Genomic DNA, 72,089 nt, shown 5'->3' with positions numbered 1-72,089 from the left:
CTTTTCAGTTCTAAAATTTGGTTTCAACTTTTTTAGTTCGAAAATTGTGATTTGAAAATTTCAAGTTATTAAATTTTTAGTTTGACAGGTTGACTCTTTTAATTAGAAAATTTCAGTTCAATTTTTTTGATTTTAAACTTTTGAGTTCTAGAAATTTTAGTTTTCAAATTTTCACTTGAACTTTTGTAATAAATGGAAATTAGTGGACTCAAAATTTAATCGAATAGTTAAAAACCGTTTATTTGTTAATCGAATAGTTAAAAACCGTTTATTTGTTAATCGAATAGTTAAAAAACCGTTTATTTATTAATCGAATAGTTAAAAACCGGATAAGTTTTGACGGTTAAGCGTGAGACAATTCCTCTTTGCACTCACTGAAAAATTTTGGCTAAAATATTTTGAAATGATGATTTTAACTAAACTGTCAATGTTATTTAAGATATAAATTACACGAACTAACACCAAGACCAAGGAGGTAACCTTAAAGTATCGTGGTTCTCTCTTATCAAAAAGCTTAAAAGGAGTGCATTGAGGTACGCATATCCTCATTATGTATGTAAATAAAGTGACAGTAATCTCTACTACTTTCTAGAGCTCACACAACGCCTGTGTAGAGCATAAATCCAAAACAGCAGTCATATATCAGTCATATAAGCCATCATCGAGAATCAAACTCATGATCTTCGGAAACTAAATCTAGCTTGTGCATGCCTATAACGTAATAAAGAAAATACATGAGGTTAGAAACCTTCCCAAATTATATCTTTAGCAATTTTAGGTGATCAAATACTAAAATTAGTTCTGGAGACCATGACTTTGGTTCTGCCAAATTAACCCACCAATCATGAAATTTAGTGTTCGTTTATGTACCCATGCCCTATAAAAGCCTATACTCATGACGTCATTATTATTTATCCACGAACGGAAACGAAAGGTAGTAACTAGGTTCAGCTCATCACTTCCCTCTTTTACCTTCTCTAGGAATGAATGTATTCTTTCAAAGTAAACCATTACACATATATGTTCTTGTTTTGTCATAAGAAATAACTCCTCAATGTTATCTCGTTACATGAGTATGATTAATCGTTATTACAATGAACCAATCAGTTTTAAACAAAACGTAAATGTGGCGTCACAGACGAAAACAAGAGGTACTAACTAAGTCCAAAATAACCTCATCTCATCCCTTTTCTCCTTCTCAAAGAATGAATATATCTTTTCAAAGTAAATCATTACACACTATTTGACATTTAAATACCGTACTTGTTCAAACAAACAATGCCAACGATACTGTGACAACGAATACGCAAGCATATGTAACACGATATAGTTGACGATTCTTTTTCAACATATGATTATAAGTCAATACACAAAGAAGCTTTTAAAATCTTTACAACACTTTTATTTAATCCACAAACGAATACAATATAAATTATTATTGTTAACCAAGTCCGGGATCGCCCCTCTCCTTCTTTTATGCGTCTCAAATAAATGTATGCTTTCCTGGACACACTTTTTGACAATTGAATATCGTGGTTCGAGTCCCATAAGTCCCGTGAATGAAAACTATATCTTAACCAAAAATCAAGTATTCCTCCCAAAGTTTTCGAGTTGAGTTTAACGTCCCGTTCAGCAGCGAAGATAGAACCTACTAATTAACGTGAAATCCAAACCGCATGAGCTCCTTCCGAGAATCGAACCCTGGTCTCCCACGTTAAAGGCGCATACGCTAACCGGTTAGCCACGGAGGAACTCCAAAGTTTTCGAGTTTAATATTAATAATAATTTATACTATTACTGGGTCTACTAATTCATAGTGTAATAGATCGTCAAGAAAGAGATCAAACCTTGTTTTAGTAATTTTATACCCATAAAACGGAACGAAACAAGCCATCATAACCTCCAAGCTAAAAATCCCAGTTCAGTAACGTCATACAAACACATTAGCTCGAACCAAATACCTCTAATTCATTCGCACCAGTAGAGAACGCGGTGGCTCAGTGGTAGAGTGTTCACATCTGCTGTATGGGGTCCCTGGTTCAAACCCCGCGAAAATAGTTTTGTGGTGGGCAACATTATGCTCGGGATACTCCAATTTTCTCCCACACTTTCATTCATTTCTCATCGTCACCGTCTCCTTTAGCCTAACCCGCATAACCGTGGGACGTAAAACTAAAGATTTCATTTGCACCAGTGTTAGTCCATCTTATCAAAAGGATAACAATCTCCAATTTTTTATGCCATAAAAGGGAGTGAAAAATAAAAAGCATTCGTAAACCTGTACTATTTCACAACGTAATAAATCATCAAGACCATATTTTTAGTAATTTTAAAGAATCATCATAACATCTGATCCAAAACTACCAATTCCATGACGTCATAGCAGGGCCAAGGTACCTCTGACTCATTTGCACCAGCGTGCATGGCCCCTCAATAAGCATAAGCAAAATTTCAATAGGTGACGCAATCTCGGCCAATAGGTGACGCAATCTCGGTGGCCCCAAATTGGATAATCAAAAGTTAGATCAGGTGGGGCCGATACTACTCAGAGACTTGCTTTCAACCTACACAAACTTGCTGCCGACTTGCTGTGCACTTGCAGTGGAAACTTGCAGTAGGCTTGCTCTGCAAGTAAACCCCTTGAAGAAACTTGCTTTGCAAACTTACCATACATTTGCACTGCAGGCGTGCTGCAAGTTCGAAGAGCGTCAACTAGGAAGTTTTCATTAAACTTGAATCCATATCCATTAACAATCGCAAAGCACATTTACGTCTGTTACTTCCGATGGGAGAAATGGGATTTAGGTGCACTATTTCAAATAATGCAAGAACTGTACATTTTCAAGAACTGAAGTCTGCTGACATCAGAGATCATATAAAATGATCGAAAGATCTTCCCTATCTTTCCTTTCCTATCTCAATCTCTGCTAGTGCTACCTACTAATATATAATATAGGGCAAGAGTATAGTACTTACTAAAATACAAACCTTTCTTCAACAGTTGGCAATTTCATGTTTTGCCAAACTCGGTCATAGCGTTAAGAAATACAGGTTTTATTAACTATTTGGTATTCTATCTTAGATGATACATGTTTAATATTTATATAGAATGGGTCCGCGTCATTTATATGTATATTGAGAGATCGGATTTCGTCTGCACGTGCACGGAAATAAAAGCAAATAATTGGGTGAAGTAATTTCTACATTTTGTGACTGAAATTTTGGGAGTTTCTCCGGGGGCAATGAATTTTCTTCGGAGGGATTCCCCCCGGGCTACCCCCTGAATTCATCCCTGACCGTATGTCGAAACCTTCACATGATGAACTCCTGGAGTTAATACGGACAGATATTACAGGGATTGATACAGTGATGAGAACAATTATTACACCAGAAGAGAAGCCAGCTGTAACTTTAAGGTAAGAATAATAATATTAGCTCCATCTCGCGCCGTGTGGACTTTGTGTTGGACAAATACCGTGCTCGTGGGTTTACTCGGGGTTTCCCGTTTCCTCCCACTTTCTTCATTCCACCATTTCATTCATTTCTCATCATCACCGTCTCCTTTAGCCTAACCGGCATAAGCGTGGGACGTAAAACTTAAAGATTTCATTTCGTTTTTCATTTTTATTACTTATTCAACTTCATTTCAACACCTACGCTACTAGGCTACATGGGATGTAGATCTACAAACCACAGTACCTGCCACCGGAAATCGAACCCGACTCCTGCAAGGGAGCAAAGTTCTAAGCATTTAGCCACAAAGAATCCCATCAATACATATTTGGTTTTGTCAACAACAAATTTCCGTCCTTTACTTCTTTCCTTAAAGATTTAATAATAATAATAATAATAATAATAATAATAATAATAATAATAATAATAATAATAATAATAATAATAATAATAATAATACATAATTCTGTAAAGACAATAAAGAGGAGCGCGCCAATATTTTTTTTTCAAATTAGTCTGGAAACCAAAAATGGTACATGTGTACCAGGTTTGGTTTTAGTAAACAGATTAGAGTCGAGATGGAATATTATTCTTGGGATACAATTGATTACAGAAAATCGCTTCTCCCTACCTATTACCGTTTTTACCTTATAGTAATCAACGTTTAAGCCGGAAGTAGTTGATTTATGCCATTTCTGGTTTAAATAGAGGGTTAAGAGGGGAGATAGTACATATATTTGAAATGCTAAATTGATTACAAAAACACTTTTCGCTATCTATTATCGTTTTTATTCTATGGCGATCAACACTGAAAGCGGAAATGGTTGATTTCTGTCACTACCGATTTGAATAAAGTGTTAAAAGAGAAAATGCGAACTATTCCAAGGAAATCGAACTTGCTCCCTTATAGGTTTTCTTTATATAGATTAATAATGAAACCGGAAGTCGTACTGGATTTCTACCACTTCCGGTTTTAATACAGTATTAAGGATGGACATGGAAGATATTCTTGGAACACTTAATCGATCTGAGAAAACCCCTTCTCGCTATCTATTATGGCTTTCGCTCTATAATGGCAACGTTAAAACCGGAAATGGTTGATTTTTACCACGTCCGGTTGATTAATCGTCTCCGAACTCGGACGAGATACCATAATCGCTCCACATATCTATTGCAAAAACAGAATATAACAATTTGGATTTGTCCAAGAGTTATCGTAGGAGTAACGGACGGACGGACTAAGAATACAATATTATAAGTCCCGTTACGTGATAATAATAATAGTTATAAAGTATCCGGAAATGATTCATTTGGCATAAGGGGTAGCTGCTAATCTGGTGATTAATATAAATGACTAATACCCAAAGAACAAAACATAATAGACGACTAGGCAGAGTTGGATTTACCACTAGGCCCTAGGGATGCGCTCGAGTCGAGACATGTCTCGAATCTCGACTCGACTCGACTCGAATTCGAGTCGAGACACACTTTGTAAAATTCGAGACGAGTCGAGACAAAGGCATTTCTCGACTCGAATTTTCGAGTCGAGACTCGAGTCGAGTCGAGACAGCTGGTAAAAATCTCGACTCGACTCGAATGTCTCGAAAATTTTTCTATAATTTTTAATATTATTTTGAAGAAAGTGCTCGATCAGAAACACTCGGCACGAGAATTTCGGAAACTGCAGGACTTGTCAGGTGTTCGAGGAGTGCTATGGTGATTGTCTTCAGCAAGTGGCGAAACCAAGGGAAAAAGACGTCCAAATGTCGAGGGGTTGGGTGCCCCACCTCATTACAGATGTCGAACGTCGTAGGCTGGGCAGACTGGTAAAACAGAACAGGCGGCGAACTGCGTCGGAACTAAGATCAGAGTTTAATGCTGGGCAAAGTACAAATGTGTCTGAACTAGTGTTGTCAAATTTCCGGAAATTTTGAACCTGTTTTTTTTTAATGTTTTTTTCGATTTTCCGGAAAAATTGAAAAAATAAATATGTTTGAATTAGGTTAATTTTACTAGTAATGATATATCTTTTTTTTTCAAACACGCGAAAAATTTAAGTTCAAAAATTTCAATATTGCGAATATTAAAAAATAGCACTCGAAAATAAAACTATTCCAATTATTATCTATATATTAAAATACTAGATTTACGCGTATATGTTTCTCCTCATAGAAAAGTTTACATGTTTGTCTCCAATCCTTTCAACAATGAGATCTTGAACCCAAAAGTGCTAGAAACGTGCCGTTTTCATTTGTCGATTCCAAAGTTTATGTAAATTGTCCAGTTCTAATTGAATATTTTTATATTAAAAAAACATGGCCATTAGTTCTTTATTACATTTATAGGGGTACACAAGAAGTACTGTGGGGGCGCGGTGACTCAGTGGTAGGGCGTTCACTTCCGGTGCATGGGGTCCCTGGTTCGATCGCAGATCGCGCCGTGTGGACTTTGTGGTGGACAAACACCATGCTCGTGGGTTTTCTCGGGGTTCTCCCGTTTCCTTCCACTTTCTTCATTCCACCATTTCATTCATTTCTCATCATCACCGTCTCCTTTAGCCTAACCGCCATAACCGTGGGACGTAAAACTAAAGATTTCATTTCACTAGAAGTACTGAAATTTCTGAAAAAGTAAAGCATCATACCCTACGAGTTATATATTCCAACATCACAGGGGTTGTATATCTGTCAGACGTTTGTTTCATGGCCAAATGATAATGAAAACGAAGGATAACCATTTCTCCAGTCTAAGATTAATCTTCATTGTTTGGAGAGGTTTTTTTTCAATAAACACCGTTTATCACTGACATAATTAATTGTGTGTGTACTTTATTTACTTATTAAATAATGCATGCAAATGCATGCATACACGATATGGGCATTCAGTAAATGGATACTTGAATATTTGAATTCAATTATCTATACAAGCCGGCTACGAGTCTTTTGTCCAAACTACTCTTTGGGATGAGCTTCTTACCAGATGTGTAGTCTACTGAAGGACCACACATATGTTATCGAAACTATTGTGCTATTGTTTTTTTTATGCTTTGGCAGAAAGTTCTGTAGATATCGAAGCCCGCCAGTGAAGCCATATCTAGCATCTTGGTGCTAGATCTAGCATAATTCACTCCCATTTAGCATATAACATCTTGACTTTAGCATCTTGGCAAAATCTCATTCTTTCCTCTGGAGAACAGAAAAAGAACGAAAATTTAGATGGCTCACTGACCGTTGGGAATTATCCCTTAGTTAAAGCGATGGTTGGAGTAATAAAACCAGTTAGTATTTCCGCTGTTGTATTGTTGAATTCACAGAAATGTTCAAAAATAAGCAAAACGTGACTCTGTACAAGATGTTTACTTACCCATAGTTTTATTATTGTCAACTGAACCCTGAGTGTCTGGGATGTTTCACTCCCTTCTCACTTTACAACTTGAGAGGGGAGGGGGTATGACCGCTAAAAGAAATGCTTCAGTGGCATGTTTTGTATATATTTCTTAAAATGCTATCCATTCTTAAAGTATAAATTCCCCCTTCCTCCCCTGATTCTCTTTCCAATACAGAGAATTTACTCTTTAAATGAAGAAAGAATCCTGAACCCTCCCGAAAATGCAAAAATGAATGATGCGTACAAATAACAAATCTGTGGATGAATCAAATAATGCAGATACATGAGAAGATGATGAAGATAACAGTCAGGGGTGTAGCCAAGGGGGGGCATCGGGGCCAGGCCCCCCCAAATGGTTTCCTGTCCCCCCCCAAATGACCAGCTTTTAAAACATCATAGTAAAATTATGTCGCTTCATTCATTTAAAAGTAACAAAATTTATTGACAATTAATAATTTACGGTAAAATAGTATGGAGAAATATTGTTTTTCCATACCAATCGAAAAATAGTATAGTATCTCTTCCTTATACCGATCGAGAAATAGGATACTTTTTTGTGACAGCAGATTACACAATTTACTGCGATTTATATTTGACAGTTTGAAGACAAACGTTTTGACAAGGTACTACAAATACAGCTATAAAACAAAGGTACTAAACTGATTTGTAAGTACAGTATATTTTTATGTTTTAACAAGTGTTTTAAAAGACATAGAGGATGAAAAATTTGTTGAGAAACAATGTTTTTATTCAATTTGGATTTCGTTCGCTCTCTTTTATTTCTACTCAGTGTAACAAATATTTTTTTTTTTAGTCACGAATAATAAATAAATATTTTTGTTAGGAAACCGTAAAGAAATTAAGTGAAATTTCAAAGAAAATCAATCTTGTGTAGATAGGTTCTGTATACAAGGTCTTAAATTTAAATATAAAGGTAACCAAGAAAAGTTTTGTTGCTTTTTCACCCACCACCTTCGAACATCGATATGTCACCTAACCTGGAAGATCAAAAATAATCCCCATCAGCATCGACGACCTTCTGAAAACGTTCTGGAAGGCCATGGAATCCATCGCGGTAGAACTTGGTGGGCCGTGAAACGAAGAAGGTATCAGGTGCATTTTGGACTTTTACTAGGTATTTGAACTGGCGTCCTCTAAGGTGATTGTCCAAAGAATGGAACAGGTGATAATCGGACGGCGCAATACCCGGGGAATATAGTGGTTGCAATATTGTTTCCCGGAAAATGGTGTCCTGAGTCATCCTAGCCACATGGGACTTAGTGTTGTCCTGTAAACGAGGACACATTTGCAATTCAGAAGTGATGGCTCCAGAGTTTTGAGTTTTTGTTGAGCACAGCTCAAATGCTGACACTACACAGTTACATTGATACTCCGACTAGCTGGTAGCAGTTCCCGATGCACGATGTACCAAACACAGAAGGACCTTCTTCTGGTACAGTGCTTGTTTCGGCTGTTTTGAAATCGGTTCATGGGATGCTAACCAATGATGACGGCTCCATGGAGCTTCGTATAGGACCCACTTTTTATCACACGTCAACACCCTGTCCAGAAATGGCTCCGAAACAGTAAATAAACACAGGCGACTGCCGCGTTGCCTTCTGGCCCGGAGTCAAAATATGTGAGACCCATAGACCCAACTTGTAGTGCTTCCCAAGTTGATGGATGTGCTGCCAAATGGTTTCTCCACACACTGAATTGTAGTCCCAGTTCCTCTTTGTACATGTGTTGGTCTTCTGGCACGTGGTGTTTTCGGGTGTTTCGTCATCGTCCTTAAACTTGTTAAACCATCGCTGCACTGTCCGCGTCATCACGACACCCTTACCAAAGGCCTGGCATATCTACTGTCCCGCTACAGCGGCGTTTGACCTCCATTTGAACTCGTTCAGCATACATGCTCTTATGACGCTCTGTGGATGTCCCATATTCCCTCTGTCTTTACGCAAATTCACGGTGTATCTGAACTGCTACAACCAGGTAATATGTTGGATATACCCACACCAACAACTGACGTTCGCCTTATGTCCACTCGCATTCAACTCACGGTGTGAGGTCCAATTGAACACAGACCTCCACGAAAAGGGACAGAACTTTCTTGGTTATCTTTATAGTTATGCACAAAAGTATAGTGTTTGCTCCCGGGCAGTAGTTCTTGATTAAGCATAATAAAAACTATCTTGAATATAATTTATGATTAATAATAATAATAATAATAATAATAATAATAATAATAATAATAATAATAATAATAATAATAATAATAATAATAATAATAATAATAAGCTACAATAGTATTTTTAGTTTTCCAGAAAGAAACCAAAATTTTCCTTTCTTTCAGGCTTCAAAAACACTAGCAGCAACACATTTTTTTTTTGCTTTGTACATTGTAGCTGGCCCCCCCTCAAAAACGACGGGCCCCTCCTCCACTAACCTGCTGGCTACACCCCTGATAACAGTGCTTGATGCAGCGCAGTCCACCACATGTAAATAGATTTGAAGGGTTCATATTTGTGTATGTGTACGTGTGTATGTACTTGTTTCTGAGTATTTATATGGGCGTGTGTCTTGTAATTGTTATATTAGTATCCACTGGATTAAGTGAAAGTATAAAATGAATTTGATGACTGCCAAATTGACGTCACCTTGGTAAGTCATTATTTTTTAATATTTAGTAATATTAAATTAGATTATAGTTTAGCGTCGTTTTCAGGAGCAAAGCTCTACAAGACGTGAACGTACAGTTTAACGTCGGATTTGAAACACATGAGCTCCTACCATGAATCAAACTTCGTTCGAGAAAGGCGCATACGCTAACCACATAGCAACGGGGAGCTCAACATTTAGTGATATGTATATTAAGTTGTAAAATTATATTCGTTTAATTTTCACTAATATAATCTTCACAATGTAAAGCATTCGATAGGCACGTTATCTTGTTTAAAAACAAAAAGCCTATCTCTTATGTTTCCGTCTCGGGGTTGGACTGCGAGATGATAGAAATCCGACAGAGATGTTTTTATTATATTTTGTACAGTAGATCTGCTCCTTTATAATCTCCGTGTTTGATAAGAATGAACCTCCCTGGCTCACGTATACGTAATATAACAAACCATGCACATTAAATGCAAGACTAATATAGCAAACATTGAAGATGCCCCCTAGAAAATTTTCTTCGACCGCCCATATCTGGAGGTACACAATTTCGCAACTCAGTGGATACGATGTGGATGTATTCAAAGTCTACTGATTTACCCATAAAATTTAAATTTTATAACAATATTCTCAGTGAATACTAACCTGAGGAGAACTATTTTTTCAATTCGATCGCTAAAGGAGTTTTTTTTTTCACCAGGTCTCGGTAATCGTCTGGCACGAAAACTGAAGTTTCTCCAAGTGTTTCCCCAGCATTTTTTTTTTCTTTTTGAGAAAGGGGTCCTCCAGGAGCGTTATTTAGGGTGTAATTCCTGCGTTTGTTATATACATATATAGATATATATAAATATAGATATACTGTGTATATTGTAAAGATTTCTCGGGTAGAGCAAATGAAATGTACACGGGATTTGGACTTTCCCTTCACCCTTTTATTACAAAAGTTTTATGTACACAAATAATAAGAAATTCCACTAATATCAGGTAAGATTAGATGGGAGCCCGGTGACCAAGCGTCGTGGGCTTTGAGGTGAGGTACTCTCGGTGACCAAGCGTCGTGAGAGGGGTGTAGATTAGGAATCTCTCTCTCGGTGACCGTGCGTCGTGAGAAAGAGGAAAGGAACCCGGTAACCAAGCGTCGTGGGTATAAGGATAGGTACCTCTCGGTGACCAAGCGTCGTGAGAGGGGTTTTAGGTGTTGTGACCAATCCGTGAAGATTGATGTTGGTCGAGGTGTGCAGGTCCTTTTTATTCTGTCTTGTCGGCTTCCATCGTGGGTACTCGTCCTTCCGACTGATGGCGATGGTGATCGACTCCTCTTCGGGAACGTCGTCTGTTTGTTTGTGTTTATTATCAACACATGTAGTTCACACGTGGTTATTGCCTGGTACGGCAACGTGGGGATCCTTACACCCCCGGGGCGTAGAAAAAAAATAAGCCACTGGATTATTTTTTTTCGTGTTTGTGCCAGCATGTGGAGTCTGCATTGGGCACAGTATACACTGGAAAGCACTATAACACTGAAACACAAAATCAAAGTTAAAAGCACTGGTCACTGATATCACTGTTTGAGATATTATCACATAAGTTTTAAAGTTGAAGTTGAGCACTGACAGTTTGTCGTCTTAATCTAAGCAGGATCCGTATATTACGTCATCTCCCTCAAAGGAGAGGCTGTCGAAGCTCTGGTGATTACAGTTAATAGTTATAACTACGTCACTGATGGTAATGTCCGCAGTATATGTTATGAAGTTCGCACGTCATATGGTGCTATTATATAAAAGGTTTCGAATATTGGTCTAGTTCAGGCTAGTACTAGTTAATAGATGACAGAACATACTTAGAGAATGGCTAAAGTCATTACATTGATAATTGTAGTCACGGCGGAAAAAAGGTTGCCAATCAAAAAGTCCTGATTTTCTGAACGCTCTGTATATGTAGGTTAATGTGTTAGTGACAGTTATATGATACGCAGCAGAGAAGCGAATATAAAAATGTTATAGCTGGCCTTGTGAAGTTCGTTCGCTCGAAGTCGAAAGAAAATGCTGGCTTGCAATTTTGTTCACTGAAGGAAATTGTATGTATGTATGCTTATTTATATGACAGAATGCAGGTTGGTTAGGAATTATAAGAGTGAGAAAAAAAAGAAAAAAAAGACAAAGGATCGCTTGAGATTTGAATACTAAGGTGGGTACTAGATTTGGTCACTTCAAATAGTTAGCTGCATCATATGCTGTATCTTGTTTTCTTCTATTCCATGTTTTATTTCTTGTCTCGCTTTTTTTTTTCTTTGCCGCTAAATCATGAAGAGTGCGTTTCGCATGTCGCTCGTTTATATCTGCTGAGAGGATGATGATCTTGGTTTTCTCTCTTCTTATCTTCTCTTTTCTTCTTCCTAGCTGGTGCGTTCGTCATCATTATCATTATATATGTATTCTTCTGCTGCATGAAATGGCTTAATCCTGTCAATGGAAATATTCTGTTCTCTCTCCCTGAAATTATGGGGCATGCGAACTCGATAGAGATTATTGTTTAGTTTTGTGATTATTGTAGCCGGTCCGCAGTATCTATCAGTCCATTGTGATGACTCTCCAATCCTTCGAAAGGGAAAGTAAATGAGTACTTTATCTCCAGTGTGAAAAGTTTGTTGTTTATGTCTTCTATCAAAGTACTTCTTTTGTTGTTCGTGAGCCTTCAGTAAGTTATGCCGTGTCTTTTCTCGAAGTTTTACGAGTTGGTCCCGTTCAAGCTGTAGCTGAGGGATAATCCTTAGTTTGCAATCGCTGATGGTCCTGGGTTCGTATCCAAACATGAGGAAGAAGCTGGATTTCTTCGTTCCTAATTGAGCGAAACTATTTAAACCAAAAGTAATATGAGGCAATAATTTTGGCCATGTTTCGTGATTTTGTTGGACGAAAAATTTTAAGGAATTCTGCAGTGTTTTGTTCATAACTTCGACTAATCCTATGTCTTGATGGTTGAAAGCAGGGCAAAACTTAAATTCAAAGTTGTATATCTCTGCTAGTTTTTGAAGTTTCTTCGCTCTGTGCACAGGATGTCTGTCTAGATGAAGGAAACGAAAGGCGCCGAATTTCAGAATGATTTCTTCCAATAAGAATTGTTCAATTGAACGAGTGAGTTGAAAAAGGTACACATTCCAGAAAATAGGCAAGCAAAACTGGGATGGTTATATTCATTTTATATGTACTTGCACCACCTTGAGAGGAACAAGGAATGCATTCATTAATTTTAGGTCATCTTTACTGAAGTCTAGGGGAACGTATGTGTGAAAAATCGAAGATATTACTGGAATTTGTTCATGTTTCCACCCAGCGTTTGAAAGTTGAGGTTTTTGGAATATGTTCCTTTTTCAACTCACCCATTCAATTGTATCTGCTGTAATCCCATTAACAGCCTTTGTCACTATATAGCGTGTACTTGTTTCGATGGCGACTAAAACATATTTTGGTTTTCCTTCTTCGTGCGGATAGGGACCTAAGCCGTCAAACATCCATCGTTCTCCTATATGGCCTATCGGGTGATGCAGAAGTTCACCTTGTTGTTTTCTGGGTAGTTTTTTCAGGAGTTGGCACTCTCTACAGTTCTTGATTCTGAATGCCAAGTATGATTTCATGTTTGGCATGTAATATTTGTTAAGGACAGTCTTATATGTCTTAGAAAACCCAAAATGGGGAGCTGACGGGTCTTTATGAATAGACTCGAACCAATGTCCTGCCAAGCTTTTCGGGATGCATAAAAGATGAAGTAGCCCAAGTTCTGGATGTTTTTGTGTTCGATACAATATGTTGTCTTTTAATTGGAAATATTTGGCTGCTCTCGTGGTGGAACTTTTTGCCGGTTCTCCCCCTTCTAAAACTGTTATAATATCAGCATATGCGTCATCCTTACGCTGTTCTTCTCGTAAGTTCTTCAAAGATCCTGAGTATTCTATTTGGAGAATGGGTTCCTCTAATGAATTAGATCTGTATGCATGTAGATCTTCGACTGCCTGATGTGGGTCCATGGGTTCTGAAATATCACTGCTATTCTGCTCTAAGCGGCTGATGATATCAGCGGGATGTTTCTTTCCTTCAATGTGACAGATATCGAAATTATAGTCAGCTAAGAAAAGTCTATAGCGAGTGTATTTCCCTACCCTGTCCGGGTGACTACGTAAAGAGGTTAGACATTTTGCGTCTGTAAACAATTTAAATTTACGATTGAGTAAGAAATATCTAAATTTGCGTAAAGCATATATAATAGCATACAGTTCTTTTTGCCATACTGAGCTCTTGATCTCAGTTTTTGTGAGACGTCTGCTACAATAGGAAACGATTCTTTCTTCGTTAGTTTTGGGATCAAAACAAGCTAATAGCCCTCCAATCTGGTGAGAGGATGCATCCGTGTACAGCCTTATCTCTAGCTTTTCGTCGAAATGATAGAGAGAAGGGGCATTCAAAATGTCTTCTTTCAATTTTTCAAATAATTCGTCATGTTTTTCTGTCCATTTAAATTTGGCATTTTTAGTAAGAAGTTGCTGGAAAGGTTCTACCTTAGTCGTGAAGTCCTTGATATGACTTCGTAAATAAGAGCATAGGCCAATAAAGCTCTTAAGTATGCGTTTGGTCGTTGGCTTTTTAAAATTCTTGATCTTTTTTGCGATTTTTGGTGAGATGCTTATCTTCTCTCCGGATACAAGGAATCCTAGTACTGGGAGTTCTGTATATAACAGGTGCGTCTTCTTGGGGTTGGCTCGGAAGTCGTGTTTCCTTAATTTTTGAAATAAAAGCTCCAAATCTGAAAGTTGTTGTTCCCACGTATAAGAACCGATGACGATGTCATCTGCGAAATTGGTTATGCGTTTAGGTAAGCCGTCTAGTAGCATTTTTATTACTATAGTCAAAGATTGGGAAGAGGAACAATGACCCATTACGCATCTAAGGAATTTATAACTTTTGCGTGTATGATTTACCTCGAAAGTCATATATTTAGTGCTTTTTGGATGCAATTTTATTTGAAAATACGACTGGGAAATGTCCAAACTTGAAATCAGGTTTTTCCCTTTTAAAACCTGTAAAACGTCCTCTGTATTTTGAAATGGTATGCTTAGGTATTTCGTATAAACATTGCATGCCTGGAGGTTCAATACAAGCCTGAAATCTGAACTGTTTGGCTTTTTAATTGCAATTAAAGGTGAGGAGAAATTACTAGTCTGCGTCTCCGTTATGATTTTTGCATCTAACAGCTGTTGTATCTGCTTATCAATTTGATCTCTTATCCCTAATGGAATCGGTGGGGAGCGGTGATGGAATGACGCACTTTTATCTATACGAATTTTGTGTTCATATCCTCTAAAATAGCCTATATCCTCTGGGCTGTATGAAAACACATCCCTGTATTTATACAATAAATTGGTTACAGCTATTCGCTGGTATTCTGGTAAATCTGGATTTATGTCAAAAAGGTTAATGTTAAAAGATTTAGCAGTTTGCCTTAATCTTTCCTTTATCTCTTCTTGAGTACGAAATTGATGCGCTTTCTTTTCGTCTTCTTCTATTGTAAATGAAAATTCTTCCACGCCCTCCTCTGTATACGCCACTGGTGTACCTTTATTTAATGTTATTATTCGTGACGTGGGATTGGAAATGAGTAATGTAAGGTCGTTACTCGGTACTCTCATGGTCATTGCCTGTAAGCCGTATCGGTCTAATAATGATTGCAATGGAGTAATGTAAAATGCAGCGTCATGAATTGTTTCTTTTTGAATCGATACAGGGAAGTAGAAATGTGATTTCGCTGGTATCGTAACTTTACTTGCTGTGATGACGTTTGCATTCCTTTGCAAGTGCAATGAGTGCATAGTGTCTCGTGACATTTCTTCCGATTCTTGCTTTTCCATTGGAAACGTAGGTTTCCTAGGTTTTCTGTATAATGATATAGATTTATTCTCCAAGTCTATTTGAGAAAAAAGCCTTGTGAGAATATCATTTCCAAAAATTGGATTAAAGTCAGCATCTATGATGCGGAAGTAATGTGAAAAAGTGGTGTTGCCAATTTTAAATTCAATTAAAGCTATTTCTTTTAAAGTTAGAACTTTGTTGGCAATGCCCTTGATACGAGTTTGAAATGGTATTAGCGTACATTTTGGGGGTACGTCCCGTCTTGACCATAGACTAAGACTAGAACCAGTGTCTATTATAGCTGGTAGACTGTTTGTATTCACATGAATATTGAGTAACAGTTTATTATTTTCTATTCCCAATCTAACATGTTCACGATGTTCATTATTGGTCGTCTGGGTGAAAAAATTGGCGTCCGTGTCCTTAAGAGTTTCCGCTGTTGCCTGCTCTTCTTGATTGCCATCACACTTAAATTGTGGTGGTATCTGTGTGGCCCGCGCCGACTTTTCGGAAATGGCCCGCGAGGCTTGACTTTGGCCTGCGAGCCCATCTAGGCGTTTCCCTGGTTGGAATTTTTTGGATTATTCCAACACGTGGATGCTCCGTGGTTCTTCTTGTAACAAATTGAGCAGACTGATATTTTGTCGCCCTTTACAAAATTGTTCTTTCTTCTACCACCGTTATTTCCTTTATTGCTATTCTTCGCATCCGCTTTTCGACCGTTGTTACGCCTATAATTAGATTTCATGGCGTTCTGTGCTACGATTAACGATAACTCGGCCATTTGATTTGCTAATTTGGTAAGGTCCGTGTGAGGAGGTTGTGAGGGCGGGTTTTGACTTTGGTGGGGGTGCGGATTCGAAACTTCAGGTGCAGAGGAAGTTGACTGAGGAGGAAAGATATTCTGCGATGGAGGTGCAGAAGGTAACGATTGCGAATAACTAGGAGCAGGTTGGGTGTGATGCACAGTAGAAGTTGGCTGTTGTGCATAGGTTGGCATGTATGAATTAGAATTTGTTTGGCTATAATGGTCGTACAAAGGGAGTGGTGAGGGGCGGTTAGGTTGGCCGATCAAAGAATGAATTGCCTGTGACAATTCTACATAATTCCTCTTTTGCATGAGATCTTGAGCTTTTTCCAGTTCGTGGAGTCGTTCCTGCAGCCGCTGGATTGTTGGAAAGGATTCCAACGCTATCTTTTGCAGCAAATTTCGTTGTAGTCCTAACGAAAGAAAATGAATTTTCTGTTCCTCTGAAGCCTCTGGCATCAGCTGTCTGATAGCCCTCAATTTCCTTAAGAAATATGAATCGACTGATTCATTTTCGTTTTGTTGAATTTGAAAAATTTCTAATTCCGCCTTATACGCTGGTATATTTGGGCGGGACAGAGAAACTAATTTGGTTTTCAGTTGTTCGTAATTTAGTGTGTCGAATTGATTCAGATTTTGCAATTGTAAGACAAAGTCAAGAGCTACGTCCTGTAGATACATAGGAAGAATTTCTTTCTTCTTTTCGGGGGTCCAAGCCTGAAGTAAAGCCAAATGATCAAACAGCATGAAAAATCGATCGGGATCGTCAGTACTGTGACCAGAATATCTAGTTAAGTGAGGAATATTAAGAGGTATGCGGGAGCCTGATTCTGCCATATTGTTATCGCCTTCTTTATATGTATTTTTCCCAGATCTAGTTGTCGGCATAAATACCTGCCAGCCTGTAACAAATCAATCTACCGTTAAGAGTAATGAGAGTATTTATGAGAATAAGGATACTATCTTTTATATGATCCTGCTTTTAGTAACACTTACACTGTATTGTAAAAAAGTTTCTAAGTCCGTGTTTTCGTTAATAAAAAGAGCGCCCCTTAGGAAAGTCCTTTTAGTGTCTGCAAATAGACGCCGACGAATCTACCATGTAAAGATTTCTCGGGTAGAGCAAATGAAATGTACACGGGATTTGGACTTTCCCTTCACCCTTTTATTACAAAAGTTTTATGTACACAAATAATAAGAAATTCCACTAATATCAGGTAAGATTAGATGGGAGCCCGGTGACCAAGCGTCGTGGGCTTTGAGGTGAGGTACTCTCGGTGACCAAGCGTCGTGAGAGGGGTGTAGATTAGGAATCTCTCTCTCGGTGACCATGCGTCGTGAGAAAGAGGAAAGGAACCCGGTGACCAAGCGTCGTGGGTATAAGGATAGGTACCTCTCGGTGACCAAGCGTCGTGAGAGGGGTTTTAGGTGTTGTGACCAATCCGTGAAGATTGATGTTGGTCGAGGTGTGCAGGTCCTTTTTATTCTGTCTTGTCGGCTTCCATCGTGGGTACTCGTCCTTCCGACTGATGGCGATGGTGATCGACTCCTCTTCGGGAACGTCGTCTGTTTGTTTGTGTTTATTATCAACACATGTAGTTCACACGTGGTTATTGCCTGGTACGGCAACGTGGGGATCCTTACAATATATATAAAGATAAGTAGGAGCGGGTCTTTAAAATTAGTTCGGAAAGATAATATGAAAATCTGGCATAATTTGCAAGAATCTATCTAGTCTAATATAAATAAAATAAATAGTTTGTTTGTGTTTGTCTGTCTGTATGCAGCCTGGGAACCAGACGAGTGGACCGAGAGTTACCAAATTTTAGTCAGGGGTACCATGGCCCAGGCCCCAGATCAAGATGAATCTTTTTTTTTTTAATTCAAACCAGGGGGTCTCAGGATGCGCTTACAGGGACATGTAAAAGTGGTAGAAAATGGCCGATATTACTGTCGAATTCAGTTTTCGCGGTCGCTGAAATCAATGGTGAAACTCTGATCACATTAACTTATAAATTCACCCTATTCGGGCCAGTGGTCACCGGAGGGAGGGAGGTCGGATACCGAGACATGTAAAAGTAATCCAAAATGACCGATATTAGTGTCAAATCCATAGTTTTCGCGGTCACTAATATCGATGGTGACACTTCCATTTGCGATGATTTGCAAATTAAGCTATAATTGTATGCGGGCCGGGAAAAAAATCTTTAAGTTTTGCGTTCCACGGTTATGCCGGTTAGGCTAAAGGAGACGGTGATGATGAGAGATGAGTGAAAGGGTGGAATGAAGAAAGTGGGAGGAAACGGGAGAACCCCGAGAAAACCCACGCAGACGGTGTTTGTACACCACAAAGTTCACTTGGCAGGGGCTGGGATCGAACCCGGGACCCCAAGCACCAGAGGTGAACGCTCTACCACTGAGGCACCGCGGCCCTCAATGAGGTTGGAAGCTGGTCAGTCATGGCGGGAGGTGGCATATGCCATAAGAGTGGCACAGAGTGTGATTTCCCGGTTGTGGAATCGATTTCAAACAACTGGAAGTGTTCAAAGAAGACAAGGACAGGGCCGTCCACTAGCAACCAAAGCCATTGACGATCGTTATCTCTTGTTAACAGCCCGTCAAAACCGGCGTCAGAATACAACTCTGCTGCCGCGAGCCTTCCGAACAACAACAGGACGCACAGTATCTACTCAAACGGTCCGCAATCGCCTTCGAGAAGGTGGTCTCTACACACGTAGGCCTATGGTGTGTCCCATTAACTGCACGACACCGTGTTGATCGAAGAGCGTAGGCGGAGGAACATCGTGGGTGGGGACGCAATGAATGGGGCAATGTTTTGTTCTCTGACGACTCTCGATTCAGTGTGGAGCCTGATAATCGACGTGTTCTCATCTGGAGAGAATGTGGAACACGACACAATCCCATGTTTGTGCGAGAAACACCCCAGTATCATGGTGGTGTACTGATTGTGTAGGCAGGAATCAGCATTGGTGGCCGTACTGAGCTCCACATCATCCGAAATGGCTCTTTGACGGCTCTCAGATATAGGGATGAGATCACGAAAACTCTTGTTCTTCCTTATGCTTGTGCCATTGGTGATTCGTTCCTTTTTATGGATGACAATACTCGTCCTCACATAGCTCGGTTAGTGGATGAGATGCTGGATGCTGAGGGTATCGCTCGGATGAAGTGGCCAGCATGCTCTCCGGATCTCGTTCCAATTGAGCATGTCTGGATAATGCTTGGCAGACGAATTGCTGCTAGGCCAGTAAATCCAACAACCATTCCAGAGCTGGAAGTCGCTCTTCTGGATGAGTGGCACAACATCCCCCAAGAACTCATCGATAATCTGATTGAATCCATGCCACGCAGGTGCGAGGCCCTGTTGGCTATTCGAAGTGATCATATGACATATTAAGGAACAATCAGTGTTGTTGCCTTGCCTGTTTGTGAGCAGTTCGAGAGGTGCACACATAACCGTCTTGTGTCATGAGCCATGTGAACAAGGTTTTCCGTGCCCCAACACCAGTATGTGCCCCATTTTTCTAGTGTATCTTAAAGCATTCCTTCTTGTATGATAATATGAGTCAAACACAAGCTTATTCATACACTATCTTAAGGTCTTGTGTGATATTTCAGCTGAACCCCTAATTTTTTTGAGCATTATATACAGTATATATATATATATATATAGTGGCGGATCCAGGATATGATCAAGGGAGGGGCTAGACCATAGTTTGCAGTTTTATCCAGTGTAAAGCAGGATTGAAGCCCATTTTATGCAGTGTATACTTGAGTGTGAAGGGGGAGGCTATAGCCCCTTGGATCCGCCTCTATATATATATATATATATATATATATATATATATATATATATATATATATATATATATATATATATATATATGATCGAAAATGGCCTCGAATCCATACTCGCTGAGATGAACAGAAGATGCCGTTTAAATCCACAAATTCAGTACTCTAAGGAGGATGGTAACATGTAAAGATAATTGAAAATTATCGATATGAATGTCAAATTCATAGTTTTGGGGCTCCACAAGTTCATTGGTGACAGTTTTGGTGCCCTTTGTGTCCAAAAATGAAACGTATTCTCCCCGTGCGAATAACGGATATTTTGCTAGTCTGTAATAACTAACAGAAGTTTCATTTAATATATTTCTCGCTGCTCAAATTTACTCACTTGTGCGGTATATGTGTGTAAAGTAGAATTAAAACCTGTTGCTTTAAGTATTTTTCCGTTAGCGAAATACATTGTATATATACTAAGACGTCGATAATCCTAACGTCAAAAATCCGAACGCGGTCCCTAGAAGCTTTTTACATTTTGTCTTAACGCTAGCGATAAACAAACAATAGCGTGTCCATCGACGTTATGTGTAGTCAGTGTTTTTACAAAAGTTCATTTTTATGTAATTGTTTGTCATGTATTTTTATTTTTATATTTTCTTAGGCCTATAAGTTTTAAGTGTGACTTAGAGTACAAGCTGGTTCTTCAGAAACATTAAATGTAAATAGCCTTACGTACGGTATTGTAATTACTGTATGTACTGAATAACCACTGTATCGATAGAAGAACATACCGTACAGTATATGTAAGCCTAAAAGACATTTTCTTGGTCATTTTCGAAAATCCGAACAATTTGAAAAACCGAATACCTGTGGTCCCAATTAGTTCGGATTTTCCACTTCCCACTGTATATGTTGCAGACATGTTACAGCAAGTAAGATCACTAGCATCAGGCCAACAAATAGTTTTTAAAATACATTTTCCTGTTTTTGCCAATATTTCCGAACAAATGATTTTTTTCTAATGGTTTCAAAATTTCCGGAATTTTACATAGAACAATGAAGATATCTCTATGAAATATATGTTTGATTTAACATATTAACTAAAATGATTCTGTGATTAACAAGAATGATGATTCTGATCATACCCAAATTTTCCGTTTTTTCCCCAGCTCGGGAAAACAGTAAAAAAAACTGTTTTTTACCCAAAATTTCCGTTTTTATCACAGGCCTTCCCAACACTAGTCTGAACACACAGTGCACCGAACACTCCTAACGATGGCGAATGTTAACACCACGACATCGACAACTACAACTGAAATGAACACGTGACCATCGCCACTAGACCTTGGCACAATGTCAGAGCGTTGCATTGTCTGATGAATCCCGATATCTTCTTCATCATGACGATGTGAGGGTGCGAATACGTCGTGTTCAAAGGGAACAGCTCCTTGACATCTGTACTGCGGGACGGAGACAAACTGGCTGCGGCTTAATTATTATCTAGGGAACATTCAGGTGAGCATCCATGTGTCCAGTGGAGCTCGAACAAAGCACCATGACGGCCGAGGTGTCGCACGCTGCTCTCAGACTACGTACACCCCCTTCATGACGGCCATGTTTTCCATCGGTAGTGGAATTTTTCGACAAAATAATGCACCATGTCACAAGGCCAGGAGTGTGATGGAGTGGTTCGAGGAACACAGGAGCGAGTTCCAAGTGATGTGCTGACCCCAAACTCTCCGGATCTGAACCCAATCGATCACATCTGGGATGTGATTGAACGTAACGTGAGGGTGCATCATCCCCTCCCCGGAATTTACGGAAATTAGATTACCTGTGTGTGCATATGTGGTGCCAACTCTCTTCAGCGACCCACCGAGGAACATTGCGACCATGCCAAGACGCGTTGCCGTTGTTATTCGTGCCAAAAGTTGGACATACTAACAATTAGGTAGGTAGTCATAACGGTCTTGCTGATGTGTGTGTATATTTTAACTCGTATATTTTGTCTCGACTCGAATTTCGAGACGTCTCGACTCGAATTCGAGTCGAGTCGAGACAGAGACTGTCGAGTCGAGACACGAGTCGAGACAGGACCATATTTTCGAGTCGAGACACGAGTCGAGACAACATTTTCTCGAGACGAGTCGAGACAGGCTTAAATCTCGACTCGACTCGACTCGAGCGCATCCCTACTAGGCCCGAGTCTAGGGGCGCAACGTTCTGAGGGGAGCACTTTGAAATTTTAATTAGCAAGACGAAGAAAAGTGCAAAAGTATTATATTATTATTAATAATAATAATAATAACAGAAACCAAACAGTCTCCAAATAATAATTGATTTAGCAAGTCTATTGGCGTTAATCATTGGTCGTCGAAGCTAAATAGAATTTTAACGTTCTACTTGCAGTAGACAGTAGCGAAGAGGCGGGTAATTATGGTGTACTGCACTTCCCTCGCAACCCTCTGTGCATGTGCTCCTCAACACCTTGTCACAATATAAATCTGGATAAAGTTCAACAATCCGATTATTTTATTCCCTTTAATGAAATTCTTAGTGTTGGAATATTCAAACTATTACCGGCGAAAATTCAAAACGAATTTATTTCATTATTGCGCCAACGCATATTGTAAAATTCATCATTCTCTGTAACTATTTCAAACAACAAGAAAAGATCGTGAATTTACAGTAATTAAAATCTTTCTTCACATGATATGTAAAATGAAAATTCATTAAAATTTATACTAAAACAAAATAAGATATGCATAAAATAAGTTTTTCATTATTATTTTCTAGTGTTAAAAATTTCCCCCATCGGGGAAGGGTAGTAAACCCGCGACTAGGGCAGGCACGGGAAGATCAAGTGTGCATGTTTCGCCTGATCAGCACCGTTTTTCTTTTTTTTTTTACAACATATACATACATTGGCATCGAGATACACTGGCAACCTTGTGCGGTGACCGCCACTGCAGTGTCCCCGTACGAAGGCTACAATTTAAAGCAATGCTTTTCCTCGAGTGGGAGACACTGAGAGTTGCTCGAGACAGTTGCGCGAGAGCGGTCGGTGGCGGCAACCCTTTTAGTGGAAACAACTGCAGTTACCTCGTACGAACGCAGCGATTTAAAGCAATGCTTCACAAGCAGTTGCGCCACTTCAGTGGCTGAATATGAAGGCTGTGTAAGACAGACGCGCAAGTGTACATATATGGTGATAGTCACGGTCGTGGATTGTCCGAAAAAGTAAATAGTAATTCTAAACACAAGTTGGCAGTGCAAGGAAATATCAAGCCTGGAGCTAAAAGCGTTGATGTGTTGTCTGGTATTAATCCCAACATTGTAAATAAGGAAGGTAATTATGTATAATATTAAGTGGAACAAATGATGTGGCCAAGAATGAAGGTAATGAGGCTGTTAGTAGAATTGCAAAACAACTCTCTATGTTGAATAACTGTAAAACAATTGTGGTAAATGTCCCTTATCGCCATGATCTTACTGAAGACTCGTGTGTTAATAAAGCTGTACAAAGCACTAACTTAAAATTAAAAACAATGTGCAATCACTTTAAGAATGTTGTAATGGTGGATATCAGTAAGTTAGGTAGAGAAATGTACACTCAGCACGGTATGCATCTCAAAAGGGTAAGGATGAATTAAGTACCAAGATCTGAAAAATAGTTGATAAGGATGTAGCCAGTAAATTTGAAAGTAAGAAAGCAATAGCGATGCCATGAGTAGCACAGGAGAAATTAAATCACCCGACTCCAGGAATAAAATTGCATAGGGCCGGGTGAAAACTTCAAGTCTAACGACGTCTCTTCATTTTAGTGATATAAGAGGTATAATGGGGGCAAGAAATAATAATAATAGCCTTTCTAAGAACTATGGTACTAACACAGCTCTGCAAAATGTACTAATACTCCACTTAAATTTACAATCTATAAGAAACAAGTTGACTGAACTTGAAATTTTCTTAGATACATTTCCCTGTGATATCTTATGCATCAATGTGTGACGACATGGATTGTCACAAATATGATGAGAATTTAGGTGATGTATGTATATATATTAAGGTAATTTATAATTATAAATTTATTAGGAAGTAGATGGCGCCATCTTTTATTTTATGGAGACATGCGACCTTATTCTCCCTTTGCCCTTTCCATCCTACTTTCTGGTCTCAAACAGGTGTGCAATGAATTGATAAAGTATATTCGAAGATCTGGTACCAGCTGGTAATGTAAAATGACGAGGCCCTCGTGATCTAAAATCCGGATAATGATTGGTTGGTTTCGAACCCGGAATGGAAGCCATGGATCAACCGACGTCTATCGTCAGTTGGTCACTGTTTAAAGTACGTTGTGTTTGTTCTTTACACTTTGTTAAATTAAACTATTGGTTATTTTGTAAAAAATGGTGGAAAAATTTTGTCAGTGGATTTCTGTGAGTATACTTAATGTATTTGAAAGATGATTATTTAAAGATTGGCATATTTAGACACGAGCAAGTGTATAATTTTGGTAATTGAAAATTTGACTACTTAAAGACGAGAAAATTAGAGGTTGCTGTAGGCCATGTTGGAATGGCTCTTTTTAAGAAAAAAATTATTCTAGGCTGTTTTCCATCAGGAACCGTAGGATTGTTTTTTATAATTATCCAATTGTTACGGTAATATCTTTTCGTGTATTATTAGTTGTTTTGTTGTTGTTTTTCTAATTTTTTTATTTGTAATAAATTGTTTATCCTTGTTAATTGAAATAGTAGGGTTGTCATTGCTAAGTAACTTCCTTAAACAACTGAAATATTTTTTGGCTTATATTAAAAGTGAGAGTTATACATTTACATTATCTGGGTGCGCTACACGGCCTTTTAATACAGTACCGGCGAAAACTCTCCCCACTTTTTTTCAGGATTATTTTTCCGGTGGACAAGTCTGTATTTTGAAAGTTAGATATGCGCTGTTCTCTTATTCTATCAAGTACGGATTTTGGCCCAGGGTGGTCATTCGGAAAGAAAGGGGATTAAGAGTGTTTTCGTTACAAATGAGCACTGGCTTGCAAATGAAGAAATACATTTGTATGTTCCAACAGGATATAGGTTAGCCGCTATATTCTTTAGAGATTCAATACTCCATGATGGTGTAGGCATATATGAAAAATACGATTAATATTGAATACACTGTTTTGAATTTAGAATGTTTTTGTATTGAACAGAGTTTTAAAGTAGTTGGGTTATTACTAAAAAGTATAAAAGTAATAATTGTTTCCATATACCGAGCCTCAAACTCAGATATCAATATTTTCATTGCTAATTGGAAAGAGTTAAATATTTATCCTAATAAATACAAAAATTACAAAGTATTCTTTATTGGTGACGTGAACATTGACGTTCTAACTAATTCACAAGTACGAAGTCTATCTGTGATATCCTCAGATCTCACAACTATTATTACGTTAATGATCAACCAAATAGAAAATCTGCATGCCTAGATAATGTACTTACTAATGAAGATAAGATCAGAATAACGTGTGGTATCATACAGCCTTTGCTATCTGATAATGAAGGTTTGTGGCTTCTGATTCCTGTGACAGTATGCATGGATTCTAACCATGTTACAACTAAAAAGTTTAGAATAATGGGGAAAGCTATCATACAAACATTACGAAGTAATCTAAGGGGAACTAACTGGGAAAACGTAGTTTTAAACGGAAAAAGTATCTCTGAAGTCTTTCATAATTTCATGTGGACTTTGACTAAATATGTAAATGAATGTTGTCCTGTAAAAGAAAGAACTACTTCCTACAAGCGCGTTAACAAATTGACCAGAGAAAATCCCAAATGGTTTACACCTCGCTTACAACTGATCCGCAATTAAGTAATGGCTCTTTATAACATAGCTAATGCGGCAGGGTCAGCCAGTGACAAAGAGAAATATAAAATATCATGAAAATTGTACAGAAAAGAAATTAAGATGGCGAAAATTGCTGTGAATGAGAATTTCATAAATAATTCAAAAAATAAGTGCTCTGCGGCCTGGTCTATTATTAACAGGAAGCTAGGGAAACAGGTTGTTGAAGATTCGATAAAGATATCCCCAAATAAATTCAATGAATATTTTGTGAATAGTGCTAACAAACTAACTGGTAGGTACAAAAATGGCATTAGTTCACAAGTAGATTTCGCTTGCTTATTGACACAGACAAATATTAATCAACCTAGTACTCATTTTCTATGGACCCCTATAAATATTAGAACTGTACTGTCAGTGATCAACAAATTAAAAGGTTCGAATAGGAGGATATATATGGGTTTTCTAACAACATGCTAAAGAATAGACACAAAATTGGAACCTTTGACCTATTTATTTAATTGCGTACTTCTCGAAGGTGAATTTCCGGAGTGCCTTAAATTGACTGTTACAGTTCCGATTTACACGAAAAATGATAAAACGGAGCTTAATAACTATCGCCCAATATCTTTGGTACCAATAATATCTAAGGTTTTTGAGTAATGTATTAAGAATCAATTGTCAAGATTTTTTGAGGAAAATAAATTATTTCATAATATGCAACTTGAATTTAGACCTGGGTGTTCCTTGACTAAACCATGGAAAATATAGTATCAGAAGTGTTACATTATTTGGAGAACAATCTTCATGTTGGGGTTACATTATTAGATTTGAGTAAGGCGTTCAATACCGTGTCTCATAATATATTAATTGCGAAGTTACACTATTATGGTATTACTGGCTTGCAATTATCTTTAATTGCATCGTATCTTAGTAATAGAAAACAAGCTGTTTGCATTAAAAATGAAAAGTTTCATGTGTGTAACAAATGGTGTTCCACAAGGTAGTGTATTGGGCCCCTTTCTTTTTCTTGTATATACAGTACAACCCCTCAAATCCGAACTAATTGGGGCTGAAGCCTGTTCAGATTTCGGGGAGTTCGGATTACCCGGGAAATAATATTACGTATTTATATCGTCACTGAATTGGCGGTAAAACAACGACTGAGGTTAGACAGGATGGCCCAGTGGTCGAAAGGGCAGTGACCTTGACTGGCGGGTGTACACCCATGTCCAAAATGATTGGAACAACACCCGTCAGCCACTCCAAACGACGTGATGTTCATGCGACGCTGGCTTGGAATTGCCTCCGCGGGAAGATTTTCTAATCTTCGACAGTTAAAGATAACTGACTTCAAGTGAAAAATGAGTGTTTGTTTAATCTTATGTTGTTATTTTTCGTGTGAATCGTAATCCAGTTAACCTAAAATGATTTCATTGTTTTGGATTTTTTGAAATACGTAAGTAAATGTAAACTATTTCCTATTTTATCTAAACGTAACTGTATTTTATAAGGTTTTGAATAAGCATTAAGTCTAAATATGTTAAAACCTTTAAAAAACTAAATTTGTGTGATTAAATCTATTTTTTTTTCATTTTCCAGCTGTAGTTTTTTTTTCCCTGAGAACGTGTTCGGATTTGCCGGGTTTTCGGATTTCCGGGGGTTCGGATTTGAAGAGTTGTACTGTATAAATGAATTTTCAAGTTTTTTACCCACTAATTGTGTTTTATATGCTGACGATATTACTGTAGTAAATTCAAACAAAAATATAATTGATATTCAATGTAAGAATAGCGAAATGTTAGAGTTGTCTTCTATATGGTTTAAATGTAACGTACTTACAGTAAATCAGGATAAAACAGAAACTATGTACATTAATCTTAGTAATTCTACGAGTCATTCAGATACACGAAAATATGTAAAACTGTTAGGAATGTACATCGATTCAAAGTTAAATTGGAATGAACATACAGAAAATTTATGTAGAAAGTTATCCAGAGTAATTGTTTTTATTGCGTAAATTACAAACTGTAATTAGTAAGAAATCTCATAACATCGTACAATGCTTTTTTTTATTCACATTTGGAGTATGGAATAATATTCTGGGGTAATTCTTCTGGTGCACAGAATGTCTTCAAATGGCAAAAAAAAGCAGTACGAATAATTAAGGGATTGCCTAAAACAGCACCATGCAAGGAAGTGTTTAAGGAAATTCAAATTATGACAGTGCCTTCTTTATATATTTATCGATGTCCCATGTATATAAAAGAAAATTTAGATAATTTTAATCACCGAAGTGATGTTCATTCCTACAATATTAGGCATAAAGACGACCTTAATATGTCACAAGTTAGGTTAACCACTACTCAAAAGAGTTATAAGTATACAGGTATGAAATTATTTAATTTATTACCACAAAATGTACGCACAATGCATCACGACAACTTCAATAACTTTTGTAAATCCTTCCTTATAAGCAATTCTGTATATAGTATCTCTGAATTTGAAAAAAATCTGTTATCAAAAGTTGAAAGCAAGAACAATGATACAGATAAAACTTACCTGATAGTGTGATAAAACTTGTAAATATATATATACATATATGTTATATTTGACAATGTCTATTGCAACAAATGTTGTTTAATGACATTAAAGCATATCTTAACTTATTATTCTCACTATGCCCTGTTCATACTCTCACAGTACCACTGAACTGTACAGTACAATTCTCAATACAACGGCCGTTTCCTGTTTCTTATTGACATTGAAGAGGTTGCCATCTAACGAAGAAAACTCAAATCACCACACCGCACCGCACCTTATTCCAATTGTAAGATACACTGGGGAATATTTGTTGATTTTCTTGAGACGTGGCCGATATTACTCGTGAATTTAAACAAGTAAACATAGTTCCATAAATTTCCCATCCTTCTTTGATCATTTGCCACAAACCGCATGAAAATCGGACTTTGGTTAGAAATTCTAGACCCAAATAAAATCCGTGACTTTAAAAAATCGCCCTGTGTATATATATATATATATATATATATATATATATATATATATATATATATATATATATATATATATTGACATTGACGTATATGCTATATATATATATATATATATATATATATATATATATATAGCATTCAATTGCTATATCAATGGTAATTCTATTAGTTCCTGCTGAAAAATTTCCTACAACATTGCTATTTGGCGTAGGATCGTGGTTCAAATGTAATTTTCTTCAATATAATGCGCTCTTTCCAAGGGTACCACTCAGATGTCTGTATCATACATCTGAGCTGGGAAATTTGGGAGAAACCGGGAATTTTTCCGAAAAAATCACCCCATTTGAAATATTCGTGCCTCTCGGGCCCGGATTCACTTAGGAATCTAAAAAAATAGAAGTAGCTAGAGGTGTTGTTAATCCATATGTAAAATTTTAATGTAACATCTTGAAAACTAAGGAGTAATTTTAAAAAAAAAATTGCTTTAAGGAAAGATAGTGACGACCCCCGCCCCCACTTGGCGCCGTAAAATTGACCATACGGTTCCAAAACGCATCTAGGGTGTTCTTTGGTCCTTGCCTGACTGGATCAATAACAAACCACGGGTTCAATGCGTCTTATATCAGCTTAATAAGCGTTTACACACAAGTCTACTTCATAGTACAAATTCCTCAAAGGGTTAAACGCGTTCGTGTGAAATTTCACCACAGAGAACAAAAGAATGACTTTTAATACCATTTTATAGAGATATCAAGCGTACTACATATTGCATTTTTATGGGGAAAACCCCATTTAGGGACGACGAATATCAACATTCCCTTCGACTTATGAGTATCAACACTTGTATTGTACAATTTTGTAGAGGTCACACACTAAAAAAAAAAAATAAGCTATGGAGACAAGTTTGCGAACTGTTAAGAGTTTACAGATTACTTATTAATTTACCACATCACCGGCTAAAGTCAACCGCAATCCACAGCGTTAAGAAATTTGACTCTTAGGTGATGCTTAAGTTGACACCGTGTTACAAAGATCTTCTTTGTAAGGAGTTTTAGTGTTCGTTATATTCTACTGTACGGAAAATTTTCAGTACTTTCAGTGTACGGAATAACTCGGAAAGATTCTAGTACATAATTGTCCATAAAATTGAAAATGTATATTTACTGAAATGTATGCGGTGAGAACATTGGATCACCGTTAACTTCCACGACGTTTCAGAACCATCACACTTGTCGCAGATGGTGTAGAGGCAGAATGTTTGTCTGTGACATCTTTCTACGTGAGCTAAACAACTACTCCGAATCATTACGAAATAGAATTCCATTAAATGCACTGCAAACGTATAAGTAAGTATCCAGCAATAGTCAACAAAGGCTATGGACGTCATATTCCACGATATATCGTCCAGAGACGACAGTGGAGATATTTATTCTGTATGAAAAAAGGAGTTCCAATGTTTTCTAATCGAGCATTCTTTTACTATGATGTCATCTTTTGTGAAGTCTCTGAAGCAATACACTTCTCTTCCAGCAACTCAAGTATCTGTTATCAAGGATTAACTTCGCATACATTCTGGAGGTGGAAGTTGCACCCAACGACGTTGGATTACTTAACCTTTCAAGTAATGAGTTATAAAATTTTACTACCTAATTACTCAAACTAAGCTTAGTAAATCATTATACTTTTTAAAGTATAGGTACAAATCTTAAGCAGGGAAATATAAACAAACTTTAAGTTATAATAAACAACAAATCACGTTTTTCTAAATTATTTATTAAGAAATAATAGATTAAAATGAGATCAAAGTATATGCTCTTATTATACCACATCAATTTCCTTTTATCTTCCCTTAAAAGGGTAAACTCGCTTGAGAGGGATACGAAAGGGTACAATTACCGATACAAGAAATATTATACCTATAAAAATAGACCTAATAAAAAACATAAAAAATATCTTAGACACATTGGAATGTAACAAACATTGAACTAACACTTCCTACAAAACTTTTCAAATATGTTCAAGAAACACCATCAATCATTCCTAGAAAATAGTTAACAGTTGAATCACAAACAATCAGAGTTATATATATTTAAAAGACATTAATAGATAATATGTAAGTATTCAGGCACAATCAACTGTATGTAAAAACCTTAATCGGCATTATAAAAATATTAAGTAAATTAAAACATTTTGTAAGTAGCAAATGTTTTAAAAGTTTAAACAGCAAACGAGCGACATTTGTGTTCGCACCTGTTTGCACAATACCTCTATAAAAATGCACATCTAAATATACATGTAATAACTGATACACTATGTATATAATTAAGTGTGTGTACAATATAATTAATTTATATCAGCGAGTATTACGTCAAAATACAAACAAGATAGAAAAACGAAGATAAAACAGCGAAAAAATACTAATAATTTCATTAATATATTATAAAAAAAATACTAAAAGGATGACTACTGAAATGAATAGTCGTCGAGGAAACTAGAAAAGATAGCGCAGTATAAATCACAAAGAACGAAGTCATTGATTTATTCAAAAGTTCCTGTTCAACTCATCGCATATTGGAAGAAAAATGCAGCAGAAATTAAAAAAGAACAAAGATTATCTTTGAGCTGTTTGGCTAACAATTACACAAATAGCTAATGATCAATATTGAGTACAAGTAAACAAACCTAACATATATTTGAATATTGATTGTTTCATAAAGCTTGTCGTTAGATGTTTTAACTAACAAGTTGAGATATCTTATTAAATAAATTTCATATTGTGCAATGGCGTCTGTAACACTGATTTGTTTACAATAAGCATGCAGCAGGAACTAATAGAATTATCATTGATAAAGCGATTCAATGCAAAAAAGACAATATATATATATATATATATATATATATATATATATATATATATATATAAACTACGCATGGAAAAAAAACTTTTAATCCGACTACTCCAAACAGGTTTTGCAACGAGAGATCAAACAATTCTTACATGTATATATGGTTTTCACACTTACATATCAATATAACATTTTCTGCACTTTTAGGAGTGGTTTTAAATTTTACATATGAAAATCTGCTCTTTAATTACTGTTATAATAAAGAAGCTTCTCACCAACTTCATACACATATCGCCTTGTAGCAGGGAAATTGATGTATTTCGAAACTGGTCGCTAGGCTCGTTTTCGTTTGTGGATCAATATACGCATTACATAACACATTGTTTTATTCCATAACACGCTGGGTGATAAATGTACCTAACTGGTACGTGTTGTGTGTGCGCGATTTTTCATTTGAATAAATTACATATAATTTCTGAACGTATCAAATTATTCTTTACCATGTGGTTTGCAGTTTGGTTCTGTTGCAAAAAACTTGAATACTCAAACTTATGCAAATGTGCATCTTACAAATTAAATAACACCTTGGCGTTTGGTGTCACACTCGCAAGGTAAAATGTTCACGAGTAATATATCAGACTCGTTTATAACTAATGAGACGTGAGGTTCATAACGTATATGAGTCAAATTGTCTGCGGATCTTTTATGAAGAACTAAATGTTGTATTAAACTCTTGAAAAAAACGGCTTCTGGAAGATGTATAACGAAAGGGAACTATAGTCTAAATCTCTTTCAATAATGTCAAGATTATACTTGTGTATATTCAACAACAAAAGTTCCTTCACTTTGATGTATTTATTTTTGTAAATAATTATATTGAAAGAACAATATAAGCATAATTTTTAGTAAATGAAAAACACTGTACATTTGTTAACGTCTCGGTTATTGCAGCTATTCTTAAAAATTTTTGTGAAACGGAAATTTGTCGCTCGCTGTACTAACATATGGAGTATTTTACTACAAAAAATTGTCCTACACTAATCACAGGACCCAGTTTTATTTTCTAAAAATGACGGTTGCTACGTTTGAGGATCGACCGAGTCTGTTCCTAATTTATTAGAAGTTTGAGGTTTCTCCCAGATATTCAATATACTTTACAAATCAAATTTTTAGGATATCACTAAACTCCTTAAACAATAATGTTTCTCACATCCATGTGTACGGAAATCTTCTAATTTGAATAGATCCTTTCCACTACCCACTTTCTAACGTGTGTATTACCATGTGCCTAACCAAAGTAAATTTTGCAGTGAATCCTTTCCCACATTCATTACAGGTATAAGGTTTTACTCCTGTATGTCGTAGCATATGTTTAGTCAAGTCTGATCTTTCTCTAAACAATTTCCCACATTCGCAACAACTGTGGACTTTTTTACCAGTATGTATCAACATGTGCCTAGCCAATTTAGATTTCTCTCTAAATCCCTTTCCACACAAATTGCAGGCATGTGGTCTTTCCCCTGTATGACTTAACATATGAGTCACTAAATACTTTTTTCGAGTAAATCCCTTTCCACACTCACCACAGCTGTGAGGTTTCTCACCTGTATGTAATAAAAAGTGTTTAGCTAAACTACATTTTTCCCTAAATCGTTTACCACATTCTTCACATTTGTGAGGCTTCTCACCTGCATGTGTTAACATGTGGTATGTTAAACCAGATTTGTAACTAAATCTCTTCTCACATTCATTACATGCGAAAGACTTATCATTTGAATGTCGAAATATATGTATAGCCAAATTTGATTTCCTTGCAAAGGCCCTTCCACAATTATCACAAGTAAAAGGTTTTTCACCCTTATGTAAGAAAACATGTTTAGCCAAATCACCCTTATCGACAAAGCTCCTTCCACACTCGTTACATGTGTGAGATTTCTCACCTGTATGTCGTTTCATATGTGCAGCTAAACTTGCACTCTGAGTAAATTGTTTCCCACACTCGTCACAGATGTGGCGTCTCACTCCCGTATGTCGTACCATGTGATTAGCCAATGTTGAACTCTGAGTAAATTTTTCGCCACATACGTCGCATGTGTGAGACTTCTCAGCTGTATGTATTTTTATGTGTTTAATCAAATCACTCTTACACCCAAAACCCCTGCTACATTCATTGCAGGTGAGAGGTTTATCACCTTTATGTCGTAACATATGTGTAAGCAAATCTGAATTTCGTTTAAACCCTTTTCCACAATTACCACAAAAATGGACTTTCTCATCTCTATGTGTTAACATGTGGGTGGCCAAAGATGCCTTATACAAAAAGCTCCTTCCACATTCGTTGCAGGTATGAGTTTTTTCACCTATATGTTTCATCATGTGTATATACAAACTTGATTTGTGTAAAAATAATGTTCCACATTCGCCACAAATGTGATATTTCTCTTCTGTATGTCGTAACATATGTCTAATCAAATCCGATTTTCGTTTAAACCCTTTCTCACAACTGTGACAAAAATGAACTTTCTCATCTGTATGTGTTATCATGTGGTTGGCCAATCCATGCTTATACCAAAATCTCCTCCCACATTCGTTACAGGAATGAGGTTTTTCACCTGTATGTTGTATCATATGTGTATACAAACTTGATCTATGTGCAAATAATCCGCCACATTCACCACAAGTGTGATGTTTTCCTTCTGCGCGGCGCAACATATGTATAGCAGGTGATTTTTGTGTAAATTTTTTTCCACAATTGTCTGAACTTTGAAGTTTCTCACCTATGTGTTTCAACATGTGTTTAGCCAAACTAGATATTTTCCTAAATCCTCTTCGGCATTCATTACTGGCACGAAGTTTATCATTTGCATGTTTTAATACTTGTGTTGACAAATGTGATTTTGATCTCAATCCCTTATCACATTTACCAGTAACATAATGTTTCTCACCAGCATGTTCAAACATGTAGGTTGTCAAGTCTGATCTTTGACTGGGCCCCTTCTGACGTTCAACTATTTTAGTTTTGTCAAATGTATGTGTTAAGATGTGGCTTCTCAAATTTGATTCAATTTTAAATCTCCTTTCACAAATCCGGCAAGTATGATATTCGACATTGTTCTGTATAACTATCTTAGTTACGATAGCTGATCTTCCATCTAATGCATTGTCATACGCGTCAGAGGCAAGAAAGTAGTCCAGACGATGAGAATATATTGGCTCTCGTAAAGCAAGGGTATTTGCTTCTACGGAAAAGGTAATATTTTGACTGTAACGAAATTTATAACAAATAAAATGAAAAAAAAAACAGTATTATTCAAGAAAACAATACGAATGTTTCTATGTAATATGTCTACAAGAAAAAACTTTTTAGAAACTATAGTGGTTAACACATCCTTAAAATAACTTATTTATCCTTATTGTATTTTGATATACACTGAAGAGAGGCACTGTGAAATTATTGGACAAAATATTAAGTAATATAATCGTTAATACTGAACTCGTACACTTTTCGTTTTGAATTCGGAGAAAACCAATTCCTGCTGCTAATCTTCAGGTTTTGTTTACATTATAGTAAAATCATATCTGTTTTATAGAGTTCTAAATTTTATATATATATATATAAACGTGAAACTGGCTGAAAACCATCAAGTGTATCTCACAGTTGGATTTTTGCATAGGTTACAATTAAGTTGCTAAGTGAATTCTTGACCCGAATACGGTAGGTCACATACTTTTGGAGCTAAGGACGTTTAAAATTCATCTTTCATGTTCTAGGCAATCTATAACTCCGAAAGTAAGCATTTGTGCACCCTGGTTCGCATACACTTTTCGTCTTATCTTGGCGACAGGAATTACCTCCCGAACGTTGTAGGTGTTGTTCTGAAAAACGCAATATATATATATATATATATATATATATACGAAATAATTGTTTCCTCACATTGTGAATAAAACTTGACAGTAGCATTTTGAACTTGTAGAGTAAAAAGTCCTCAGAATTCTGTTTTCTATCCTCTTACTAGTATACTTACATTAAAGAGTTAAAGGAGAAACATAGGTGAGACAACGAAAATCAAGTCGAAAATCGAATTGCGAAACGCTAAGTAACATGATCAAAGAACCGAATCTAATTTAATTAAATCGCAATAATGAAATATTAGATGTCAAATAATTACTGAAACAAACAAAAAGCCGGAAGAATAAAATTAAAGTTCAAAAAGTGAAACAATTTGAATCAATTATTTGAGATACCAGATTTATACATACAATTCTATTTTTGATACATCGTAAAAAAAATTATTTTCACTGCTTCCTGTAGTTCTCTGCGGTACTGATATTTCAGAACTTCTTGTGGATACTTCCTATAATCCGCAAGAGGTCGATTTCTCTTAACATTACAAGATTTTCTTTCAGGTTCTATTGAAACAAAACAAAAACAAAAAAAATGAAAATGCATTTTTGTGAAAAAATTTGGTTTCTACTAATAAAATTTAATAAATTCGTGGTGTTCATTCTGCTTCATAGGCTGTAACATAATATTGAAATGAAATGAAATTTTTTGAGTTTTACGTCCCACAGTAATGCCGGCTAGGCTAAAGGTGACAGTAGAGATGAGAAATGAATGAAATGGTGGAATGAAGAAAGTGGGAGGAAACCTGAGAACCCCAAGGAAATCAAGCACACGGTCTTTGTCTACCACAAAGTTCACTTGGCGAGAGCTAGGATTGAATCCGAGACCCCAAGCACTAGAGGTGAACAAATGTACCACTGAGCCATCGCGGCCCCACAACGATAACTGTTAAGAGTAATATAGAAGGTGGAAATGTAATTATCTTACTTCAATACTAAAATTGTTTCACGGAGAGTAACACTCAGTTTCTATATGTTCACAAAATGTCTTTTAAGTTGTCTTAACGTGTTCAAAGGTTCGTGAAGGATAACGCGAAATTTCAAAATCTTCCTATTTTTACGGAGCAAATAGTTAATGCGATAGATAGCAATATCTTCAATAGCAGAGTTTAATGGAACTACTATCATTAATGAATAATAACATACAGCACACCATACTGAAACGGAATCATTCGCTGAACATGAACGTTTAACTATGTTAAATTTCTGTAATTATAATAAAGCGTTAGAAGGTGCATGGTCTTCAACCGTGGTACTATTATGAAAAGCATTTGGATTTATGTTCCTCTGAAGATCAACAATCAATACTGGACGGTATAGAGAATTTATTCCTTTGAAAGAAATTTAGGCTGTGCAGTACGAAAAGCGAGAAAGCAATAAAAATAGAAGCGAGACCAGTGGCGTCTCGTGAATACCTCCAACGGGAGGAAACTTCAAAATTTGAAATGGAAAGTGGTATAACTGTTGGAATCGTTCGAATGGACATTAAATGTCATGCAACTTTTAGAGGACAAACTTTGTCATATCCTTTCACATTTAGCCGCAAGAGGGGTTGTTGCAGACTTGTATCTGACTACCCGAAGCAGGCCTTTATCTCAGCTAATAATGCACATAGAGTCGTCAAATAAAAAATTGAACTACCAAATCGTATGTGTAGAATACAATAACAATAGTAGCGACACCAGTGGCTTATCGTGAATATTTTCAACGGGGGTCATCTGCAAAATTTGACATGAAAACAGGAGTTCGTTGTGCCTCCATTGAAACAAGCGCACAATGGGAGAAACGTCGGGAGGAAACACGTTGTCATATTTCTTCCTCGTTGGCAGCAACACGGTTGCATTACTAGGTGAAAGTCAGATGGTGCGAGGGTGTGCCCAGTCACACCAGGCGAATGCCGGGAGGGTGCGTGCAAACCATGCCCTGACAAACAACCGCCGACGCCTTTGCAGGATTAACTTGAGGCCAAAGCCAACGGTAGCCAGGCCCACAATGACGTGGACGCGCGATGTATCTTGTGTGCGTACTTACAATATGAAATATCTCCAAAAATCTGGGAGCATGTGTTGTGAAATTGTTTTTCGTTGCCAGTGTTTGTGTGGTGATACTCTTGTAGATCCAGTAGCTAACACGTACATGACCTTGCTCAAGACATAGTCTATGCGGCTTCGAACAGGCTATTGCTGCTATGTCAGAGGTCAGAAAGAGCGATGTTGTAGCCAAAACAGGTAACACAAGCGTGTAGAGTCCGAGAGTGATTAACCTCTGCAGTGAGTTAGTGGTCCGTGTACTGGACAAGGTGTCTTACATTCAGTTCTACTACGCCTGTGCACTATAAGCTCGTAGCGGGACGACTACGAAACTTCCACAAGCAGTGAAACATCTTTGCTTGTGTTGATGTTTGAGTAATTGTAGTAGGAAGTGTCGGTAGTAAATAACATTCATGCGGTATACTACTTCGGAGGCATTCGAAATGCTCATGATTTTGGGGAGTGCCAGGAAAATTATAGGGCTGCAGCTCGATTATACGCTAAACGCTATCCACAGCGACAAGCTATTTCCCACAATTTGCTGCGGAGATTAGCATCACGATTGCGGCAGACAGACAACATGCGTGGATTTATGAGGTCCGGAGAAGAGTCATACAAAACGAAGACGTTGCCAATGATGTACTTCCGCTATTGCAGTAAATCCTCATGTATCTTCGCGGCAGATCGCACGAGATCGTGGTATCAGTCAAGATAGTGTCCTCCGTATTCTGTAGAAATCACATTTACCTGTACCACCTCTCTCTGCATCAAGAACTAAGTGATGCGGACTGTAATTTACGACTTCTGTTCTGCAACTGGGTGGTCAATCGCGTGAGAACATTCGAATTTCATTCACTTCATTTTATGGACTCGTGAAGCGACATTCTGCAGTGATGGCAACGTGAATCTGCACAATTAACATTTTTGGACAGCGGAGAACCCTGGCTGGATGAGAGAAGTCAATTGGCAACACCGATGGCACATTAATGTGTGGGGTGGGATTGTAGGAACTCAGGTCATTGGGCCATAGTATTTTGCTGGCCATTTAACAGGTGCAATGTTTCGCAATTTCTTGCGACACCATCTGCAGCTGCTTTTGAAAAACGTACCGCTCCATATACGTCAGACGCTGTGATTTCAATTAGATGGTTTTCCAGCCCATAATGCTGCCATATGTAGAAAAGAGCTAAATGTTCTTTTTACGCAACGCTGGATCGGAAGAGATTTCAATCCACAGTTTCCTCCGCGGTCGCCCGAACTTAATTGTATGGACTATTTTTTCTGGGGTCGAATTAAGGATCTTGTGCAACCAACCACAATTCGCAACATGTAAGACCGCATTCCGGACCATCAACGTGGCTGAGTTGGAAGCTGTTGCTTACAATTACGTATAGCGAATAAATCGCTGTATTGCTGCACGGGGACATCACTTTCAACATTTGTGAAAGCCAGGGGGCGTCGAGTACACTTCGCAGAAGGTAAGCTGATTCCTTAACTCTTAACTCATTTTTCTCCAATGGCTTGATTGGAACGCATCAGCTTTCTCTCCCATGTTTTGTTCCATGCTTCGGCAACAGCATATTCGGTTCGTCTTTCTTTGTTGCAACCAATAGTTTCTTCTTCCGTTTCGTTATAGCATTGTACATTGTCCCTTATCATAGTTCACCCCATCCACTGCGCTTCTGCCGCAGCCATACGGAAACCACTCTTCAAATATTACGCATGTCATTGGTTCCCTATTTAGAGCTTCATTCAACACCAGCAAATGTACCCCTGCTTACTGTTACAGTATATACCCTTCCCCCGTCCTGGTCTCTTGCTGACCATTGTTGTCGCCACTTACACGGTGTGATTCCGCGTATGTACAATTGTACGTTCCGTTCGTTTCAGACCAGTATCTACTCTTCCCTTTGATTTCGCATGCAGAAACCCTCGCATCATCTTACTTTGACCTCGTAATGCGATCGTGTTGCTGCCAGAGGAAGAAATATGACGTGTTTCCCCTCAACGTTTCTCCTATTCTGCTTTTGTTTCAATCGAGGCACAACCAACCCGTTTTCATGTCAAACTTTGCAGATGACCCGCATTGGGGATATTTACAATACGCCACTGGTGTCGCAACTATTGTTATTGTATTCTACACATACGATTTGGTAGTTCAATTTTTAATTTGACGGCTCTATGTGCATTATTAGCTGAGATAAAAGCTTGCTACAGGTAGTCAGATACAAGTCTGCAACAACGCCTCTAGCGGCTAAAAGGGAAAGGATATGACAAAGTTTGCCCTCTAAAAGTTGCATGACATTTAATGTCCATTCGCGACGATTCCAACAGTTATACCACTTTCCATTTCAAATTTTGAAGTTTCCTCCCGTTGGAGGTATTCACGAGACGCCACTAGTCTCGCTACCATTTTTATTGCACTCTAAACACACGATTTGGTAATGCACTTTTTTGTTTGAAGGCTCTACGTGCAATTAGCTGCGATATAGGCCTGGTACGTTCTTATTGAATCACCCTATATATATATATATATATATATATATATATATATATATATATATATATATATATATAGTAATTTCAAACGATACGCATTCAGTGCTAAGAAATGCTACGAAGAGAGAGAAACAGAACTTTGATCATATCAAATTAAGAATGCTACTATGGGAAGGATAATGGTAATAAGAAACGCATTATCAAGAAAAATCATTCTTAAATATTATAGCTACTACTACAAAAATTTCTAGAGAACAATAGGTTAAAAACATTTAAAACTACAGGTTCTTCCAAAACCTTTGTATCATGTTATAACGCATAGAGTAAATGTTCGTGAAAATATTTCAAGAACATATTTGGCAATTAGAAATACATTTAAATATATTACCAGCGTGCTTGCATATGTTGCTTTCTTTTACTTTTTAAGTGTGGTTTGTACTCCCTTGGGATTAGTTTCATTATTTTTATAAAACAATTATGATCCTAGACTAATAGAGACGGTGATGATGATAATGAACGAAATGATGGAGTAAAGAAAATGGGAAAACTCCAAGAAACTCATCCATGCAATATTTGTCCAATACAAAGCTCACTTCAGGAGAGCTGGGATCGAACCAGACTTTAGTGCTTTACCACTGAGGCACCATGAACCTGTTGCAAATTCATGTTGTTACACCAAGGAAATAATAGTCGATTAATAAATAGTACTCCGACTATTTTTCTTCCTTTATTATTATTATTATTCACGGTTTTCCATGTCACCCATGAGGTACGGTGATCGAACGCATTTACTACTTCTGCTTATTATTAGTTATTTGCATTTAAGAAAACGTTTTGGGCTTGCTGCAAGATACAGTCCTCGCGTTTGCGAGACGAATCTAAAAAAAAGTCTCATTAGGATGAAATTATATTTAAAAGATAATCTCAATTTAACGAGGGAGATGAAAGGTGGCTGAGAAATTCAGTACTTGGAGGAGAAGCTCAAAAGTAATGTTACCCACAATACAGAAGTTTCTGGGAAACGAGACGAGAAGTGTATGTTCAAATTAGAGACGAGCCTACAAACACAATTCTCGTCTCAACTTCGATATAAGATATTTGGTCAAGTCTCGTGGATAATACTGGTTCACCGGAGTATTAGATCTGTGTTTAGTATTACACGATTCATAGTAAAAATTCGTAAATCATTAAAGTGATTCTACGAGCACAATGAAGAGCATTCATCAACATTTGAAGATATGCAAGTAATTACATAATATACTTCACTAATCATAATGATTTAAATGTTGTTATATTACATTCTTCGTGGATAACAAGAGAAAACCTTCTCAATTTTTGTTGGATTCTCGTCTCGATTTAAGAAGAGCTATTTCTCATCGCGTCTTGATTCTGTAGAAAGGATTTTCTCATCGTGTCTCGTAAAGTAATTTCTGGTCTTGTTACAGAAGAAATAATCTTCAAAGTTTTGTTGCTTGACGATAATTGGTGCGAGGACTTCAAATCAGTTTTAAGATGTGCCATCTGTAATTTGTTATGTAACTGGGAGAGGCACGAAATGAAATCAAACAAAATATAAAATCAAATCAAAGTTTTATCGTACTTTATCAGCACCGACGCTATAAGAGATGCAGACAGTATATCTACAGTTGAAAGTGGAATTCGAATCCGAGACCGCATGCACGAAAGGGTCATGCGATAGTCACTGAACCAACTAGGAAGATAACTGAAATCGCAGAAGTTAATAAAATTACATTGTGTAACGAACACTTAACAATTAGCACGGACAGTGTCAAATCATCCCAATCAAATTGTGTACAGGACTTAAAAAAAAAAACACTTATTCCCATTGGAATTCTTTGACAAAGGTAACATACATGAACATTTGTGATTATTAAATAATGTGGAATTATGTATACAAAGTTGACAGATCATAACTCTAGTTGTTTGACTTTCCACACTGTTTCTGAACGGGGTTTTGGGGCTTAACTCCTCCCGTGAGTAGGATATTAAGGGAAAATAAATATTTACTATATTAGGATATATATAGAAAAATCACACTTGTCATGAAAGAATATGAGATTAAATGTTTGAACCCTTTCCTTCTTGAAATTTTGCGTACGCCACAGACTTCCTATATCACTAGTTCAGCCGTTAATTGGATATGAATTACTGAGAATTGTGTTATTTTATTTACTCCAATAACTTGTTAATGGATGTGGAAATTAAACTAAAAATATTAAGTGGAGGTAAATTTCGTCCGTCCTCTTAGGATTTCGCATTCTGAATTCGTTCTACAAATAAAGTGCCTATCTAAATAATCACATTTCAGCTCACTGACCCTCTTAACCATATAAATTATGGATCTTGTTTCGAGGAAAATACAGGCGGCTTATTCATATTTGATGCTGTTGCTTTTTCTAATTAATGTATGAAAATATTGCTGCTGTGTCAATTGTGAATGCCCAATCATATGTATGAAATGAATTACTATCCTTTTTTAAGACTTTTTTTTTCACAACCGTAGGCACTGTTGATACATGTGAGCACCCTCACACCTGCAGGGTTGGCGTTTTTGCCACTGATGCAATAGACAAATTCGTTAACTAAACTATAAATGCATATGGCATAGAGCCTCTGTGGTGAAACGAAAATATAACAATCTATTTTTAAAAAAGTACTGATTTATAGATCTGGTTCTTAAATATTATAATTATTATGATCATTGAATCTGAGGAATATGTAAATACATCGTACTGTTGCCTACTTCCACAGAAGACTATATGATGTTACTATATATAGGCTAGTTCCTGAATTATTGAATTTGAACCGACAATTTCTTCAAATCCTATCTATCTCAAACATACAAAGAATCTGAAAGTACTGTATTTGTATGTATATACTGCTGCAAAGAAGTAATTCAATATCGTACTTAAAATTAAGTAAATACATATCTTGAAAAAAAAATACAGCGTTACCTTACTGGATTGGGTCACTATGAAGGTTTTTTTCTTTCTTGTACATTTACGGAGCCATTTTTGTCGTATATTGTTTTCAACTGGAAATTTATAGAAACTTTTGGACTGTTTTCGTAATTACATTTACAATTCGGACACAACATATAAAAGGCACTATTGCTTCCGAATTATAAACACTTAAAACACTTAGAATAAACACAAATAAACCCTTAAAATAAGAATTTAAATAAACCCCATCACATACACTTTTAAAAAACGCGCTCACTGTTTAACTACACACAAGCGGGGCTCAGGAAAAAAAATAAATCTTTACGTCCCACGATTATGGCAGTTAGGCTAAAGGAGACGGTGATGATGAGAGATGAGTGAAATGGTGGAATGAAGAAAGTGGGAGGAAACGGGAGAACCTCGAGGAAACCCAGGAGCACGTCTTTGTACCTACTTGTGACGTCATGGTTGAACCTAAATGTAGCTCCATGGCGTTGTGATTGAGAAGACCGTGACTTGGTACCTGGGATCAAACTAAGGACCCAGGCACCAGAGGTGAACCCTCTACCACTGACCTACCGCGGCCCCTCGCCGGAACATCATTTGACGAATAGGTCCTATACAACTTTCTCCAATATTCCACATTATATTCGTTCCTCATATTTAGTTACACGTCCCGAAAAGTTGAAAATTCTCGAGGAGCCCTACCAACGACTCGATAACCCAAAGAAAAACATGTCAAATAAATGTGTCTCATGTCGAACAAATTTTATTTCAACGAGCGACTTCAGACCAGCTGTAACAGTTATTGAGTCTCAAATTTCACGAGAAAAGCTATTATTATTCAAACGTTCGGAGGACATGCAACCATGGAATGGACGCAACGAGGATACACCTCTGTTTTACCTTTAGAATGAAAGTCAAAAAGCTACAAGTCAGTGCAAACCTAAGATATATCTCATATGAATGATGCTGCTTAACTCCTCCAAGACCTCCCTGCACCTACCCACGACAATATGTTGCCAAATCCAGCACAAGCAGATCAGGATGAATCTTTCAGCCCCTAGTCAGACTGTAATTCCCGGTTTAAGATGCTGTTTCAATAGAGGCACTAATTTTCACAGGCCTATGAGGAAATATGAACTCTTTATATAGGCAAAGAACATTATCAAAGTTACAGCCAAAAGATGGTCAAGTCCCTTTCGTTTCGGAAATTTCAATGTCCAGGAAGCTGCTTGCAGTGTGCGTTAATAACGGAAAAAATGCATAATTTTTGGCAAAAGTAAAGCAACAAAGGAATATGAACAACTACAACATCGCCAATGACCTAAAATCTTACCACCAAACAGTGGCAAATGGTTAAAGAATGCTAGAAGCAGAAAGAGGCTGAACCTCTGAATACTAGGTCAGGATCATAAAAATATTTACTGAATCCAGCAAATCTCTACCAAAACGTCACACATCTGAGTCATTACGGAAGCGGTTGATCAGGAGTGAAGAAAGGTGGATAACCTACACCAACAATGTCCAAAAAAGATTGACACTCACATGGACGCTAAACTATGCTTCTATGAATAAGTATAGCAGAGGATGTAACTATTACACAAATGTAGTATGAATCATGGGTAAACTGCTATGAAGTAACAATACAACTGCTTTATTCTTAATATGTCTGTGAAATTATCTCCCCTCCTCATTTCAAAGTTGGATTCACAACCAAAAGCAATTTGGCTTGTTATTAATTGTTTTGAAGAAAATATCATGTGTCCAAACACACACACGCACATTATATACAAGATAAAGTTGTTACAACTTTACACTGCCACCCTACACAACTTTCAAATTTTGAATTGAAACCAAAATAATCGTTTGTTTTTTGTTTATTATTGATTGTTTCAAAGCAAACATAGTTTGTTTCCAAAATTATAAAGAGATATTTAAACCTTCGTGTAAATTATAAAGAGAGATTTCTTTTTTTCTTTCTCTCCTCTTCTATTCAAAAGATTATATTTCTCTCTTCGTGAAAGTGTAAATAACTCTTTGTACTTTTTGGAAAAAAGAACTGGCTTGCATTTTGAATCAAAATTTAAGTTTGAGACACCTGGGTGAAGTTTTCTGCAATCCCAGATTAGTTTGTAAATATCTCTTCCTTGAAAAGCTTTTCGAAATGAAAAAAACGCTTTCTTCAAAACAATCTATAAAAAGCGAAACATGACGACTCATTCCGTTACGTGGAGAATTTTGAAATTGGCGGAGAGGGGTTACTTCACACACTCTTCTTATCATGAAATTGCTTTTATTTATTTATTTATTTTTTATTTTATTTTTATTTTTTTTATTTTATTTTTTTTTATTTTTTTGTATATTTGATATAACTGCACATGAATGTCGGTGTACGCAAAACGAATTGGATCAAGTACTGCTCCTCTGACACGTGTTACACAAACCAGCCGCCAGCTTACATCCGACATATTGGATTCAATTTTCGGATTTTTAAATGGAAATAGGTGCAAGTGATACACCAAATTCATGTACAATGTTCTCGGAAATTCAATGGTGTAGTAGGTTTTACCATATCTTGTACCGTTCGCAAGGTGTTGTGTGTTAAGTGTCAGGCACTTCACGAATATTGAACCAAATAGAAAGTTGTGCAGGAAAGAGCAGAGCAGAAAATTGCGTTCTGCAGTGTAACCTGTGTTTATAATCTTTTAAGTGATTTACCGTTGACGAAATATTTTCTGAACATACATACATACAGACACAACCAATACCGAAATGGTAGGTCTGAACCGAAACCAGTTCTTATTTAGACTTAAGTTAGACATTCATCCAGTGTGCTTACAGGATTTCTTCATGAAGTCTGATAAGCATGTATATTCCTCTGTATGAGTTCCAACAATTGGGAGTAATACACACGGGGCCATGCACAAATTTCTGTTTGGTTCAATATTCGTGAAGTGCGAGACATTTTACATGCAATACCTTGCAAACGGTACAATATACAACTTACTACACCAGTGAATTTTCGAGAAAATTGTACATGAATTTGATGCATTACATGCACCTATTTCCATTTAAAAGGAACGAAAACTGAATCCAATATGACGGATATAACCTGGCGCTCGGGGTGTGTAACACGTGTCAGAGAAGCAGTACTTGAACCAATTCGTTTTACATATACCCACATTCACGTACAGTTATATTAGGTAAACAAGAAACTAAAGCAATTTCATGAGAAATGTTTGCTTCAATTCCGTATATACGAAGGCTCATCTAACGGGTATGGGTGGCTAAAATTAATGCAATACACATTCAGCCGCGGAGAACTTTCCATCTGAATCAATTTTACATGAATCCGAAGGGAACAATTCACGAATGAGACTTGTCAAATAAGAAAAGATTTACTGAAAATCACATCTCAGAGGACTGAAAAGAGAATTAAAACTTGTATTGGCGTAGAATGTTACAATTATCTGAAAACGTTTCCCACATATCCTAAATAAATAGTGCTAAACCTATGTGCGTGGCACATTGTGAATCGCAAGATTTAGCATGTGTACAGAAGATATTTCAGAAAAATATGTTAGTAAAAGTGAAAAATAAATAAAGTTATATAAATTTGGAAAACAAGAAAAAAATACTCCTAACCCAGAAAATGCGAATATTACAAAGGGTGTTCAAAAAAGGTTTGCACAGTGCTCTTAATTTCTTTTATTTGTTGCAGGAGGAGAATCAAATTTTTTGTGAACATACTTGGAACATTTAGCTATGAGTTGGTACATAGAAATATTTTCTTTTATTTACAGCTGACCCATAATGGACCGTGAAGTAGATGTCAGGTTGCGACAACGGTCGGTGATGGAGTTCCTCTTCAAGACCGGCGATGACTCTGCCACATCGATTCACAGGAAGGTGCTCCCTCTTTATGGGGAGGACACATTGCATCGCACCAGTATCCAGCGGTGGTTGCAGCGATTTTAGGAAGGTGATTTCTCTCTCTGGACAATCCACGATGCGGTAGACCATCGACAGTAGTGAGTGATGTGAATACGACCATTAATCAAATCATACAAAATGACAGAGGTGTGACGACACGACAGCTTGCTGAAATGACTGGTTTATCATTGGGTAGTGTGGTATCAGTGGTACAGTCATTAGGTACAGAAAAATCTGTTCACGTTGGGTGCCTAGATTATTGACAAGAGAAATGAAAATGAGAATGTGTGCGAGGGTCTCATTACGACCTTTACTGAAGAGTGGAAAAAGTGTTTTGACGGCGTCATTACCCAGGATGATATATGGTTGTTTTTGTCCGAACCTGAGAGCAAAACACATCTGAAGGCCCACCTGCGCGATAAAACATTTGATAGTGAGAAAGACCTTATTTCCTGTGTCAAGCGATGTTGCAAAAGTCAACCCCCAGAATTTTACCTAGGTACATTTTCATCATAGAAAGAACGTTGGACCAGATGTGTTACAGCTGATGGAGGCTACATTGAGTAGGCTCAGTGTATAGCTAAATGTTTCAAGTATTTAACAAAAAAAAATGATTCTCCTCCTGCAACAAATAAAAAAAATAGAGACCACTGGGCAAAACCTTTTGAACACCGTTCTATATTGAAGTTCATGAACACGTATTAAAAGTTAATAAAAGATTGGACCTTTGTTTCGAACTGTACTGTAGCCTTCTGTGCGTACACTGAGGCAAGGATGCTCAGACATGAGTAAAACCAAGTTGAGAGCCGCTGCTCTAAATTGTAAAACGGAGTTTAAGGATTCTCATTTCGAGGTCTAGGTAAGCGATAAAATGTCTCTCATTAATACTTTTACCAAATGAAACTTAAGCTAACACGTAAGTGCCTATCTACCAATCTGTCAATTAATCTATTTATTTATCTATACAGGGTGTCCCAAAAGTCCACAGACATAGGGTAATTCTGTTCTTGTAAGAGTTACAACAAAATGTAAGAAGAAAATCCGTCTCAAAAGATGACGTTATCAAACTAAAGTGAAAAAATATTTTAAATCGGACGAGCTGTTTGCGCTGTACATTCTTTATGCGCCCAATGTTAAATTGAAATGCGACTTAACTGAATCTACAACATAAACTCAATGGGAGCACGTTCGAAAGGAGACTGGCCATTGACATATTTGCCCAAAAGACAAGAATTTCATTCACTTACGTTGTGGGTCCAAGTAAATGGCAACGTTGCATTTTCATAAAGAGTGTACGTCCCAAACGGTTCGTCCAATTTAAAAAAATCCTTGACTTTAGATTGAAAACATTATATTTAGAGACATTATATAGAGATTGAAAACATTATATTTATTATATTTGTTTCCTCTCTTATATTGTTTTAACTCTTATAATAACAGTCAAAATATGGCAGGGGACTTTTGAGGCAAACTGTATATTTCCCGTACATATATATATATATATATATATATATATAGTATATTTTAGCCATCTATTCGAAATCATTGAAGCATACTTAAATTAAAGCACAATTGATGAGTAAAGTGTAATATTTATTTAAAAGACATCTTTTTCTAAATTAGGGGCCGCGGTGGCTCAGTGGTAGAGCGTTCACCTCTGGTGCTTGGGGTCCCGGGTTCGATCCCAGCCCCCGCCAAGTGAACTTTGTGGTGGACAAACACCGTGTGCGTGGGTTTTCTCGGGGTTCTCCCGTTTCCTCCCACTTTCTTCATTCCACCATTTCATTCATTACTCATCATCACCGTCTCCTTTAGCCTAACCGGCATAACCGTGGGACGTAAAACTCAAAGATTTCATTTCATTTTTTTTTCTAAATTGTTTCGAAGTTTATCACATTACTTGTGGCGGACGACTAGTGGATTGTGATCCAGAGTTTAGCAAGCGCTTGTGTCCCCTTGCTTATTCAACTTTCTTTCTAAGATTAAACCTGCGTAATTAATATAAACTTTACAAACTACAGAATATTAAATTTGGATCATAAGTATATGGATCAGAACTGACGAAATGAACATACGTAGACGTACCTGAGTTCCTCAGGATTGCTGCTTATTTCTTGACAATCCACTTCATGGAAGTTTTCTTTACTTTGATTCTCAATCATACAAGACACAGACTTGTTTGTCTCTTCCGTAGTTCTTGCAAAATTATCAAATTTTCGATTCCAATTACTATAACCATTTACAAGTAAATCAGACATTGATAAACGCTTGATTAAACATATTGGTTTTCCAGCTAGCTTCCAATCTCCTATTGTATCACATTCTTTGTCTCTTGAACTGAATTTAAAATTAGGTTTTAAATTTTCTCGTAGCATGGATAGCTTAACGTTATTTTCTTCTTTTATTGCATTTTCTGCTTCTTGATTACATTCAAAATGTAACAAAGGAGATATTGCAAGAGGATCAGTATGTTCCAATTCATTGGCGTCAACATTATACAGTTTACAATTGCGACCTTCATTGTGCTCGTTTTCCTCCTTCATTTCGTCTCTAACGGCAGCAAGGTTGAAGCGATAAAGAGCTATTTACGTAATTTAAAACTTATCGTTGAAGACTTCAAGCATCTAACACGAAGTGTTTTAGAGAAAAGTACAATTCTGAAAACAAAACAAAACAAAACAAACGAATGTAAATAATTCATTAATATAAAACATTATATTGAACAAAACAAGACATAATAATTTCCCAACAGAACTACAGAGTTCGAAGATACTGATAATTACTTAGAATATTATGATATTGAGTTCGCAGAGCCTAGTTTCTAAAAATCATACTATTAATATAAACATCACAATGTAACATGCTTAAGTTAGCATGACTGAATTTAAACATACTGAATGGGACGAAAACCCCAAAATAATTTTAACATAATAAATTACCTCATTCCAATACCGAAAGACCAAAAAGGCGCGTGTATCAGAGAAACCAGTTTTAAAATGTAGTGATGTACTATTTTGCACTACTAGAAAACACTGTAGGAATATTAACGATATAAATTGGCACCAAATAAGTAAAGTTCTCGTTTTTCCCAGAACACAGAACTTCCATTCTTGCGTATTATTTCACCGCCTGCTCTTATGCATGAAATTAGTGATGGGTAAATTCCCGGGAAGATACTTTTCGGAAATATTCACGGGAAGATTCCCCAAAATGGGAATTTTCCGGGAATTTATGTACAATCACAAAGAAAATTGCATTCTATTACTATATTATGATTTCAAAGTTAAATTCGTTTTTATGTCTCAGTATATTATTACAGTTGTCCTCAGGGGAGTCTTTAGAATGTATATTCTGGACGATGTTATGTTATTTTTAATATTTTATTATATTTAGAGAGTACGCAAAATGGATATTTATTTACAATATGTTCTATGAAAGTAAATATCTTTCAAAAATGGTATAGTAAGTCCACTTTTAAACCGCTAAAAAGTTTAAATTTACATGTTAGAGGATTTTCTAAACTTCTACAACTGATATTATAAACATATTAAATCTTTAAATGTTATAAACAAATTAGGTTGGGTAACTGCCAGAACACACATGTCCCACCATTTTGTCAACATTTGCGCATAAATATGTATGTTCACAATATTTGCAACTTTCTTGTCTTTATAATTTTGCATGTAACATTGCCACACATTACTTTTCTTCCTGCCCATTTCTCGAAATTCTGTGTGTTAATTCACATTTAAAAGAAGTTCGAGTACCTCTTCAGAAATTCGAGTCAGAGAGAGGAGACAGGCTGACGTCTATTACTAACGGTGGTTCAGGATTTATTAATAGTACTTCATTCCTATTTCTACATAATTCTACATTACTTTACAAAATGGTTTCTTTCTATCATTTGTAAATTACTATTTTGCTAATTTTGGCGATTGTTTAGCTTTAGCGGGTCAGATATGCACCTACTCTTTTGTGATATTCTATTCCGATGATGTTGTTTTGTGGTTCCATACGTTAAATTACGTTACCAACATTAAATTTAGACAGCATTGACGAGTGAAAGCGGGTTAGAGCCCCGCAGGGCACTTTGTTTTTTGCCTTCGTTACCAACAATTCACTTTCTTTTCTCACATAAATCACTCGGACTTACCTTTACGGTTTGTACAAATCCCCTAATGCCCCCCCAAAAGAAATGTGTTCGATACTTTCTTGACTAGTTGAACACTACTATCAACTCATTTCTTCCGTAAATCATCCTACCTACCTTTTGCTAGTTTTGACCCCTCAATATTAAACAATTACTCTTTTTAGTGCAAATGGAAATGGAACTTGGCAAGTCTTTACTTTGACTCAAACTGTGACTTTAATCGGTTCTTATAGGTTCAGTCACTTCCTAGAACTGTTTCTGCGTGAGTCACTTGTTGGAACTGTTCGTGCCTTTGGTGTGACGTCTTAGTTCATATTTTTCCCACTAGGTGTCTCTGTACAGTCATATGGTAGTTTGTAAGTGTGACGTCACATGTTCTGTCTGCTTGTATGTGTGTGCTATTGCTGGTGGCATGCGGGAAGCGCGTAATTGAATTTTCGTTTCATGGCGACGATCGAGTTAGCAAATGCAATTGAGAAACCGCTTCATGAATTTAATAGAAAAAATTTGAACTTGTCGTTTTTAAATAAGTTTGTATTAGATTCGGATATTAACTCATATCGCTTTGCGGCACTATGTGCTTTAATTGAGTTAAAGAAAACATGTGATGGTTGTGGTCGAAGGCTGAAGTTACTTCCGAAGTATGGGAGAAGTGGGCGTTTATTGGTTTTCCTTGTTTGTAATAATAGCAAATGTGCTCGGTTTAATAAATCGACGTCTGTGCGGAAAGGAACATTTTTCATTGTCACTTGGAGAGCGATATTTTCAATTTTTACGGCATGCAGGATATGTCTATCATTAGCGGTAAGTGTTTTCATTCTTTTAAATTTATATTATTTTTATTCTTGATTTGTTTTCCGCTTCTAAATTAGGTCTATAGTAGTGGTTTTTATTATTTATTGTTGTTTTTATGGTACTTGAGCGGGGGGTTTGGGGGGCGGTAGCCCCCATTAGGTCTCAAAATTGATAGTCACCGCTTCACCTAAATTGATGTTTAGTAACATTTTGGCCCTTGTACTTATAGTATAATTCTTAACATCGTACATTACTTTCACTCTGTTAGTAACTGTAAGCGATTCATCTGATCCGGTTCCGGGAGCAGTTCAGGAATGATTCCTAAACTGCTCCGGGAACCGGATCAGATGAATCGGTTGAAGTCACTTTTTGAGTCAAAGTAAAAATTTGCCTGGAGCTTTAAAAATCATATTATTAGTTATATAAAGTATTGTCAAAGAATTTTAAATTTTATAACCTGCAAATTCTTTAAAACCTAGAAGTAAATCATAATATATTAAAATAAAGTAAATAGTCATATAATTCTTATAATTTGGAAGATAAAGTAAAGAAATGGAAATAAATTCCTTCCCGGGAATTTATAGGCTAGGGGAAAAAATCCGTAAATATTCCCATTTTTTAAATTCCTTCCCACCGGGAATATTTCCACTGCCCATCACTACATAAGATGAGCTTATGTAGAACTAGTTTCCATAAAACTGGACGATAACTAGATAAAGCACATGATTTTGGAGTGGCGGTTAAGTTGCAAACAATACGTTATATTAGTTACAAGTTAAGTATATCAATCGTATTTAGAGACTTTCTACGTGTAATTAGTACCGCTGTAAGTTTTAGACATAAGCAAGATGCTAACCTTTATCTTTCGTAACATAATGGTGGTATCCATGGTCTGTATCGGAAAACGTGAGCCACACGACTTTTCTGCAGAATTGTCCAAAACAATTACGAGAAATTAAGGTGGAGTGAATAACTACCTCTTACCTCGATTACTCTTAATGTGATTCAAACACCTTGCGCAAAAGTTTTTATATCATGGATAACATCACCATGTTACGAATTACAGAAGTTAGAATCACACGGTGGGCAAACTGGGAACGGTCTAGAACACAGGTCCCGACATATAGGTTAGTAGCTAGGTCGGTTCCTTTCTGTACCAAAGTTTAACATTCAATTCACATGGTATTGCCGAACGAGAGTCAGCGAGTGAAGGCGGGCCTGTGTTCTAGAACCTTGCCGGTGAACTCTTAATACAACATTAAATACACAAGAAAACATCTCTAAGTAAGGCTTAATATTCTTACAAAGCATTTCAATATTCCACTGTATAGTCTTTCATTATAGAGAAAGAAAACTTGGTTTTGTTTCCTTCTGTGGAAATAATATTTCCATTGAAAAATTTCAACTTGCTTTGGACACTCCTACCAAAAAACTTTAGAAGGACTCGTTAGAGGTGAATTGTATTTAACTTCATTAACGAACAACCCTTGCATGGCTACGTTCGAGATAACTTGTAGCATTAATAATTTATTTGCACATGATCACCTCATACTGAATTATTAGTTGAGCACTGGTAACCTTTTAGGCAACTCTTTCCTTTGAGCAAGGCAGTGATATCCTGTCACTCTAAGCGAGTGTTAACGAGTAAAGGCAGGTTAGACCCAGCAGGGCACGCTGTTTTCTGTCTTTCGTTCTTGGGAACTGTAACTGCGGGAACCGGTTCCGATGAATCGGTGGAAAATGTTTACCGGACGGGGTCCAAAAGTACGTAAAAAATGCAAAATTTACGGGACAAATGGAAGAAGCAAGAACTTTAAGCTTAACACTACCTAACCAAATCTAACCTAAAGTAAACTAAACTAACTTAAACTAACCGGCCTATGTTTAGCAGAAGGGGTCCAGGTCTTTTCTCTAAAAAATTGTTACAATTTTGGTAATTTCTGTTCACATTCGGTTAGTTTAGGGTAGGGTTGGTTACTTTAAGTTAGGTTAGGCTAGTTTAGGTTACGTTAGGTTAGTTTAGTTTATGTTATATTAGTGAAGAGTCCCACATAATTTTCTAAAAAATGATAGAATTTCGGTTATTTCTTCTATTATTACGTTAGTTTAAGTTAGTTCAGGTTAGCTTACGTTAGTTTATGTTAGGTTAGGTTAGATTTGGTTACGTTAAGTTACGTCTAAGTACTTGCATCACTCATTTCTCCTGTAAATTTTGTGTTTTTTACGTGCTTGTGGACCCCTTGTACTAAACATACCCCAACTAACCTAGTATTAATAAAAATAAGCGAAATTCCAACTTTTTTTTTTAAAATTATACCTACACTAATATTATCTAACATAAACTAACTTAACCTAACCAAAACTAACCTCACCTGACCTAACATTAACAGAAACTACCGAAACTGTAATGCTTTTTAGAAAAAAAAATAGCTGGACCCTTGTGCTAAACATTGTCTGAATCGATTGTCACTACCTTGCCAAAAGTAAAGACTTGCCACGTTTTATTCTTAATTAAAAATCTTGAAAAATTAAACAAGGTAAATGAGCTTCATTATTAGTGTGTTGAAATACGTGGCACCCCTGAAATAGCTACTTATAATTCTGATTTCTAAAGTGTAGGATTACAACGCTAATTATGCCAAAAATAAACGAGTACAATAAAACAAAAGCAACCTAATGTACTTCACATCATGCAGACGATTTTCTTTCTTTTTTTTTTTTTTTAATTTCTTGTGCACATTTCTAGAAATGTTGTCATAAATTTCTTTTGTAGATAATTACTCTTGTTGACGCAAACCTTTAAAACAAATAGTGCCGAAACAAGCAATTAAGTCAATTTCAATTTCCACTACGTAAATACTATAAGAGCAGAATTGAATTAATCACACTTGAGAAAGAAGATACCATACTTTGCACACAATATGAGAAGAGTTCCACAGTCCTCTGTAGGCAGCGTTGCCAGGTTACACAAACAAATTTATCATCACAATAACTAAAAATTATCGAATATCAGAAGAAATTATCGTATTTTTCGTGCACACACAAAGTATATATATATATATATATATATATATATATATATATATATATATATATATATATATATATATATATATATATATATATATATATATATATATGTGTGTGTGTGTGTGTGTGTGTATGTATGTATGTATGCAGTGGCGTATTTATGATTTTGTTTCGGAGAGGCTTTGCCTGAAAAAGTGAAAATTCTGCAAGATATTTCATATATTTTACTATAGTAAGATTTCGGGGGAGGCTTAAGCCCGGAAGCCCCCCTAAATACACCACTGTATGTATGTATGTATATATTTGTTCCACACATGACTTATAAAGCTGTGTAATGGTAGGGAAAAGTGAAAAAGCAGTTAGGATCATCAATTCCCTTGTTCTCCTTGCCCACCAAAAAGAAAACCGAGTTTCACTGTGATTTTATGGTCATCTAGCTGACCTGAGATTTGTCCGCTGAAACGGTTGGGGATTCAAAAAGGAAAATGTCATTTTGTTTCTCTTTCGTTTTACAGTCGATATTTTTGTTCCTGCCCATCTTCGCGCAAACAGCTGTTCTTCCTTAAGCACAAAGAAAATACCAGTGGAAAATGTTCATTCTATTCAACTCTAAAATTATCGTACGTTCTATAATTATTATTTTCTATCAACCGAAGCTCAAAATTACCGTATGTTTTAATAATTATCGTACAGTCTGGCAACGCTGTCTGTAGGCAAATCCATAAGCAGAAAAGAGGAAGCTTCAGTTGTTTGTTTGTAGAAGCGGCACATAAGTGGCACAAAAGAACGTTGCCACTGTCTTAAAAAAGACTCATCGGCAATTTACAAAGGTAATTAAACGTGTAAAATGTAATGATTTGATTAGTGGAAAAATGATAAAAAGTAATAAGATGAGTACAAAAGTATATGACATGTACAAAGTAAGAAGTAAGATAAAGTAAAAAATACGAGAAAAAAAGTAATGTCACAATCAGGCCACGGGGGCGAGGGGGCCGGGCCCCCCCTAAACTTTGGCTGGCCCCCTAAAAGTTTTACGGTAGACTTGCAAATGGACTATAATATGGTGATTAAGTATAATATGATTGGGTCGGGCCCCCCTAACTTCTACGGCCCCCCCTCCTAAATTTTTGGTCTGGCTACGGGCCTGGTCACAATCGGGAAAAAGTCAATTCAGGAGAGAAATATCACACAATAGGGTAATGGTCAAAATCGGGAGAGAAGTTCGAACAGTTAAAGAGGACTGAAGGCCAAGATGGACAGGGCCAAAGGTAGAGAAAAGTGGAAGTGTAAAATGAATGGAAAAAAGTGTTGGAAAAAGAAGGGAATGTATGAACGTGTAAATGGAAAAAACAGTGTAAGTGTAATGTATATGTATAGAAAGGCCCACTCAACTCTCGTCCTCCACACAAAACACGTTGCACACGCCGTAATGGCCACTGACGAACCCTTGTTCTTGTTCCTCTGACATAATGAGAGGGGGTAAGACAACGAAACCCACAGACAAAGGACAAAGGACAATGAGTCCTTTGTCTGTGACGACGAGACCGATTTCACCTGCTTAAATGAAAGTTTCTTCTTTTCTTGTCTTTTTGCACTAAAATTTAAGATTTTTCACTTCCTTGCGTAGGAATTATAAAAGAACCCTCTTTTATTATTATTATTATTATACTAAGAATTAGAGTGTGTCATAGACTGTATTATTATTATAAACAGACAACCTCTTAGATTTATGATATAACATATACAATCCCTACTTTTTGCTTTTTTTATAGTAGTAAGATTTTGTTATAATTTTAGATTATACTCTTAAGGTAATATATGAGAATCTTATATACTTCTAATTTATTACTTGCTAATATATATCTAATATTGCGAGGCAGGGGCAGATCCAGGACCGACTTCTGGTTGGGGGGTTTCATACTGCTACTTTTAGGGCTCCAAACTTTGGGATGTGAGGACTATAAGGTAAATAAATAGAGAATAGATTGCCCATAGTTTCTCTAAGTTCCATAAAAAGCTTGCATTCAAGAATAATGTGATCAAGTGAACCAGTCTCCAGTAAACATCGACATATTGGAGAATCCCGTTATTTAATCAAAAAAAAGTTTTTCTGGTGTCAAGTCAGTATCTAGTCGAAGTCTTGTTAGTTGTATGATGTCTGCACTATTCCATATTTTATAGTTTTGAGATATATGGCATATCATTAATAGATTTGATGGACCAATAATATTTACCTGGACGTGAACGATATAAGATTTTTCTTCTAAAATACATAAACTCAGCATGATTTTTTTAAAAAATTGAAAAAAATATGATATGGTAATTGAATATTAGTAGATTTTACATTATAACATGAATCCTTTGCAAATTTATCGACTTCATTATGCAAAATAATACCTGTATGACCCATTGTCCAAATAAAAGTTACATAAGATTTGTTTCTATTGATTTTAATAATAGGAGATTTCAATTTTAAAATTATCCAGGAAATTTGTTTGCTCCATTTCGTAGATTCTAGGCTTTTTAATACTGTTAATGAGTCTGGACAGATGCATGCATATTTTAATTTTTCTTTGTATAAAATTAATAATGCCTGACTGATTGCAAAAGCCTCACCTTGAAATATTGATGTATTAGATGGGAGCTTATACTTTTGTGTAATATCTTTCTGAGGTAAATATAAGCAGCGCCTACTGGAAGTGCTTTACTTTTGGAGGCATCAGTGAATATAAATGTTGTAGTTCCTGGTAACTTATGTATATAATTGACCTATATAAGACGGAACGCACTGATTAACGTGGAATCCGAACCCCATGAGCTCCCGCCCGGAATCGAACGCGGGTCTCCTATGCCAAAGGCATGTACGCTAACCGCTTAGTCACGAATGAGCTCTTCCTATTAACGTATTCGTCTCCAAAATACTAGGTTTCTTTATTGCCACGTGTGTATAGTCAAGTGCTCCGATAGCACCCAGAAATGTATATTGTTCTTGCCACTCTGGCTTTGTTGTTTGCATATTACGCACACTTCCGGAAACAATCCATTTTCAGATTTCGCAACAATCGCATCCGTTACACTTGTAGTAGTCACAGACACTGTACTTTGAGCCACACCAGATCCCCTAACATTCCGACCTGGAATCCCGAATCACTCACGTAACAGAAGAAAACCCGTATCTTTTCGTCATTACGTAGTGCACCACCCCGAATTTCGGTTGATTCTCCTAAAAAAAAAATAAAAAAAAAAAATGTTGCGCTAACCACTCTACATTTTCTTTCATAAACCTATAATGCTTTTTGTAATCTCCATTTCCAACATTGCTATGTGGTTTATTAGTTTTTCTACGTAGCAAAACGATCATATACTCTGTCATATTTCGCACGGAGTCACCTATTGAGCTTGCTCCACAAATTTGGAGAAGTTACTTGCATCACAGAGGAGTCTTTGATTTTTATTGATATCAAACGCGGAGTAGTTACTCGGTTCGAGAATAGAGGTATGGTTACTTCAAAAGGGCGGGGCTTCTCCGAGGTCAGCCGAGACGACTAGTGCTCAGTTCTCTTTTTATTGATACCAATGCGAGTAACTACTACAAAATTGGGAATAATGAGTAACTTCTCCGTTTTATTGATATCACCCACTGTCTACCCTTTCAAATTAAAAGAACATAACTTTAGAATTTCCTTACTAATAAGGACTAATATACATTTCATGCTGAAGAAAAATATACAAATACTAGGTCCAGCGATAGCTTGGTTAATAAGAATAGTAGTAGAGTCTTTCTAAATAATTTTACTTTTTAAAACTTGGGGAAAAAGTTCTATCTCCGTCAAACAGGCTGCAGAGAGACAACCAGGAGACAACAAGAAACATGTCTCAACGCGGCTGAAACATACACTTGAGAAAGCGGCGCGTGCATGTGGCTGTAAGCTTCTCACTCGCTGAAACAACCTAGCAAAGAGACATCGGACAAAACGTCTCAGTAGCAGTGATGCCATACTTAGCAAAATGATAGAATTTTAAATCCAGTATACTTTTCATTCTTCCTTTTAGATATTCAATCATATTTCAAGGAAAATTATTAAGAAATAAAAGGAAATAAAAACCTAAATTAATAACAACCGTACCTTAGGAAGGTTTTATTGATACAATAATTCATATAAATACTTCGCGATCTAGGTTCAGCTTCTGTTTAATCGCAATACTAGGGTGTATCAACACTGGGAAAGGCAAAAGCAAGGGCAGGAGGTTTTGTAGTCTGCTATTTTGTTGTTGTTTTTAAAATCGTTAGGTAAATTTATATTTGGGTTTGTTTAAGTTAGTTATTTATTATGTGCAAATCAAATGATTGGAAAGATTTACTGCACCAGTTGTTATTAAATGGCATGTCTAAGCTCTCATATAAAAATTAGTATTAACTTTAAAAATAGCCAATTTATGAGTTTACTTTTTGAATCAGGAATCGTGCAAAAGTAATAGGAAGATTATACATAAAAGTAAATTATTAATTCAATTTAATGTATTTATTGTATATACCGAGATTTGTCAGAATAAATTTATATCGATATACTGGTTTAATTTAATCGCTAAGGAATGTGTTTATCGAAATTAGTTTTCTGTATATTATATATAGTAGTGCAACCTCGCGAAAATAAGTTTCTAACGAAATTTTGTTAGGAGTTTCAAATATGTGTATATGAAACTGTAAAAATTGTTACACCAAAAATGTTCCTTTCGAAAATTATTATTAAAACAGAGTTCCTATAAGTTTACTCATTCAGAGGTTTCCATCAGGAAGTAAAAACCTTAAACTCATAATTTTATTAGGTTCTGGATATCGATGCGATGTTTTGCACCATGTATCTGCTCTTTCTAATAATAGATTAAAAATGAAATGAAATCTTTGAGTTTTACGTCCCACGTTATGTCGGCTGAGCTAAAGTAGGCGGTGATGATGAGAAATGAATGAAATGGTGGAATGAAGAAAGTGGTAGGAAACGGCAGAAACCCAAGAAAACCCCACACAGGGTGTTTGTCCACCACAAAATTCACTTGGCGCGAACTGGGATCGAACCAAAGACCCCATGCACCACTGAGGCACCGCGACCCCAAATAATAGATCATATAATTGATAATTTTCATATATTTGAATATATGTGGAGTATAAACATGTGGATTTCAGGTTACAAGAGACGTCAAACTATCTCAATACTGATATGAGGTTTTAATCTGCAAATAATTTCAAAATAAATAAAGAAAATGGTCGGGTTAAATGCCTAAAAATCTAAAGCTATTGTTATTATGGGATAATGTAAATGGAAACATTTGTAACAAGTATTTAAAGAGAAGCCTCGGTAACTCAGTGGCAGAGCAATCACCTCTGACGCGTAGGGTTGTTACAATCGTGCTTTCCACGAATCGTAACATTTCACTCTAATTGTTATTAAATGTATGTATTATTGTTAATTTTTGCTTGTTTACTTTTAAACATTATTCGTTTAAATACGGAATTTATGTACAAGGATACATATCTACAGTATGTTCGTTTTGTGTAGGTTTATATTGTAATTTCGATTGTGTATAGTAGTGCGTAACAGAGATGGAGTGGGTCAGTGGGTCAAGTGGGTCAAGTTTTCTGAGTGGGTCAGTGGGCCGTGGGTCAACATCATGTGACCCACTGTGACCCACCACCCACCGTGACCCACTGCGACCCACCACCCACCGTGACCCACTGCGACCCACCGACTCAGTATGATCTACCGACCCTCTCTGCTCACTGCATTGTAGACAGTATCTTCTGAAGACTGGTAAATTTGTCTCCGTTTTACTTTCAAGACCTTCATTTCCCTTCCTTTTCCACTTGTTTCTGTCTACTTACCTGAGGTGAGTATATCTAACCAAGTGAAAAAAGAACTTCAAGCACTTTTGGATATTGATATTTTTAATAGTAATAATAGCAATAGGACTTACACTACAACTTGGCTTTCGAGACCTGTGAGTTTTTAGAGCTAACTACTGGAAAAAATACATTTTTGAATCACTGTAACATATAAAAAATTGAATGTAACTACAGTATGTGTGCCTGATCATACGGTCAAATTGCAAAGTCAAATGAAATTACTTTCGGTATATAGTTCGGCCTTAATCCAAATTGGGATGTTATATTGCTTTTATTATAATGCATAATATCCTAAGGAGGTAGTGAGGATCCAAATTTTTGCGGAAAAAAAAATGAGTATCTCGCAAGCCGTTAAACTTACGGAGCTGAAATTCAGTGTATTAACTCTTTATTGAAAATAAACAGAATGTGTCCTAGCATTTTTTAAAATTCTCCTTGATGTGGGGGAGGGGCACTTTCTATATATGGAAAATTGGTAGTGAGTTGGTTTGTAAAAATTAGGGATAGGCACGAGCGAGTTTTCTTTGAAACTTGATTCGACTCGAAACAGACATGTTTGAACTCGACTCTAGAACTCGGCTCGAAAAATTTCCTCTAACTCGACTCGAATTTGGTTCGAGTTTCGAGTCGAGTCTAGCCAAAACGAGCCAAATCGAGCCTAATCGTGTGTGTAGTTCAAGTACTCTCTTCAAGTATCATACATACACAATACAATTATTATCAATGACACATTATTATTATTATTATTATTATTATTATTATTATTATTATTATTATTATTATTATTATAAGGACCGCCGTGGCTCATTGGTAGAGCGTTCACCTCTGGTGCATGGGGTCCCGGGTTCTATCACTACTCCCGCCAAGTGAACCTTGTGTTGGACGAACAACGTGTGCATGGGTTTTCTCGGGGCCCGCCAATTTCCTCCCACTTTCTTCATTCCACCATTTCATTCATTTCTCATCATTCCCATCTCCTTTAGCCTAGCCGACATAAGAGTGGGACGTAAAACTTAAAGATTTATTATTATTATAGCGTTTTTGCTTCGCAATCGGAAGGTCCCATGCTCGAATCCAGAGTTCAGTATCCTGACTGAAGTTTTCCAGTGTTTTCCTCAGTTATACCAGGTCAATGTTGAGATGGTATCTTAAAATACAGACTCTGGTTGCCATTCTTCCACTTCCTTTCCCAATGTTGTTATAACAAAAATTCGAATGCAGAACTTAAAAAATATTCCGCTTCTTTTTTGGGTTTTTTAATTGATAATCATTTGAACTGGGACGACCATATCCTTAAAGTGGAATCTAGAGCTAGTAAAGGGGTTTATCTAATTCGTAAATTAAGACTGTGCGTAAGTTTAAAGGTACTTAAAACTGTTTATTATGCACAAATTCACAGTCATTTAAGTTACGGAACGATACTTTGGGGTCATCAGTCCTCCATTAAAAGCCTATTGAAAATACAAAAGATATGTGTAAGATTAATGCTCGGTCTCCCTAGTCGTGCACATTGTAGGTCAAGCTTCGTTAAATTAGGAATTATGACAGTACCTGCAATTTTCATATACCAATGTTTGCTTTACATCAAGGAAAACAATCATATTTACAATGAGTTAGGGTACTCTCAGACGTATCAAACTAGAAACAGAAACCGTTTAGGATTATTTAGATGTGAATATAGTAAGACGCAGAAGACCTTTTACTACATGTCAGTTAAATTTTATAATTTTCTTCCTATATTTCTAAGAGAACTTCCATTTCTGGCTTTTAAAAAAGAAGTACAGAAATTACTTATTAATAATTGTATATATAGTGTTGAAGAATTTTTTGAACTCAAAATTGATAGTTAAAATATTTGCGTCTGTTATCCAGTAATCTTTGTTTATATTATGGTATATTATGTTATGTTATATATGTAACCCTAAAAATTTCAACTTCTATTTCTGACGATTGTAATACATCTGATGTTCTCAGATGTTTCTGCAATAAAATTTATTATTATTATTATTATTATTATTATTATTATTGGTTTGAGGGCTCTAGTGTAAAATAGCCTCTGAGATTGTATCTGGTAGCTTAGTAATAAATAAATATATATATATCTCGTTCACTTAATTCTGCAAAAGATGGCTGATGGTGGGCATGAAGTCATACGTTTCCAGGTACACCTTGTCTCAAAAAGGTTGAGCGCATTCTTTATTGGTGTTTTGAGGCAAAAATTTTCAAAGTCCAACTTCGGGTATCTTCGGGAAATAGTAAACCAGGTTCGATCCTCCAAGCCAGCCTTTGCAATCGGGAAAAAGTTTGCAGATGTGTTTTTCTTCTTTTAAATATTATAAGACTTGTTACCAAGTGTACAAAAAAGCAACATTGATTGAAATATTTAATGATACAATATTTCGAAACTTTGTATTAATGTCAGCTCATGTTTGTTTGTCATTTAGCTCTCCATACGTGATGGAACATTTAGATACGTAAACGAATCTTTCCATATGTAAAAGAATGCTCAGTTAAGACATAGAATCACCTGAGTACTAAAATAAAAGTCAAAGTAGAACAAAAACAGCGTTTCTAGTGGGTATGAATGTCATAATTTTCTTGAGAACCGTTATACATCGCTAAAAGTAGCTTAGCAGAAGTCCTTGTGTTAGCTCACTGGTAAGCTGTCGGATTTCAAATCATAAGGTTGTGAGTTCGAATCTCATCTGGGTCAATGCTATTTTAAAAATTATATTTTCCGCAATGCATGAAAAATTATATAAAATAATGACATTAAATACATCAGTTGTATATATATATATAACATAATCATTACAGAGTGTAGTAATTATTATGTTTAAAATATAACATCTGAAATAGGTAGGTGTTCACAGTAGGTCTGTATTATATATATGAGAATATTAAATACAAGTTAAGAAACTCGTTCACTAGCAATAAATAAATCATGTAGTGTATTTATTTGCAGCTATTTGTCATACAGATGTAACTTCTCAATATTCTCAATACAGCATATCATTTACATTCGTGAAATACAGTATATTCCTACGGATATAGAAAGTGTGTAAACAGAGTATCCAAAGTCGGATCCTGGTTCAAGAGACATAACTTTTCCCGATCCCCTTAATGTCACGGGAAGAAACACAAATTCTCTTTAGAACCGAATATCGTTACTTAGAGTCTCATTCGAATACGCTTTTGAATATGCTTTTGTATATTCATCTCTCTCTCTCTCTCTCTCTCTCTCTCTCTCTCTCTCTCTCTCTCTCTCTCTCTCTCGCTTTGTTTATGTGTTGCGGAATATCCCAAGTTGAATACATTTACAAAGTATATGACCATCAGTGTCATGGAATACCGGAAATTGAGAGTCTTGTTTCTTCAGGTTGGATTTGCGTGTTCATGTTAGCTCACTGGTAGAGTACGGGCTTGTTAATGAGGTCGTCTTGAGTTCAAAGCCTGCAGAGAATTATCTTTTTTTTTTTTTTTTTTGTTAGTAGAATTGCACAGAAATCGGATTCAAGGAGTGGTTTACTTCTAGAAATATTTTCAGAAGCGTTTAGGTAGCCCTGAAAAGGACTGTTTTTGGGAGTTAAGGCGGGGACATTAATATTGTGTCCAATACCCTTCTGAATTTATTACACGCCCCATTCTTCTGAGCATGGAATCTATTAAATGGGTGACAAATTTATCTCCTTCCCCTACCTCAGCTATGCTTCGGAAACAAGATGCCACAGGTCATCCTGGGTTCTTGGTGGATCTGCCTCAGGCCAAGTATCCCTTAGAGTACGCTTCACTTCTGCCCACATATTTTCCATGAGATTGAGGTCTGCTCCACGAGGCGGCAAGTCAATTAAATCAATCTCAGGCTGCCCTGCGAACCATTCCTGAACCACACGGGAAGTATGTATTGGCGACTGGTCTTGCTGGAACTGAATTACACCATCAGGCGGAAATACTCGTACAGATGGCACCATGATATTACTCATAATATCTAAGTACTGAGCACTGTCCAGGTGTCCTTCAATTTTGTGAAGCTGTTCTGCTCCGGGCCTGAAAATCCAACCCCAACATGAAATAGATACATGGCCACTGCGATTTCAAGCAGCAACACATCCAGGGTCATATCGGATGCCTCTCGGGCGATACACAAAACGGCGTCCCTCATTTGATGTTGCGAATATGGATTCATCTGAGAAAACTACGTTTTCCCGATTGCGACCCACATTCGCCTGTGCAAACGCGAGACGGTAAATTTTGTGGTCGTCTGAGAGTTTTTCCTTCACGGCAGCAACACAGCCACGTAACCCAGCATGACGAAGCCTTCGCAGAGCTGTATGCTTACTACCAGGAAAAAGAGAAGCTTCCCTTAGCTGTCTAGACGTCCTTAGTGGGTCTAACCGGGCTTCGTTTACTAATCTCGCATCTTCGGCTTCGGTTGACACATGCGGACAACCAGAAGATCGTAAATTACCAGTTTGACGTGTAGGACCATATTTCCGAATCCATCGCCTTCCAGAGGCCGAGACACCTACTCGCCTGCTAGCTGCAGTTGCAGAATAGCCTTCCAACTCCCATAAAGTAATTTCTGCTGTACATCTATCCATAGTTACCAATGTTTTGAGCTGTGAGCAGGAAGCAATAGGTAAAAGCTAGTACCTGACGTGTGGTTGGTTACTTGCACGACACGCCTATTGTGGGGAACGACTTGGTCAACGACTCGCGAAAGAAATCTGAAAATGGTGCGCCGTAATAATAATATTAAAAACAGTTTTTATAAAGGAGTATTAATACATACGAAAAGCTGTTTAAAGAATGGATTGTTATACTGACTTTACACGTATAAAAACATACCATATACCAAACAGATTGAGCGATATGATGATAGCTGTATTGAGACGAACACTTTCGAAGTCCAACTTCGGGTATCTTCTGAAAACAGTAAACTAAAGCTGCTGGTTCGAACCTCCAAGCCAACCTTAGCAATCGGGAAAAAATGTACAGATATGTTTTTCCTTCTGTTAAATATAATAAGACATGTTGAAATGGTATTAAATGTAGAAAAAAAGTAAAGTTGATTGAAATAGTTAATGATACAATATTTCGAAACTATATATTCACACTCTCGTTTCGTCATTTTGATTTCCATACGAAAAAAAAAAATAATTTACGTATGAGCTCAGTTATATTTCAGAAGCAGCTTCCGAAAAGCGGTCATGTTAGCTCAGTGGTACACCCCCGAGCGTTTAAATCGTGAGTTCGATACCCGTTCAGGTGAGATTCTTTTATGATATTCTAGTTTCCTCAATGCATGAAAATTATGTAAAATAGTTACATTACAATTCATCAGCTGTATATATCAGTTGAATATATATATTCATATCATTTCACGACATAAGCAATTCTTATCTTTAAAATATAACATTTGAGGTATTGACAGAACGTCGGTATGTTATATGTGAATATTAAATACAAATTAAGAAAATCGTGTAATAGCAATAAATAAGTTATGTAATGTATTTATTTGCAGCTATTTTCATACGCAGGTAACTTCTCAATATTCGCATTACAGCATTTAGGTAGAGCATATCGAAAATCGGATCGTGGTTCAAGACAAAAAACTAGCTAGCCCCAAACTGTCACGTAAGAAATTCACGAATCGCAAAAGTAAAGTGAAGATATTGAGAGCGGTAATACCTTAATCGCTCTCTCTCAACTCTCTCTTATCTGCATTTATACATATAAAAGTGTATGTATGTATGTTCCAACATAACTCATGTATGCCTAGAGTAGGGTTTCTCAACCTGGGAGTCGTGGCCCCTAGGGGGTCGCGAAGATAAGCGGAAGAGATAAATATAGTTAGAATCTAATACCGGAAATTATTTTGAATTTTGTTCTGATAGGCAAACTTTTATTTTTTATACATACTGTAAAGAACAATAAAAAAAATAAGTCTACTGAACATTGTCAAAGGGAGCAGAGTTGTTTAAAAATGAATTTAAATGAAAGACGTATGATATGATACTAATGAGAACTGTATATAGAAATACTAGAAAAATACACATGGAACAAAACCTGCACATTGAAATACAATTAAAATTGAAACCTAATGAGATACCTAAGCATGGTGTACCTAGGTAATTTCACTAGTGCGGCAATGCCCGGTTCAATCTTCGTGACGAACATTATGAAGCCATTTTCAACTGATAAGCGATTTCTTGTCTATGTTTTAATGTTTACCATGAAAAAAAACTTTCGAACAAGTACGATGTAGCAAATGAAATTATTACTTTTAAAGCAGCAGATACCAGACCAGGATATTCTTCTCTCCTCATCAGGCAGAACTTGTCCAAGTCTTCGTTACAGGAAACCAGTTGCAAAGACTTGTAGCATGATCATTCTATTATTTGGTCAAGAAGTTGTGGGCTTAGATCAGATACGTTAATGGCCTCTTCAATGAAGGAGTTTAACATCCATCTTGAACCAGCACCTTCGTCGTTGGGAATATAGATAGTACCGTTACTGTATCCACTGTCAATGCCGGGCGCCAAAAAAAGGGGGCACAAATTTCGGAGGAAATGTGTTACTCATGTTAGGAAAGTAGGGATGCACGCGAGACAAGACGAGACGAGAAATGGAAAAGTTTCGTCTCGTCTCGCAACCTCAAACGTTGGTCTCGTCTCGCGTAAGGTCTCGTCTCGCAAATGTGAAGTCTCGTCTCGCGTCTCGCATAACATTTTGAGTCTCATGTCGTGTCTCGCGCGAGACTTTCTCGCATGGTCTCGCAGTCTCGCATATATTCTAGGTCAAAATTTTGCAATGTGTTATTCTATGGCTGTTAATGAATGATGATGTGATATTCTGTCCGAAGGCAGGTATTTGACCTAAAAGTCCCTTGGCAAGGTGAATGGTGGTTTGCCATTGCTTTCCATGGGATGAATGTTCATAACATCCTAAGGAGACGGAACCTAGAGTTCAACATGGGATTCGAACTTGTGTCCCCTCCGCTCTAAATTAAAAGAAAAGTTGTGCTGGAATTTGATCGCTGGACCATTAATTTTCGTCAAATTAATAGCATAATTTACAGCAAAACCAGCATAAATTGTTGCTGGATCCAACATTGTTTTCCAGCTTAGAGGTGTCCAGCAATATTTGGCTCTTCTAAAATATCGTCGCCACTATCAACATTTACACGTTTTAGTCGTTTCCTTGAAGGGTGATTTTCCAGTATAAAGATGTTTTTATACCACCAAAAGCGCTTGTACACAACAAAAGAACTGCTCACAACACAATACGACCCAATTCTTTTGGTTCGTTCGCGCTTGTAGCAATGTTGGATTATCGCATTTTATCAACTTTCGCTTTCAACTTATACTGCCAGATCTAGAAAATAAAATTACTGACAGATATAGGGCCATTCCTACCATCTCCCACGAAACCTATAGGGACATCCTGCCAAATCAGTATTTGAATTAAACTTCCGAACTAGAGGGGGATGTTTTGACAAATATATAGAAAGAATATACTTATTCCATGTAAAAATATCATGTTATTTCTGCGAGCCGGGCCGGGGATAAACTTTGACGAGAGGGGATTTCCCCGCCATCCCCCAACATTAATCGCTAGTAGTAATGTGAAAAAGACAGAAACAACAGAAATATCATATTTCGCAGCAATAGGGAGTCTTATTCGCTTTTCAGACCAAAAATAGAAGTTCATGTATTCGTGCGCGCCCGCGTGTGTGTGTTTGTGTCGCAAAAAAGTCCTAAATCTATGCTGTAATAAATTTCCCATTTACAAAGCTTTTCTTTTTTAGAAACTAAAGAATGCTTTAATTCTGAAAATCAACCTTGATTAATAATAAATCTCATAAAATGTCTATTGCCCCAAACACTTTTTTGTTCCTGGAGGCAATAACGCTGAACTTAGAAAACTCAATAAATGTAAAATTACTAAATATACAATTAAATGTAATTCATAAATGTTGCGAGACTGCGAGAAGTCTCGCGAGACTTCTCGTGCGAGACTTAACCGAGTCTCGTCTAGCGTGTCGTCTCGCATAACATTTTCACTCTCGTCTCGTGTCTCGTATCGCAAATGCGAGACGAGACGAGACGTCTCGCGTGCATCCCTATAGGAAAGTGCATGTGCACATGTATAAAATAGAAGGAAAAACGTAATAAAATGTGCTCAAAATCAAGGAAAGGCAGGGTTTACTTTTGTAAATTTTATTGAGCTTCGTGCCAACCATGGTGGCGCTTCGCAGCTAGTTTGTCGACCTCACTCATATGTACGGATACATCGTCGTATACTCTCGCCACGAGCGCTGATTTTCCATGCCACGGCACTGTTCACTATAAACAAGAAATGGATTCTACTATTATAGAAATAGGTACCGGTATGTTAAAAATCCCACACAAGCTTATTATAAAACACAAATTATAAAAGGGTCGTTGGCAAGAGGATGTGATAAAAGGGGATCGTGATAGGAATTAGATTGAGAACCACTGGCCTAGAGTAATTTTAACCAAATTTCTTATAGTCTGAAAAAGTGTGTTGTCGGGTTACCTATGGTGAATGGGAGGGGGATACATATAAAAGATTGCTAGAAAATGATCGGTATTAGTGTCGAATTCATAGTTTTCGGGGTCGCTTAGATAAATAGTGTGACTTTCGATTTCGCTTAACTCCGATTAAGCTCTCATTAGTAGGGATGGGCACGAGCGACTTTTCTTTGAAACTCGACTCGACTCGAAACAGACATCTTTGAGGTCTACTCTAGGACTCGGCGCGAAAAGTATCCTCCAACTCTACTCGGATTAGAGTCGAGTCAAACTAAAACGAGCCAAATCCTGTGTGTAGTCCTACTTAGACAATACATAGACAATATAGTTATTCTATTATCAATTATACTACTATTACTACAAATAATAATAATAATAATAATAATAATAATAATAATAATAATAATAATAATAATAATAATTATTATTATTATTATTATTATTATTATTATTATTATTATTATTACAACACCGTGTATAAACATGAACGATAGATGGTTAGTAAAGGAATACTAAAAGCTAGTTGACTGCCGACGTCGGTAGTCATGCCGTCTACAAGGCAAAGACATCGTTCATTACCCTAAGCTGTAAGCGTCGGTGGACTACAGATGGTCAACTATTGACCTCTCGCCAAAAATTGGTGGCCCCGCAGCGACAATCCGCGGTGGCCCCAGTTCCATTTTGAAAACTTTACTACCAGCGGCAGAGACGCGATGAAACGACAACGAACCACAAAATTACTCCCCCAAAATATGTTAAAATGCCTATATGTGTGATTTGTTTATATTTAGGTGAGTCAAAAAAACACAAAACAAATACCTCGGAGTGGACGCGAACCTTCAATATTACGATTACTAGGCACGTGTTCTTCTGATTTCCCCACGGAAACGATCATAAAAAGCTTGCTTGTTGATGGATAAATCATTGACGTCTTAATTTAGCCAATCAGACAAACCCCTACATCTCGAGTTCTAGGAGGTGATACCGTGAACCGTTTCAGATTTATTGCTTTCTAGTGGGGTACTATCTATGTGCAAAATTTGAGCATAATAGCCGACATGCATTTTCGGTGCCTCTTATCTTTAGTACAATTTTAACCAGAGATGGTGTGGGTCAATGAAAATTTGATTCACAACCCACCATGATCCAGTATCACCCACCACCCAAATGACCCATTGGCCCACTCTGACCCATCATCCATCGTGATCCACTCTGACCCACCACCAACTATGAACCACTCTGAACCATTGCGACCAACTCCGACCCACCAACACCCATCGGCATCAACTCTGACCCTTGATCCACGTCCTCTTCTCCGTTTACTAAAGAGGCTACACTTGTAATAAAACAAGACTGTGAAATTATCACTTATCGGAGTTTGAATTTGTACCGTCAATGGCTCAAGCACCTCTCTGTTACAATACTGGTGGATCTGACCTTTACGATATATAATGGCAAAGTGTTTCTCAACTTCCGAATTAAAATGAATTTAAATTTATCATATATAATTATTTCTTTGTTGCCTTACAGACACATTTCAGTAGAAAATAGGATGAAATTTGAAAGTATCAAATCAAAGAAAAGTAGACCAACGTAAAAAAAGAAAGAAAAACTAATTTTCTATATCATTAAGCACCTTGAAATTATATACATATAATTTTGATGTCAGCCCCTTTCATTTCTCTTAGGAGAGCAAACGGATACTGCCACCGTTAGGACTAAATTTGGTCTTAAATGACATTAAAATTTCTACCAATTAATTTAGCGACCAGTGTTGCATTTAAAAGCTCGGCGCCCCTACGCACTTTTGCTCTCGGCGAATCCAATAACTTCATATTTCTCCGCCCCTTCATCCCTAACTTAAAAATAAAACTTAATTCGAATATGCTTAGTTAGTAAATTTATTACATTTAAATACCACTCACTACATGCTACAGCTAGAACTACGTAACAAAAAAATAACAAATGTGAAACGTGTTCTGAATTATTTTTAGATTTCTTATGCTATTATTATACATATTAGAACAGTAAAAGAGGATTGTTCATGAAATAGTATATTTGCTCTTGATTTTTAACTTTTTCATACGGAAAAAATTAAAATATTATTCAAGTTTTAAACTTTGCACTCTGCAAATATATTGCCCTCTAGGCAATGGGACTAATGTGAAATGTGGACTAATGTGGACTAATGGGAAATGCGGCACTGTTAGCGGCGCTGAAAACTTACGATTCGATTCTAATATCGGTTATTTCGATATTTTTATGTCGCTACGTAACCACCCTGGGTGCTAATGAGAGCTTAATTGGACTTGAATTGAAAGTTGAACTATTCACCTAAGCGACCACGAAGCTATGGATTCGATACTAATATCGACCCGTTTCTAGCATTTTTGATATGTATCCCGACAGTACTCTTTTCCAGATTGTAAGAAATATAGTTATAATTGCGCTAGATATATCAGAATTATGTTGAAACACACACATACATCCACTTTTATATTCTGTATAAATAGAGAGTGAGCGAGCGAGAGAGAGAGAGCGACTAAAGGCATCACCACTTCCACATTGCAAAAGCATATATCAGGAATTGA

The 72,089-nt window shown here is 36.7% G+C and overlaps 1 protein-coding gene across 4 annotated transcripts; it reads right to left on the bottom strand.

Moving 5' to 3' along the window:
* Nucleotides 1–29,872: 29,872 nt before the first annotated feature.
* Nucleotides 29,873–54,966, bottom strand: LOC145684321 (uncharacterized). Of its 4 annotated transcripts, none has more exons than XM_081756513.1 (3): nt 54,921–54,966; nt 49,152–49,723; nt 29,873–34,994 (listed from the first exon to the last, which is right to left on the bottom strand). In XM_081756513.1, the coding sequence occupies exons 2-3, from the start codon at nt 49,607–49,609 to the stop codon at nt 32,987–32,989; spliced, it is 2,466 nt and encodes an 821-aa protein (XP_081612639.1). In that variant the 5' UTR covers nt 49,610–49,723; nt 54,921–54,966; the 3' UTR covers nt 29,873–32,986. The 4 variants fall into 4 exon arrangements, with proteins under 4 accessions (XP_081612639.1, XP_081612638.1, XP_081612640.1 ...); XM_081756512.1 differs by having other exon boundaries at nt 54,809–54,942; XM_081756514.1 differs by lacking the exon at nt 54,921–54,966 and adding an exon at nt 54,793–54,918.
* Nucleotides 54,967–72,089: the final 17,123 nt, after the last annotated feature.

This window comes from Thermobia domestica, chromosome 4 (assembly GCF_964235325.1).
Source record: "Thermobia domestica chromosome 4, izTheDome1.hap1.1, whole genome shotgun sequence".
Lineage (NCBI taxonomy): Eukaryota > Metazoa > Arthropoda > Insecta > Zygentoma > Lepismatidae > Thermobia > Thermobia domestica.
This window is presented reverse-complemented; position numbering and strand designations above follow the sequence as displayed.

What these genes read in the sequence shown, in the direction of transcription:
- LOC145684321 (XM_081756513.1), bottom strand. Translation starts at nt 49,609, where the DNA reads ATGAAGGAGGAAAACGAGCACAATGAAGGTCGCAATTGTAAACTGTAT. An exon ending in AGCAATCCTGAGGAACTCAG is followed by an intron (nt 34,995 to 49,151) that starts GTACGTCTACGT and finishes ATTTCGTTACAG; the next exon opens with TCAAAATATTACCTTTTCCG.